This window comes from Pinus tabuliformis, chromosome X (genome assembly GCF_031772625.1).
Source record: "Pinus tabuliformis cultivar Carrire ecotype Pingquan chromosome X, CPIR1, whole genome shotgun sequence".
Lineage (NCBI taxonomy): Eukaryota > Viridiplantae > Streptophyta > Pinopsida > Pinales > Pinaceae > Pinus > Pinus tabuliformis.
In genome coordinates, this window is record NC_142308.1 from 1,516,824,132 (window position 1) to 1,516,896,220 (window position 72,089).

General features: G+C 38.1%; 1 protein-coding gene across 3 annotated transcripts; it reads left to right on the top strand.

Moving 5' to 3' along the window:
* The first annotated feature begins 7,291 nt into the window (after positions 1-7,291).
* Positions 7,292-48,907, top strand: LOC149145820 (vesicle-associated membrane protein 711-like). 3 transcript variants are annotated; one of them, XM_089449781.1, is made up of 5 exons: positions 7,292-8,034; positions 36,515-36,705; positions 37,764-37,927; positions 48,134-48,245; positions 48,636-48,907. In XM_089449781.1, the coding sequence occupies exons 1-4, from the start codon at positions 7,818-7,820 to the stop codon at positions 48,222-48,224; spliced, it is 663 nt and encodes a 220-aa protein (XP_089305907.1). In that variant the 5' UTR covers positions 7,292-7,817; the 3' UTR covers positions 48,225-48,245; positions 48,636-48,907. The 3 variants fall into 3 exon arrangements, with proteins under 3 accessions (XP_089305907.1, XP_089305906.1, XP_089305905.1); XM_089449780.1 differs by lacking the exon at positions 48,636-48,907 and adding an exon at positions 48,379-48,550; XM_089449779.1 differs by lacking the exon at positions 48,636-48,907 and adding an exon at positions 48,439-48,550.
* The last annotated feature ends 23,182 nt before the right edge of the window (positions 48,908-72,089 follow it).

The window sequence follows — 72,089 nt, forward strand, 5'->3', positions numbered from 1 at the left end:
GACCCGAACTTTTGTATTTTTTGAACCACTTTAAGGTCCCTTCGAGTTCCTCAAGTGTGACCGGTGAGTTGATCTCTGGCACTTGCTCCTCCCCTACATATCTAGGAAAATAGCTTGCCACTTGAATGATATCAGCAAGATTGACTTCTTGAGGGGATCTAAAAAGATTCTGAAAATAAGAGGTGCCTAATAGAGATAGCTTTTTGAAAGTGTCAGCCACCCCTCCATCTGGGAGAGGCATTTTCCATATTGTATTTGCTATCTTCCTTCCTTTTGCAAAATTCTGATAGAACTTTGTGTTATCATCTCCGGCCTGTAACCAAATGGCTCTACTCTTCAGTCTCCATGTTTCTTCTCTTTCCTTCAGTATCTTATCTCTCTGTTTTTTGAGCTCAATCAGATGAGATTTCTCGTTTGCAGAAGCAAAACCCTTGTTGTTGTCATCCAGAAGTTCTTCCAGCTCAGCTTCAATAGCTGTTATGGTCTGATCATCCTTTGATTTTTTCTCCTTTTCCTAAGTGATGGATAAATGTTTTAGCTGAGATAGGTTATGGCAGAAACCTTCGGTCGCAGTTCTATAACCAGAGATGGGATGGGAAGTCCAATAGTCCGAGACCAACTTGGAATATCCCGGATCTTGGAGCCAAATGTGATTAAATTTGAAAAGAGACTTTGGCTTGGCTTCAGGTCCAAGTATTTCCAAATAGATAGGTGAGTGGTTTGATATTCCCCCAGACCCAACCCATTGTCTGTATCTGTTTAGCTGCTGAAGTAAAGGCACTTTAATCAGGAAACGATCAAGCCTTCTAGCCAGAGCTGCATCCCCAACTCTTCGATTTCTCCAGGTGGGAAAAGGCTTGATCATGGGGACATCAATGAGATTGTGTTGATCTAGGATGTCCCTGAGGAAATCAGACAGAGGGTCCACTTGAGCTTGTGATCCCTAGGATTCCCCAAAATCTAGGGAGAAGTTAAGGTCACCTCCTATAATCACCTGATCCACTGATGTGATTTCAGTATTTAGGAAGTGCTGCCAAAAATCCTCTCTCCGTTGACAGGGGCCATATACATTGATGATTTTGATGGACAAACCAAGATCGGCCGAGAATAAATCCAGTCCAATGAATCCCACTCCTCCCCGGGAGGCTGATACATTTATGGAGCGAGGGTCAAAATCGATGGCTATACCCCCTAATCTACCCACAACATCCAGAGAGAGGAAATGCCAACCTGGCTTAATGGTAGCTAGGGTTTGATTGATAGCTTCAACATTTCCCAAGGTTTCTTGTAGCATGATAATATCGACGAGTTCATTCTCAAATAACCTCCTTAGGGCTAGTGTTTTAGAGGCACTAGCCATGCCTCTGCAGTTAAAGGAGAGGCATTTCATGGTGGAACCCTCCTGGGGGTGTTCATTGCTCTAAGAACCCCATCCATAGTGGACTATTTACCAGAGACTACTTCCACCCCGGCCTTCAGAATAGCTTTGGAAATATTGGATTTACGGCCTCGGGTCGCTTGAGTAATCGGCCCATGGGATCTCGTGTCCGGGATGAAACGAGAACGAAGGTTGTATGTGTGGGGCAAAGCAGGATGGTTCAAATCCGATGGCAGCGGGGAGGATGGAGGGGAGGGAAGGGATGGGGTGGTAGTGGAGATGAGGGGCGGAGGAAGGGAAACCTCGCATGAAATAGAAGGTGACTAAATCAATGCTGATGACAAATCTAAAGATGCACAACGAGCATATGCGAAAGAAGTAAAATGAGAGATAGGGGATGTAGAGGGAGGTGTACCCACTTTTCTTGCGGCCTCTGTAGCAGCAGCAGCTCTAGCACGACTCAGTGGAGGCGATGGCATTCTGTAATGCTTTTCCGCGGACTTAGAGGATTCACCATGATTATGATCTTTGAGAGCCGATTCCGGGGTGCTGACCTGTTTGGCTGTTGTTTTTCCTTTTTGTGGCGTAGATGAGCTATGGGGTTCGACTGTTTTCATGAGCATAGGGCAGTCCTTGTAGATATGCCCTACCTTATGGCACCTCCTACATCGAAAAGGAACCCCCTCATAATCCAGAATCTGAACCCTGGTATAATGCCACCATTTGAGAGTAATTTCCTCTTCCAGACCCTCCCTCGTATCCAAGTGTACCAGGATTCTAGCCAGCGCTCTATTCTTTGTCTGTACATAGGTCTTATCGTAATCCAGATATGTCCCAAGGGCGTTCCCGATGCTTACAAATACAGCTTTCGACCAATACTGAAGAGGTAAACCTGGTAATCTCACCCATATGGGACCGACACCTATTTTCCCCCGTTCTGGATCAAATAATGGATTCCAGCGTCTGAGAAGGACCTGTGCCATCTCAATATGCCAATATTTCGCAAGTACTAGCTCTGTGTAGTCTGCCTTGGAGAAATGCAGTGCGAACCATCCCCTTGCAAGATTCTGAACCTTTGGTAGCTCTTGTAGTGTGCTACCCCAAATTTCCTTGACCCACCTTGTTAATCTTGCCGCTGAGTATGCCCTTCCTCTAACATGCCCGACAAATACCATATTGGCCTTATCCACTACCTCTCCCATCAGAATGTCCACACCGAATATGATAGTGAGGTCCTTCGCAGTAGATTTCACACACTTGACTTTCCTTTTCTCGGTTCGCGGAGCCGATGGGTGTCCTTGTAGCGGATCTGAGCCTTCAAACGATTGTGGGATCGGTGCTTTGACCTTAATCACTGGCGATTCGAAGCATCTAGAGGGGAGGGAACTAGGGTTAGGTGGGATTTGGGGGTCCGAACAAGATGGGGGCGGAGGAATGATCGAAGGGATCGGGTCGAAAGCAGGCGATGGAGGTGAAACAACCGTGAGCAGATTGAGGGTCTCGGGGGATAGCAGAGGGCAGTCAAGGCCCGGAGATTCTAGGGAGAGCGATCCAAATTGAAGTGGGGATGCAGAATAACTTGGGAACGAGACAACCGGCGCAGAAACCGGATCCGAGAGTGGAAATTGATCAGAGCAGGCGCGGTTAGGGTTAGGGCTACGGAAGATAGAATGCCCGTGATACGGGTCCAGGGAGTAGTCAACTTCCTCCTCGAAATCCATACTGTCCATTGTCGGAAACCGCCACCGAGACCGCTGAGAGACAGTTGACCGCGGGTGCTTGAGCCAGATGGCGACTAGTCGGGAGGGTTTGTAATAGACGTAGCAAAAGCCGCGATTAGCTGTAGTAAAATTGTTTTAACTATTACCCTTTGCAAGTGCGGCGATGCGCGCGCGCCACCTGCTTGCCTGTGGCCATGTCAGAGCCCAAAACATCCTCACTCCTCCGTCCTTCTATTTATTACTTATTATTCCCTTACTTTTACTTATATACTAACCAATTAATAATTGATTTTATATTTTATTAAATATTGACTTAGTATTTCTTTTTTACATTTTTATTTTTTATTTTTTACTTTGACTGAATTGTTTTTAATATTTTATATTAATTAAACTCTCTCTTAACATTTTTTTTTATTAAAATATATCATATTTTTAATGGCTAGTTCTGGAACATCATGCATCTCTATTATTTATTCTTAAGGATAGATAGATTTTTTAATTTTGGTCCTCATGATGAGCCTCATTAGAAGGTTCAAAACGTCAACCAACAAATATTTATAATGTGATTACTCTGAAAGTCAATTTCAAAAAAAAATTAAAATATAAAAACATTAAATTTATCATCGTTTTTTTGCTAAGTTGTGTAAGTTCCGAGATCATTGCAGGGTTACGGTTAACCTTTGGCTTGAGAAACTACGACCGAGGGGGACCCAGGGGTATCTAACCTGTTAAAATCACAAGCAAATCACATTCGGCCTAAACCACACCAACATATCACATTCAGCCTAAACCAGACCAACCCTTAACATCTCTGGATTTTTACCCATAAAACTTCAAACCAATAACATTCACATTACATAATATTTTAATGATACACCCATCATCATCTCTTCTACCTCTAATAAACAAATTCATATTATTAAATAAATACTATTACCAAAAACAAATTAAAAATAATAAAAATAAAATATTCTTAACATATGATTATGATTATCCGCATACCTGCGTAATATAATCAGACATAAAAACATGCGATGGCAGCTACCTTCCCTCCGTAATATAATCAAACATAAATTAAAACCAATATGTTAAACGTTATCTTCACCCAAATAAAATAATATCATGACATTAATTCAAAAATTTATAACAAAATCATTTTTTTTTTTTAATTTTTATTAAAAAATTAACAATGATAAAATAAATTATAATTAAAATTTTTAAAATCATGTTAATATAAAAATAAATGATTTTAAAATATTTTTTAATAATATTTTTTTTAATAAGTAAATATTTAAATTATATATTATTACTTTTTAATTTAAAATTAAGAGTGAGAAGGATAAAAAAAGCTAAGATGTTATAAGGAGGTAATTAATCTCAATCTTGCTAACCAGTTATAAGGAGGTAATTAACATTAATATTGCTAACCAGAATTATCTTTCTATCTTGACCAGTGCTAATAAGAAAATGAACATGGTGAAGATAAGAACTAATTCTCATGAGCTTTGAAGTGAAACCGGGCGTTGGTCTATTCCCAAAACACAACTAATTCTCACGAGCTTCGAAGTGAAACCAGGGATTGGTCTATTCCCAAAACAAAACTAATTCTCATGAGTTCTCACGAGCTTTGAATTGAAACCGGGCGTTGGTCTATTCCTAAAACAAAACTAATTCTCATGAGCTTGGAAGTGAAACTTGGCGTTAGTCTCTCCCCAAAACACCTTGGGACGAAAGAGTTTGTCACCTTTGCCATATTAAAAAGGTTGAAGATGAAAAACACTTTCTCTTGGATTGCTTGGCTCTTTTTTACATCCGTTTTCATTTCCAAAAGCTTTGCCACCCAAAAGCTTTGCCACACTACCAACCTTCTTGACTTGTTAAGTCAGTAAAATAATAATATTATGGGAATGCTTCTCTCTTTTCTTTTATTAAAGAGTTTCAATTAATCTCTTTCTTAAGGTTTGATAGACCATATTGGTTTTAATGGACACTAATCCTCATCATAATATATTTTTATAATATATAATTATTTTAAACAATTTTTTAATAATAAAATATTATTTTATTTTATTTAATAATATTTAAATTATATATATTATGCTTTTATAACATAAAATTTTATTTTTTTAACATTTTTTTTTGGCAAGGCTACATTTGCATTATGTCCAATATATCTCCTAAATCGGTTGCTTAAATTCACATCAAAGAGTGCCTTAATAGAACACCTTATCACTATATCCAAGACTCGGTATACTTTTTAAGCAATTTTTAATAATAAAATATCAGTTCATTATATATATATATATTTGTTTTTGTTTAATTAAGAGTTTATATATATAATTGTTTTTGTTTAATTAAGAGTTAATCTTATTTAGATATAAGGAAATAAATTAATAACTTAAAATTCAAATATTTTTACTTAATTTAAAAAAACAAATAAATAATCTAAAACATAAAAGCTTTTAGGTAATTTTCCTCAATGAATAGTGATGAGTAAGTTTACATTAAATATTAACCAATATAATCTCATTATTATTATTATTATTATTTAACGAAATGGTTAAGAATTGTATTTATACCTTCCTACTACATTTCTAAATTGATAACTCCTAAAAACCTTTCAAAAAACTTGTAGAACTGGAATATACTTGCAATACATATTTCAAAAAGAAAACCAAATAGACTAGCATGTATAAGATGGCACTTTTTCAACATTGTCTCCAACAACTACCTCATCCTTGTGCTCCAGCTGGTCGGGAACAATAAGTTGGTGAGGTCCCACTTCCTCCCAATTTTCCATGATCGCTTTGATATCCTCTGGTCCCCTTTTGACTATAGCTTCAAGGTTTCCCAGAAGAAGGCCCATTATATCCATCTTAACTTGTAACCTACCTATCTTGACTTGGAGAAGACCAATATTTTGATTAAGAAGAAGCATTTGAGCCTGGTTCTTAGTAGTTCAACATTTCCCCTTGACGATTCAAAGGAGATAAAATATGCTTCTTAGTGGCTGTGATATAATCAAGTCGACACGCTATAGCGACGTTCTCCCGCATAATCAAGCTCTACAACGCGCTTTCCATTTTCTCTTCTACCCTTTGACCCAAATTTCACTATTGGATTGACTTATCCAGACTTGAACCTATGCATCAGGGAGGAAGACTCAACATGTCTTATGAATTCTTTCGCTAGAGCTAGCTGCTCCCTTCATATCTTGCTTCCACCCCCAACCATTAATGAATTGACCATCCACATTAATATCATTATCTTATAATCCTCGTATTGGATCTTTGCCTTTGCAATACGTTATCGTCTCCATCATTGTGCTAGTGGGTAAGCGTGTTGGCTTCATCTTGCAGATGAAGGCTTTCTTCCACATCTCCCTCATGCATTTACTAGTTTTTGCTCCTAACTACCAACTATACCCAACCTTGAAATCATATTCATTCCTTAGGCAAGTGTATGATGGGATCCAGGTACCAACATTTAAGGGAAGCCACTGTTCTTCTACTGCACATTTCAAGAGGATAGTCGGCCATGGACAAACTTTGGCATGTGAACGGGGAAGTCTCCCAATAACCCATTATTCATTTACTCATTATTGGAACATTCATTTCACTATATACCTGATGTGTTATTGCAAGGATCATGGTAGAAGTTTAAAAACACAACTTCCATTGTCTTGAGCTAACATTCCTTGATCCAAGGAAACTCCTTTGTTAGCTAAAGCATCCACTTTGCTATTCATATGCCTTTTTACATGATAGAACTTAACAGTCTCAAATTTCCCAATTTGCTTTTTAATCCTCTACAAAATTGGGGTTTGATAATTGCTGAAGTCTCTTTTAATTTATTCACTTGTTGGATGACTATCATAAAGTCGTAAAATACCATCGAATGCTATATTTTCTTTAACCATTTCAAGTCCTTAGTTATTTGTAACACCCCAAAACCCCAAACCTAATAAATCTGTGTCTTCCTCAGACTAGCAGATAACCTCTCCATCCCCCAATCTCATCATCAATTTAATGATAAATTTATTATTAAAGAAAACCTCTTTACCTTTAGTTTTCTTGACTACTTAAAAAAATTCCTGTTCCTTCCGTCTGGGATACTATATCTTTTCCTTTACTTTTTAAAGTGCTGCGCTGTAGCTGAAGTGATCCCCGTTGGATGTAATCCTCATCATGGTGGAATTCACGACAAACAGCGAAATCCCTTACGAAAGCCAAAATTCATGGCGAGCCCCGCGCAGCGCAACTCGGTTTACCATAAATTATCGTTGCCTTTGCCGTTACCAAAAATCTATGACCATATGACCGTCGTCCACATTCATCCCATCTAAGAAAACTCGGAGAAAGGGTAAAATGAAACATAGAAAATCACAATGAAAAAAATATTACGAGCATATCGCGCTGTACTCTGCCGCATTCTGCAATGTCCGGTCTCATCCTTTTTCAATCAATTCCATTGCCATTTCCCTCTCAAACCCAAAGCATAGGGTTTCCTTCATCTCGTCGGATCTCGAGTTCAATCCCTTCTGCCCATGAATTTTTGCCTTTTTCGATCCCATAGTTGAAGCTCGACGCAGGACGAACGGATCGGGGCAATTAACACACTTATTCATTCGGACTTTCACTCGCTTCGAACATCGGTGGTTCGAACGCCGGGGCGTCTGGATATAGCAATAAAAAGATTACGCAAAGGCAGCGGCTCTCATGGCGATACTGTATGCCCTGGTAGCTCGTGGTTCCACAGTTTTAGCGGAATTTGACGCGGCTCACGGCAATGCGAAAACCATCGCGCGTCAAATACTGGAGAAAATTCCAGGTACCGGGGACAGCCACGTCTCTTATTCGCAGGATCGCTATATTTTTCATGTCAAGAGGACTGATGGATTGACAGTTCTATGTATGGCTGACGATACAGCCGGAAGTGAGTCCTCTACTTTATCCGGATTCGTTAATTTTAAGACAATTTACTGTAGATTGCCATTTTATGTTAAATTTTATTTGTTATGTTAGGTGTGTCCCTTTGTCGCAATGTTTGTTGATGACTGTGGTTATTTTATGTAATTTTAAGGTACACTGGTATCGTATGTCAAATTTCGTTTATACTTCTTATATCTTGCTTTATTTATTATCTTTATTGGTAAAGTTGAAGGGATAATTATTCAGTTTTGTGAGATTATGTAATGGTTTGCTCAAACTTCCTCAAAAGACGCCTATGAAAATGGATCTCTGACGGTTTTCAGTGTGCGATTACAATCCTTTTATCTTTTTCTACTGTGCTTTCCTTATAAAACCGTACAATGCTCGAAAATATAAGTTGCTCACAAAAACAAGGCAATGGAAACCTAAATTTCTGACTTGGAGGAATGTCTGTAGTCTATGTTGATGAATCTGTGTGCTTTTCGTTTCGTTTTTCGATTGCAGCGCTGACATAATAATAACCCTTCTCTTATCTTAGTTTTATTTGTTATCCTATGAAATTTATCTTAGTTTTATTTGTTATCCTACGAAATTTATGATTAATAGATTTGAACTAGTTTCTTAATGATTTCTGGGAAGAGAACAATTTTCCTTCCTGAGTTAAGATGAATCTAAGTATCATGCCACTCATAATTGATAATGTGGGTTGATATAAAAACAGTGAAGAATGGTGCCAAATAAAATTGTTCAAATTCATCTTCTTCCCATAGCTAATATGGGTTGATTTTGTTTTTACAGTGTTATTTTTATGTATATACATGTTTTTGAAGGATTATTTTTTAGCTGACCCTAGAATTATTATTATTATATTTTTAGTTTTATATATTATTTATATTGGGTGATATATGCTTAAGTAAGTATTTTGGACATGGCAAGTAGGCTACATTCTCTTCAATACTGGCACCTTGCCTATTTTGATGCAATTATGGCATTTTTTTTTTCAGTTCTCCTTTGATTATACAGGTGAATTTTATTCTAATAATGCATTACAACGGGCTTGGCTAAACATAGGTATGCTCAAAATGCTCAAACAATCCATAAATTTTGATTTAACAGAGTCATTTTTGTTGTCTTTCCCCAAGACTGCTAGGGAAAAATCTGCTGATAAAAGATTTTAAGCTTTGAGCTATGCCCAAAATTCGCCAACCAAAATCAGATAATTTAAACGTTGCTGCTTTACTTTCTGTTCTTCTTGCGGTGGATATGGGCCTGGCCTCCATTTCATTCATTAACTTTTCCAGCTGAATGCTTTAGTTCCACCCTGGCTGATCCCTAAAAATGTCACAGGGGGATGTCCCAGTTTTAACCATTTTTCGAAGATCATCCATCATGCCATACATTCTATGAAAGTCTTGAAATAGCTCTGACAGTATTGAACTAGTATTCTATCTCCCTAGAAAGAAAAATAACATTCTTTCAAGGTCTTTGGTTTCCTCGAATCATTAAAATCCATGTTTAGTTGCTGCTCATCTCTGCAGCTGTCTCTGCTCTTGCTTGCTGAACTTCATTTCTCACGGTATCTTTACCCAAAGCCTTTTCTTGCATCTATTGGCTTCTTCTCTCTCTCAGGTGGCAAACATAAATAGACACGGGGGACAGTGATATAAAGGTTTTTATTTTTAAATTTTCCATGTAACCAAGCATCCCACTATCCAGCCTGCAGGTAAGGGTAAGATATTTGTTGGAGCTATAAGCCAGTCAACATCAAGGCTTGAAGTCATAACGACAGTATACTCAATATGAGTTTGACATGTCACTTGCAGGAATTAAACCTGGTCGGGGAGGATGAAAGTTATTCCTCCCAACTACCCAAGATAAGTCCTACATACACATATACATACAAATACAAATAAACATAGAAATCCAAAAGTTTGAGAACATTTACAAAATATTGATACAACTAGTTGCTACATGAAACCCACAAGAATTAGAGCATTCAAGAATCTATACACACAGGGTTGCGGGGGAGCACCCCCCCGCTCCCAATTCTAGTTCCACGTGGGAGCGACTCAGGAAAGCACTCCCGGCTAAAAAAGGAAGCGCTCCCTGGTTTTGGCCGGAGCGTTTTATGGAGTGGTCGGGAGCGTTCGTTCCTTGACCACTCTTGTATGCTCCAAGAACATTTTTTCAGAGGGGGAGCGATTGCTCCCCCTTTGGAAAAACGCTCCCGGCCAGTGGAAAAAAAGTCTGCGGGAACGAGAGGGATCGCTCCCCCTCTGGAAAAACGCTCCCGGCCGGCGGAAAAAAAGTCTGCGGGAATGAGAGGGAGGGCGATGCCTGTGGCAGAGAGGAGAGAGGAAAGGGAGGGAAAGGGGACGGGGGAAAATAAATAGACCCTCTGCCCTCCGATTATTCACTTCATCCATTGAGAGCAAGAGGAGTAAGAGAGTTTGGAGCAAGAGAGAGTTTGAAGCTTGGAGAGAGGTGCTTGGTGAGAGGGGAACTTGGAGGAGCTTGAGGAGCTTGCAAGGGGAGATTGGAGCTTGAGATTGAAGGCCAAAGAGGTAGGATCTACACTCTAATCTAGCATTTTTTTTTTTAATGTTCATTGCTAAATAAATAAATAATTTTTTTCTCTATTTCCCATTCCCATTCCTCCATTTTTTTTGTAGATTCAAAACTTCAAATTTCAAACATCATGGTTATATGGCTTGACATTTTCTTCTTCTTGGTTCCTTTTTTGGTTATTATGGTGTTGGAGAGTAGAAGGAGGGTTGATCATGAAGAAGAGGATGAAGAAGTGGGTTATAGTGGATTTGATGAAAACCCTAGAGAGGAGTACCTTGGTGAGGAGGAAGAGAGTGAACATGATTCAACCCAAAAAACTAAACAAGACCAAACCCCATTGTGGAAATATGTTTCTAGGCCTGAAGCAGGGAAAGGGGGTGGAACCACTAAATTTGATTGCCCCCATTGCAACAAAACTTACACAAGTTCATACACCCGTGCCAAAAGGCACCTCTGTGGGAAAAGGCCATGGGATGAAGATAAAAAAATAGGAAGCAAAACTTGTGCAAGTGTGTCAGCAACAAATAGAGCCAAATACATAAGGGAAGATGAGGAAGCCCAATACAAATCTAAAAATTCAAATGGTTTCTTTGAACCAAGCTCACAATCACATCAACATGCACAAACTCAAAGAACTCCTTCAACATCCTCCCATGGTAGTGGATATGGAGGCATAGGGTCACCAAACATCTCTTTAAGGCGTAGAACCATATCAGATTTCCTTGATAAAGGGTTTAGGAATGATGTGGATTCAAAAGTTTACGGATTTCTCTATGCATGTGGGATACCATTTAATGTTGTTTGCTCACCTTATTGGCATGAAATGGTTTCTGCCATAAACGATGCCCCTAAAGGATATAAGAGCCTTGGGTATGACAAGGCTAGAACCATTGGACTTGATCATGAAAAAACAAAAATATAACATTCTTTGAGTAGAATGACAAATTCTTGGACTGAGCATGGGGTGTCCATTAGTGGTGCCATCTTTCTTTCAGCATATGATTGCTCAGAGAAGTTCAAGACTGACATCAACATTGTAGAACCATTACTTGATACAATTGAACGTATTGGGCCATACAATGTCATCCAAGTCATCACTGATAATGTTGCTAATTGTAAGGCAACGGGAGCAATTATTGAGGATAAATACCCTAACATATTTTGGTATGGGTGTTTGGTTCACACAATGAACCTTTTGATGCATGATATTATTAATAACAAAAACCAACAATACAAATGGATTGGTGATTTGTATAAGAGAGGCAAACAAATGCTAAAATTTATTACAAACCATAGCAATACTTGTACAAGAGAGGCAAACAAATGCTAAAATTTATTACAAATCATAACAATACCTATGGGATTTTCCACAGTCACTCAAGATTGGAGTCGTTGAAGATTGCGAAGACTAGATTTTCTAGCTATTACATTACCTTCATGTGCCTTTTGAAGGTAAGAGAGTCATTGGTTAGCATGGTATCAAGTCCACATTGGCAGGAATTAAAGGAAAGGGCTACAAATGCAACTGACAAGCAAGGTTTTGAACAGGTGGAGGAGACCACTCTTGATGGTCAGTTTTGGGCACGTGTGAGGCAAGTATTGGAATTCACCAAGCCCATTTATCACATGATTCGTTTTGCAGATACAGATAAACCAGTGATTGGGGAGGTGTATGAGCAGATGGATACCATGTTGGGGCAAATAAAAGATATTGTTCAGAAAGATGATCCCAACTTGTATACACTGATTCACAATTGTGTGTGTACACGGTGGAATAAACTTAATGTTCCACTACATGCCTTAGTGTATATCCTTACGCCAAAATACTACTCTCCATCTTGGTTGGGCCAACCTGCACCTGGGGGTGGGGTTAGGGTCAAACCCCATATAGATCAAGAGGTATCTACAAGATATTTGCAAGCATTAGACAAGTTGATACCTGACAGGGAGGAATGTGCTAATCTGTGTCTTGAATTAGGCAGATACTTCAGTTGCACTGGTTTGTTTGGTTCTTTGCATGCAATTGAAGATAAAGACATATTTGATGCTCTCACATGGTGGGAAGCATATGGCGGCATGGGACTTTTGCCAAAATTGGCAAAAAAGTTCTCTCATAGGTTGTAAATACTTCTTTTGCAGAGAGGTGTTGGAGCACCTACAACTTCATACATATTGTGAGAAGAAACAGACTCAATGAAAACTGGGCAGAAAGCTTGGTTTATGTGCACTACAATTTGAGGTTGTTGAGTGATTATTGTGATCGGGTTTATGAGGATCCAACATATAAAATTTGGGACAACCACCCAGAGGACGATAATTTGGAGGATGACACTATACATCTTGAAGAACTGGAAGTAGAACTTATGAGAGATGAAGATGAAGCCATGCCACCCCCACCATCCAGTAGCAGTGTTAGTGCTCGAGTTCCAAGTCTTGTTCCTTTGTTTTCGCCGCCTCCATATACATCCTCACATGGAGGGCATGTGCCTTCTGGTTCTGGCCGTGGAACTGTGCGGGAGGAGATTCCTAAACGACCACCACGACCTGCTCATAAATTAAAAATTTCTTGTGGCAAGAGGAAGCTGTAGATAACAGATTTACTTGTCTTTTCTAGTTTCTAGTAGTTTTAATAACTGTTGACTCTTTCATATTTATTATGATATTTTTTGTAAACAACATATGCCAATTTAAGTTTGAAGTTGGCAATTATAACTCATTGGTAATGAATTATGAATATGATGCTTCGTGAAAGTTGAAATTTGTTTCATTTCATGTTAGATATTCTTTGTTGTAATGGGTACACTTAGCTTACAAGTACAACTTTGGTGATAAATTAAGATAAGTGTTATATATTGAATTTTGAAAGCTTGAAACTTTAAGATTGATGAATCATGAGATTCAATATGTGTAGTATACCTAGGGGGATATTATGGGGTACAGAGGGAGGTACCCAAGGAAATAATGTAATAATGGGATGGGTCATAGTTAATAAATAAAGTGGTTAGCCCGCATCATGTAAGGGACCACAAATAGTTAGCAATAATGTGATAAACCCATTGTATTAGATATACGGTATTAAGAGACGCATGGTAATGACCCATTGTATTGTATGTATGGAGCCTATATAGAGGTTAGAGACTCCCTATGGAGAGAGGTCAAAGAATATTGTATGAACAAGCATATGGCTTGTGGAGTGTTCTCCTTCCTTAAGGAGTGACTGTATGGTGTTATCCTACCTTAAGGGTTTTGATTAATAAAGAGAAACATTTCTATATTCAGATCTTGTTATTTCTAGGCATATTTTCTATTTTCATATATTTGCAAGTCAGTTATATTACAAGTGGTATCAGAGCACTTTCTTGGGCAAAGCAGAAATATTTTTATTTTTATTTTTGTAGGAATTTTTTGGGGCGACGAGTTTGCAGATCAGATCTGAAACTTCTGGGGCAAAATTTGCAGAAACAAATTGCAGATCTGGATTCTTTGAAAAAATACCCAAATTAAAAAAAAATCGGCCGAATCGGAGTCCAGATGAGGGAGATATCATTGATTTAAAATCAACTGTGTCGCAAAAATTTTCTTGACGAAAATTCGTGGACGACAAAGCTTTAGTCATTTTTTGCAGTTTTTATGGCGAATTTTGAGAAACTAATTGCAGATCTGAGATCCTCTTGAAAAAGCACGTTAATGATTCCGCTATATTACCTACTATTGCAGATTGACTAGGCAAAATTAGTATAAATCCTTGCGAATCAGGATTATGAAGATCTTGAGGAACTTGATTGAGAAATACTACCAAAACCACTAGAAATACCAGTTGTATAGGTATTATAAACCTTATGAAATTTTAAAGTCTTTACTAACTTTGAAATAAAATAAGCAAGATTTTAATAAGGTAGGTTGGGAAGGAGCTACTTGCGTTGTTGACTAATGAGATATTACTTACAGGGGGTGATCATCCTCATAAAATAGTCGCCTCATCACAAAATGCATTTCTTCATTGGGAGGGGTATTCTGGTTCATCATTTTAATTGAAGGTCTTGATTCATCCGATGTCTTCACTCCTTTTGACTCATGAGAATCTCCACTACTTCCCTCTATCTTTTCGACAAGACTGCTTCCAACACCTCCTATTTGTCTAGAACTCACCACCACTATTTCCTATATGTCGCAACTCTGAACTACCTGGTCCTTCTATCCGCAACCCTGGACTATTCAACACCTCTCCTATTTTGTGTAACTCTCTTTGTCGTCTTTGGATTTCACGCATTGTCTTTTCCTGCCATTCATCAGCTATCTGCGCCCTTTTGTGTGCTCATAGATCTTGAGCCCTCTGTGGGTCATTTGCATCCATCACAACAATGTCTTCATCTTGTGCAATTAGCAACATCTCTCCCCTAGATCCTACCCCCAATACTTAGAGTTTTAAGCTGCCATATTGTGTTCTTGAAACGTCAATAAGTTTTATTCCACCATTAGAATATTAATCCACAGAGGGATCTCCTTACAACAATCTTCCCTACAACCTCGTATTTGAATACTGCTTCCACTTTGGAAAAAGAAAAATGATCATCTACAACAAATTCAATAATATAACTTTCTAGAGTTACTTGTACCCAAAAATCAACAACCCTAGTCAACTAAGTATCTAGTTTATGCAACTAAACTAGATCAGTAGTAGTCCAGGTACGATGAAGCAATGTTGCAATTATCATTATCGGGATATTATTGGATTGGGAAAAAATCGGAAAAAATCGTAAAAATCGGGAAAAAATTGTAAAACACAAAAATATTCATTTTTTTTTCCAATTTTTTTAATATCTAAAGCATCTACAACATAAAATAAATACATTGACACATAAATATGATAAAAGAACTAATATATAAGATGTGTAATATCATTTCTAGTGCTACATCACACATAACAGTGAATCATGTCCCGAATAGTAAGTTCTGACACCTGAGTCCCAACTCAGCCTCAAAATATCAACAAAAAAATAATAATGTATCTCATATCACGAGTCATAATGTCATATACAATGAAATGAACCAAATAATTAAAGTCTAATACTATTGATTTCCTCTGCCCCTCTTGCGAGAAAATGCAATAGCTTTCCCTTTCCATATAGATGTAGATGCCGGTGGAGTTCACAGTGGACTTTGCTGTGCTCTAGAAGTTGAAGAACTAGGAGCTACATGAGGTATACCACGTCCTATAGCGCGATTTTCGCAACTCTACGATGAAGTCTAAGATGGTTTCCAGCTCGTGCTTTAATCTGCAACCAACTTAACCAGTGATGAAGTTCTTTAAGGAACTGACGCCAAAATATTTTGTTTTGGTCACAAGTGGGCTCTACATACATAACCTCCTCCTTTACCCACTCTAAAGTCTTCCGCCACAATTGTGCTTGTTGCAAAATAAATCGATCAATCTGTTAGTGCCACCAATCATGAAGATCTCCTCTGAGGGTCCTCGATACCATGGTCCAGATCCCTTCAAAATACTTAGGGTCTTGACAATGGAACCATTTGTTGGCACAAAATATAATAAAGGAAGACCCTGGGTTTAGACACAGGGTGCCAACAAAGATGTCCATCGTAGTGTAGCACTTCGTTTGCATTTTCACTTCTCCTGGAAAGAGAAGTGTCTCACCCAACGTGTGTTGAGACTTAACAAAAGAGGACAAGGGATCATCGAACATGATCTAGGAATGGTTTAACAAATAACTCATTGTGCAAATATTATATGAGATATAACATTAACATCTTTAAATCAGTTGTTAATTAAACAAAAACATCTTGCAACTGAAAACAACCGAAGACATTCAAAATCACAACCTTAAATTTTTTAAGATGCTAAACAAACAATCAACTCCTCTTTTAATTGACAATACTTTTGCAATAAAGTTGGCAAAGAACCCAAAGTTCCATGTTCGAAGTTCGAACCAAGCACATTAATACAAAATATCATCTGATTTGACATCATGTTGAGGCTAAGATAATCCACCTATGACATTGTTTCACAAATGAGCAGATTGCAGACATCTTCACCAAAGCGCTTGGAAGGGAAAAGTTTGAAAGATTCAGAATGATGCTTGGACTCACCAACATCCCTTCAGATTAAAGGGGGGAAATGTTGACACCTAATCTGAAAGGATTGGGATTATTGTAAATATTGTAAATAGTTTTAGTTATGCATTAGAGAAAACCAAGAGACATTGGAAGTGAAATCCCAAGAGTCTCTTCGCTCATGTATCTATTCATGGTCTGACTAATGCAATAAACAAGTTATTTGTGGAGTTACTCTCCTGGCCTGAAAGGATGGACAAATGCAACAAACCATCCACTCATCAACTTCATGGTGTCTTCCTTGAATGGACCAATTTGCTTGAAAGTAGTGGATACTCTTGGAAAATACAAGGATGCACAATATATGGGCGAGTTGTTCATTAAAGTTATTGAAGATGTAGGTGTTGATTCTTGTCTGCAAATCATCACAAACAATGCACCTGTTTGCAAGGCTAATGACATGATTGTGGAAGCTAAATATCCACAAATATTTTCGACACCTTGCATTGCCAATTCTTTGAATTTAGCACTTAAATCTATTGCTTTTGATGTGCCATGGATTGGAACTCTTATTGAGGATACATGCCATATCTACAACTTTGTACAAAATCATACCAATGCCCTCATAATCTACAAAGAGTACACACATTTATCATTGTTGAAGATTGCAGATACACAGTTTTCTTCCACATTCATCATGCTGAAGTGGTTGAAGGAGGTCAAGACCTCTCTTAGGGCCATGGTTATTTTAGAGTTTTGGTCTTTTTGGAGAAAGACAGATTGAGTAGCCTCAAAAAAAGCCAAGGATACAATGTTAAATGATGCTTGGTGGGAGAGGGTAGATCTTACTATCAAGATCATGGACCTTATCATTGCTTTGTTACAATCTACAGACCCAAACCAACTCATCTTAGGTGAGGTTTATGAGGTGTTTGATTCTGTGATTGAGTCTGTGAGGACCATTATTTTTCAGAATGAATGCCCTGAGTATGAGACATCAGTAGATGCCTTCATCACCGTACATGATATTTTTGTCAGCAGGTGGGACAAGAATTGCACACCTTTGCATTCACTCATTGAATCCAAAATATTACAACAATGAGTGGCTCATTGGTGGGCCTTCATGTAGTTACCCTTCTCACGTGGATGATGAGATTTCACAGGGGAAGGAGGATGCATTTAGAGGGATATTTTAGGATAGAGCATCCCTTGATGAGGTGGAAGATGCCTTTGCAAAGTTTACTATTGACATTGGGAGATTTGCAAGCTATGATGTGATTAGAGTAGCGACATGGGGCTAAAAAGCCTCATGCTTGGTAGGCAACTCATGGGGCAAAATGCCCTTCTTTGTAATAGTTAACCATGAGGCTCCTCTATGAAGTTACTTCATCCTCTTGTTGCGAGAGGAATTGGAGCATTGTGCACCTATGGGAATCTGTATGGTTTGAAGAAGAGCAAGCTTGAGTAGTCTAGGGAAAAGACAATGGTGTATGTGTACACCAATCTTTGTCTTATTTACTGGTAAAGGGAGGAGTGGTTGAAGAGAGACAAAAATGTGGGATGCTTTCCTGATGATATGGGTTTGAACTTTGGACAACAGTGTTGAGTTGGCATTGGCCAACCTGGATTTTAATGAGTCGGTGCTAGAGCCTGTCACTATTTATGATGGTGATACTCTTGATGGGTCATCCTCCACACCAACAAATGCATAGATTAGATTGTGTTGAAGTTTCTAAGTCTACTTAGTTAGAAACCCTCCATGCACTTTATCTGATTTATTCCTACCTACTTGTTATTTGCCTTAACAAGTTATTTACAATGTAAATACTGAAAATAAACACTAGTGCGAGCACATATTACAGATCAACGACTAAAGGAAACAGAAACAAACACACCATATGACACCATTATTTTTGGACTAATGTCCCCGTAAAAACCCAATGTGGGAAAACCAATGCAACTATTTTGAGGGTTTTCTTATTAAGCAATATCAGAGTAGAATTTGGGTGTCGAAACTGGCCTACCCAATAGAGAATTTCCTTGGCAGTAATACCTCTTAGTTTCTGACAAATCTTCTCGCTGAAACCTCGGATAATCCTTCTGGCAGCTACTCAGCACCAATCTGCCCCGGAAACCCTAGTGTTAGCCTCTCTCTGGACTGTGTCAGCCCCTCTCTGCCTCATGCTGGCACTGCGTCACCTCGGATGGGTCTGCGTCAACCCTGGGAGGCCCTATGTGAGTCCTGGCTGGCTCTGCGTCAGCAACGCTGGCCTCTCTGAGGCTCTTCACAGCTCCCGGCTGCCTCTGCGTGGCCTTGTGTGATCCCCGGCAGGCTCTGCATCACTCTCCTTGGCTATTGCGCTGCTCTCTCGGCACTATCTCTGCCTCTCTGTCTCTCTGTACTCAAATGCTCCTCAGCTGCATCTCTCGATCACTAATTCTATCTCTCTTAGCAAACCCCGCCCTAGAGAATAGAATGACTAATCATCTAGTGTGTTCTCCAAGTGACCCTCAAGCCTCGTCTTATACTTTTCCGATTGACATATCAACGACCGAGATTAAGTCCCTAATCAACAACTAATATTAGATCTGGCTTGATCCATGTCTTTTGGACCATTCTAACACATATTCATATTAATACACATTAATATTTTATTTTCCCTAAGTTTAGACTTAGGGACTCCATTAAAAATATTAATTATTTTAATATCCCCTGATCTGTTTAGAATCTACATGTGCTCCAACCTCTCCACCAAATTTTGTGGCTAGAGCACATTCGATGCTACCCCAAATCAACACTCCCTCTTAGCGAGGACTGTGCTCTAGCAATACTCCTTACTGAGTATTACTTTGATCATCCGGCATCGGTACCTGTGCTGATGCTAGGCCTTCCTGCCCAACATCCTTTGCACTGCTGCATCTTGTACTGTTGCCCATGGATTTGCCACTGCCACTGCTGCATCTGTACGACAACTCCCTCTGCATCCGTGCTGCAGTCGGTTCTTTCTCCCAGCACTGCATTCGCACTGCACCTCCTCTCATCATGCTGCATTGTGCTGCCCACTGCTGCACTGCAACTCAGTTACTGAGAAGTAAGTAACTGATCTCCCAATTTGACCTCCCTGTTGGGCTAGAGACACCCACTGATGCTGAAGCTCCCTCTGCCGTTGACAAGTGCTCCCTCTCTGACCTTTGCGCTGTTGCAACAACTCCCTACATCTCGCACTGTTGCACCCCTCTCTGTGCCATCCTGCACTGGTGCAACACTCTTGTGCCCCTTGCACTGTTGCACCCTGCTAGCCTCGCGTTGTCTAGGGACCCTGCACTGTAGCTCTCTCTGCTGCTTCATCTGCATTCGTCTCTACCTGACTCAGCGAGTCCTACTACTCCTCTTCGGGGCTCCCGTAGCAAGGTCTAATCCAAGAGGCTGGGTACCTCGAGGATCCTGCCCCTTATCGCCTGTAGTCCGCCTAACTACAACTCGATGTCTCCTCACTTCTTCTCAAGTGGCGCATGTGCACTCATGGCACAGTCATCGTTTGTCAAAACTTCCTTCTCTGCCTGTGCTGGTACTGCCTTAGTCTCGGAAGACTCTCCCTTACTCTTTTTCCCTCGACATTGGGTCACATAATGACCCAACTCCCCACAGTGGAAGCACTTGATCTTGGAGTGATCCTTCTTCTTTCGCTTTTCCTGCTTTCCCTCAGATGCTAGGGCCACGTCTTCCTCCTCCTGCTTGACTTTGATCCCCTTTCTGCTGCTACCTGTTTTCAACTGCCGTCTAATCTCTTCCTAGCGAAGAGCTGCCCACATCTTGTCCCAAGGTGGAAGTGTCCCTTTGCCCAGCATACTCTGGACAAATACCTCCCAATCTTCTAAAACAACATTCAGGGCTGTCCTCACCATCAACTCTTGATCAGGTGTCACCTTTATAGCAATCAACTGATCTCGGATCTCATTCAGTCCTTCGAGGAATGTGTCAATTGGTTCTCCCTTCTTCATCTGATACGACCTCAACTGATTCTCAAGCAGCATTCTTCTTTGCACAGAAGTATGCTGGTACAACTTCTTGAGAGCCTCCCACATCTCAAATGCGTTTCCTTCTCGGCTATGTGTGGTACTACATGATCCATGACCCTGTCACGGATAATGCTCTTGGCCCTCACCATCGCTCCCTCGTACTTGTCATTATCATTGGGGTCGACTGGGATAGCTATTACCTTCAAGGCGAAGTTCTTGACACGATCCTTGTCAAGTACAGATAAGATTCTGGCCTTCCAGACTGCGAAGTTCAATGCTCCGTCCAGTCTATCCTGGTCTCTTACTCCGTGTAGTGTCATGATGCTCCTCTACTGCCCTCCTGGAATTTCTCTGTTTGACTCCTCTGAGTCTCTACTTCCCATCTGGAAGTTCTCTTTTGGTCTCCCTCTGAGTCTTGATTTCCCCCCTGGAAATCCTCCTGCCACTGTCGAGATGCCCCCTACTTGATCGTCTTGTGCAACCGCACCACTGATCCGGGTTCCTTGGTTAGAAACCCTCAGTAGCAACTCCTCTGGCCTTGCTCTGTCAAGTATTGTTCTGACTACAGTACCTCACCAGCTCCACTCTGAAGTATTCCTGACACTAGCAACCCGACCTCCTCAGCCAACTGCGTCAGCCCTCCTAGCTACTGCGTGGCTCTGCGTGATGCTTCTTTGCCTTCCTTAGCCTCTGCGCTGCCTCTTCTCGGCTCACTCTTGATGACGCAGGCACTGCGTCACCCTTCCTTGTTGTTGCTCTGTTAGAAACAGCTTCTGTCACCTCAAGACAGCTGTTTTCTACTGTTATTGCTCTGCTCGGCTGATGTCCTTTAGTCCTCCTGTGATCTGCAATCACGTTTTGATACCATGTTGAAGTTTCTAAGTCTACTTAGTTAGAAACCCTCCATGCACTTTATCTGATTTATTCCTACCTACTTGTTATTTTCCTTAACAAGTTATTTGCAATGTAAATATTGAAAATCAACACTAGTGCATGCTCAACATATTACAGATCAACAACTAAAAGAAACAAAAACAAACACACCATATGACACCATTATTTTTGGACTAATGTCCCTGGAAAAACCCAATGTGGGAAAACCGGTGCAGCTATTTGAGGGTTCTCTTATTAAGCAATATCAGAGTACAATTTGGGTGCCGAAACTGGCCTACCTAACAAAGAATTTCCTTGGCAGTAATACCTCTCAGTTTCTGACAAATCCCCTGGCTGAAACCTTGGATAATCCTTCCGGCAGCTGCTCAGCACCAATTTGCCCCAAAAACAACAGCGTCAACCTCTCTCTAGACTGTGTCAGCCCCTCTTTGCCTCACGCTGGCCCTGTGTCAACCCGGATGGGTCTGCGTCAGCCCTGGGAGGCCCTGCGTCAACCCTTTGACCCTCTGCGTCAACAACGTTGACCTCTCTGAGGCTCAGCACAACTCCCGACTGCCTCTGCGTGGCCCTGCATGAGTTCTGGCTGGCTCTGTGACACTCTCCTTGGCTACTGCGTTGCTCTCCTGGCACTATCTCTGCCTCTCTGTCTCTCTGTACTCAAATGCCCCTTAGCTGCATCTCCTGATCACTAATTCTATCTCTCTTAGCAAATCCCGCTCTAGAGAATAGAATGACTGATCATCTGGTGTGTTCTCCACGTGACCCTCAAGCGTCCTCTTATACTTTTCTTGTTGACATATCAACGACCGAGATTAAGTTCCTAATCAACGGATAAGATTAGATCTGGCTTGATCCATGTCTTTTGGACCATTCTAACACAAATTCATATTAATACACATTAATATTTTATTTTCCCTAAGTTTAGACTTAGGGACTCCATTAACAATATTAATTATTTTAATATCTCCTGATCTGTTTAGAATCTGCCCAAACCCTTTCTGGGTATTGGAGATCTCATGTGCTCCAAACTCTCCACCAAATTTCGTGGCTAGAGCACATCCGATGCTACCCCAAATCAACAGATTGGATACAGAGGAGGAGGATGTAAAAGAGAGCAATGGTGGTAGTGATGCTGATTTTGATGTTGATGAGTTATAGCCTAAGAAATTCTTCCATTGTGATGTACAATTCTAGTATCTACCCTGTTTTGTATTTGTTATTTGCCATTGGCATTCCCACATATAATATTTGTGACTTAGTGAGTTAGGACTTGGTATCTATGCAATACATTTTGATTTTGATGACTTGATGAGAAAACTGTAGTTTACGGTTAATTTCTTGTGTTTGTCAAGTTATTGTCATTGATGTAATAGTAAATACTAGTTGTATCATTGATGATTGTATGTATAATGTATGATTGAATTTGTATCATCATTATGTACATGTTTTAGTTTCTAAATTGAATCTGTCATATATATATATATATATATATATAATGTATCCTCCATGTCCCACGTCTTCATGTTATGTGAGTTATGTGTGTGTGTGTGGATGTATTGAAAAAAATATGTAAATGAACCTCATTATTGAACTTGAATTGAACTTAATTTTCACGAAATCCAAACCCAAATCTGAATTATGACTTGTTAGTCTTCTGCCATAAATATGCAGTTTTGTGTGTTTGATTGCAGAAAACAGGTCTAAAATTTATATAATTATAGTGAACATTTATTGTAGTTTGGAAGTTTTTTTTTTTTATATGTAGGGTTCACACTTCGTTTATAAATTGCATAGGTGTTCCTCCATGTGGTTAGTAAGCAATAACTAGTGCAGATACATTGCATGATGTGACATTGTACAATCTATAGTTACCTTGGAGCCCTTCTAGTTCTAGTTTCATGTTTTAAAAAGGAGTGGGAGATCAAATCCTTTCTTATCTTAAATATTTACCTTATCTCTCGTTTTCATAGGGTTAGGTTTTGTAGAGCCTTAGGTTAGGTATTTTTCTTTCCCTTTAAGTAAGGTTTTTTTTAATTTTTTGAAATTAAGATTTGGTGGTCCCTAGCGGTGTCATATGGAACTGGTTGATTTGGTATAAAATCTTGGCAGTAACTGGTTCAAAATGCTGAACTGGAGTGTTATATTGAAACTGGTGATCAACTATTTCACCAATTCTGCTTTGGTTCTGATAATATTGGTATATAGCAAATAAGGTTTTAGGGTTTATTCTTTAATTTAATTTAATGTTTGATTTTGAAGTGAGTTTGCTGAGTCCACACAGAACCAATTGTTTTGTTCATGTAGTATGAATATAAATTGGGTACGCCATTGCCTTGTGAACAATGTTTTTAAAACTAGACTGGAACTGGCTGGCCACTGAAACAATCAGTTGAACAAGTTTTTCTTTGGGGAGGAGGGGGAGGGAGTGGTTTGAGTGATGCTTTCCCATCAAACTAGAAATGATTGATGCATGGAACTGGTTATTTCTACTTTGATGGGCTGGTTCCACCCACAAATGCTGTGGAACCAGTTCAACCAACTGGTTCAGCAATTTCTGATTCAGTTTTGATAACACTGCTAGGAAGACAGTTAGGTGCTCAATTTATATCCACAATCTGAATTTTTTATTATCAATGAGCTTGTTGTCTTTTAAACTCAAATCATGGCAACGAGAAGCTTAGGATCATGCATGTCTCTAAACATAGGCATTGTAACAATGATGAGTCTGCTTATGGTCTTTGAAAATCTCTTATCAAGTGAGTCTCCTATACAAGAACTCAATATAATGCCCATAAATGGTATATTTTCTTTAATTTAACCACTAGATTGGTCATATTGTTGAAGTGAGTTTCTATTGTCAGCTTATGGTTGACGGAGATCTGTCAAACAATAGCACTAACTATCAACTTGAGGCACTTCTCTTAGAAATGGCATCTAAGGGGATCAATGTGATTGGTCTTGATTATGCATTCACACTCAGAGTTGATTGGGTCTTACTTGAGCTCTGTTTGGTAAGGTCCCTACAGTTTGGACCATAATATTGGACTTTGCTTTCGAAAATATTTGTCATCACTGTGATTAAAGCCAATTAAAGAAAACATGTGAGCTATTGAACCCTTTCTTTTTATCATATCCTCGTGCTAAAATAGCTACTTTCCAAAACATTTGTGCCACCCCATAACTTTTCATCTTTCTAGTAAAATGGGTGTTACAACATTCATGCCTTAACTGTTGAGTGTACCTGGAATAATTACTGTAAAATTAGAGGGAAAATATAACACAAAGAAATTACATAGTTGCAAAAAAAGTTTGAAATGCACACGTTTCTTAAAATTTTTCCTAGGTTAGATTATACAAACTTCTATCCTATCATCCTGAGTTCCAACACTGCTATTCCTGCTAGCAGTCGTATAAATCATCTACATTGGCTATTCCTTTGAGAGATAAATGATGATATCAGTGCCCTACAACTTTAGTCTCATCCCCAAGCCTGAAAGGGCTATAGTTAATGAAACTTACCAAAAACTTTATATGCCGTATGTATTTTAAGCAATATTAATATCCTAAGGTATCTTATCCTTAAGCCCACTATTTAGTTGATGAGAAAATTGTTTTTGACCACTTCAAGCTTACACCTAAGTTTGAAGTCAGTATTATCGGTAGAAAATTTGTCGACCCACAACCTACATATCATGGAAGAGACGCATATCGTTGAATGGTGTTGTCATTGATGCCAATGTCGGTTCATGAATGCTCTTAATATTTGTCTAAATTGCATCAGTTGGAAGCTTCAAATCAGTGTTGTGAAAAGCGCGATTAAATCGCGCTTTTTCACGTGCCGATTTAATCGCGCTTTTTATACCAAAAAAGCGGCTATATTTGTTTTTTGCCGATTTTTTCCGAAAAAAGCGCAGTGTATCGGGGCAGCGCGTTTTATAATGAGATTTTGGGTTTTTTTTACGTCATTTGGACAGTGAGCGCACGCAGAAGGAGGAGGAAGTCTTGGAGAGAGCAGCTGGAGGGTTTGTGACCAAATCTAAGTGCTTATAGGACAAATTCAAGAGGAGACCACCAATTTCTCCATAGAAACGGTATGTGGATTATTTTTTTTTTGTTTTCCTTGTTTAAAAACATTGTTTTTCATTGTTTTTGGTTGGGAAACTTCATATGGGCACCATTTTCCTTTTGTTTTCATTGTTTTTAAAGAATTTTTTGTATTTTTTCATTGATTTGGGATGGGTAACTTGGTATGACTATGGGAACCAATTTTTTTTTTTTTTTTTTTAAAACATTGTTTATGTTTTTTCATTGTTTTTGGCATTTGCCATTTGATTGGGTAAATTGGGTTTGGAACTTTGGATTCTGGAAATTTGTAACTTGTAATTTTGTAAATGCTAAATTGTAATCCTAAATTCCTATTTCCTAATCCTTATTTTCCCATAGGTTTGCAAATTCAAAGTTCAAAAACAAACATGCCAAGGAAATTGGATCCTTTCTGGGAATATGGTGAACGTAAAGCTCCAAATGATAGACAAAACTTGAATTGCAAGTTGTGTGGAAAGGAGATACGCGGGGGGGTGTACAAGTTGAAGTTTCACCTCGCACAAATCCCTGGACATGATGTGGGGCCCTGTATAAATACAAATCCTGAACTTATCCAAAGAGCCATGAGAGCATTGGGAGAATTAGAGCACACTAGAGAGGCCAAAGAAGAACTCAAAAGACAACTAAAAAGGTCAGCTGAAGGAAGTGGGCCAAGTGGCACTGGTTCTACTGCAACATCAGTCAATCCGGTAGCTGCATCATCATTTTTTGTTCCTCGAACCACACCTGGTTCACAACCATCTATCGGTTCAATGCTAAAAAGAACTGAAAAAGAACAAGCTGATAGGTTGATGGCAAAATTTCTCCTCTGGAGTGATATTCCTTTCAGCATTGTAAGGAATAATCCATTTTTCCAACCTACTGTTGATGCTATTGCTAGTGTTGGCCCGGGGTACAAAATCCCTTCTTATCATGATTTCAGAGGCCGGATTCTTCAAGATGAAAAGCGTGACTGCACCCAAAGATTGGAGGATTTTAGGGCATCATCGGCACAAACAGGATGCACTGTTATGTCAGATGGTTGGACTGACCAAAAGGGGAGAACCCTTATAAACTTCTTGGTTAGTTGTCCCAAGGGGACTATGTTTATCAAATCTGTTGATGCATCTCATCAAATCAAAGATGCAAGAACTTTATATGATTTGCTGGATGTGTTTATTTTGGAGGTGGGTGAACAACATGTTGTCCAAGTCATAATGGACAATGCTGCAAATTATGTTGCTGCTGGTAGAATGCCTATGGACAGGCATCCTACTTTATTTTGGACACCTTGTGCTACCCATTGTATTGATTTGATATTAGAGGACATAGGGAAAATTCCCTTTGTCAAAGATATTGTTGACTCATCAAAAAGCATCACAAAATTTATATATAATCATACATCTGTGCTTAGCTTGATGAGAAGATTCACCAACAACAAAGAGTTGGTGCGCCCTGCCATTACACAGTTTGCCACGAGTTTCATATCTCTTCAATCCCTCTTGAATTCTATGTGGGATGTGAAGAGAATGTTTCTTTCAGAGGAGTGGCGTGCTTTGTCAATGAGCTATAAACCAGAAGGAGAGGCCGTATGCAGACTAGTTTCATACCAGGAAGACTTCTGGGCGGGAGTGCAGGAGGTGTGCGCCGTTATTGAACCTTTGGTAAAGGTTCTTCAGTTGGTTGATGGTGAGAAGCCCGCAATGGGCTATTTGTATGAAGCCATGGACAGGGCCAAAGAAGCCATTCGGGCCTACTATGATGATAAGGGAGATGATGGGTTTCAGAAACAACTTCTTCTATGGGGAGTGATTGATGAGCGATGGAACAACACACTCCGTCGTCCCATTCATGCTGTTGGCCTTTTCTTGAACCCTGCATTTTCTTATGCATGTGGGTTTGATTTTGACGTTGAGATCATGGATGGATTCTTATCCTGTGTCCAGAAGATGGTGCGATCTCCAGAACAACGTATAGAGATCTCTAAACAAATTGAGACATATAAGATGGCAGGTGGCACATTTGGCTTTGAGATGGCTATCACTGATAGGACGATTAAAATGCCAGGTATTTTTTAGTTTGTAACTTTGTTTCAAATTTCATTGTCTCTTCAAATTCCATTTTTTTCTTATGTTTATTTAAAATTTTATTTGTAATTTTGTTGTAGATGCATGGTGGCAGGGTACCCCTTTTGCAAAAGCTTGCCGTACGCATCCTCAGCCAAACATGCAGCTCCTCAGGATGTGAGCGCAACTGGAGTGTATTTGAAAAAATACACAATAAGAAGCGCAACAGGTTAACACTTAAACATTTAAAATATTGCAAATTTCCAAATAAATTTTTGAATTCATTAAACAATATTTTTTTTATAATATTAATTATTAATTATTATTTCATGATCTTTGTACAGGTTGGAGTCCCAGCGACTTAATGACATGCCCATGGTCTACGTCTACTACAATCTTCGATTGTGGGTGAGGCAACTTGAGAGGACACCTGATGTGGATGCCATCTCATTGGATGGGATTGACACCACTGCTGCATGGAGGGTTGAGGCCGGGAGGCCTCTCATGGATTCTGCTGATGATTGGTTAGTGCAGGATGTAGTGGAGGGGGAGGAGGAGGAGGAGGAGGAGGAGGAGGTGACACCGCCTACCCGGGCTACCACTGCCACCAGTAGAGGACGTGGTCTACCTCCTGTAGCTCCTACTTCTAGTTCTTCAGCTTCTAGAGCACATCAGACTCCACTGCCATTTCCACCAGCACAGGCACCAGCATCTACATCTAGAGGGAAAGGGAAAGCTGTGACATTTTCTCGCAAGAGGGGCAGAGGAAATCAAGAGGATTAGACTTTCATTTTATTGCATATGACATTATGACATGATGAGATACATTATCATATTTTTTGTTGATATTTTGAGGCTGAGTTGGGACTCAGGAGTCAGGACTTACTATTCAGGACATGATTCAATGTTATGTGTGATTTTAGCGTTAGAAATGATATTAAGCATCTTATATATTAGTTTTTTTATCATATTTATGCTGTGTTGCATGGGTACCCGCACCCGGGGTTGGGGTTCTCGAACCCGCCCCGGGTTCCCGCACCCAAGTACCAGATTCGGGTACGGGTTCTTCCCAGACGAACCCAGAAGAACCCAGAAGAACCGGGTTCTTCAAAAAAATTTTTTGGGTTCTTTTCCTTCAACAGGTTCTTGGGTTCTTCTGGTGCTTGGGTTCTTCGGGTTCTTCGGGTTGGGTTCTTTGGGTTCTTCGGGTTCTTTGGGGTTCTTCATCAAAAAACTATATTAAAAATTTAATTTTCAAATAATTTCTTTTTATTGAAATTTAAAAAATAACTTATAACAAAGGTAAAACTTATAACAAAACCTAAAAAAACCTAAATCAATTCTTGTAAATCAATTTGGAACGAAACATTCTTCCATGGTCCTTACCATCAAAACCTACTTGTTGCACTTTTGGGTACCCGCACCCGGTTTTTTAAGTTTTTTACAAGTCTTGTTTTTTAAGAATTCTTGTAAATCAATTTGGAATGAAACATTCATTCCCGAGCCAAATAACCATCAAATTATAAACTATAAATGCACACATACAGGTTCAGACATTTTCGGTCAAATAGAAAGTAGGATTGAGACCAGCCATAAGCTGTAATCAGCTGATGCTGTTAAACGACGAAGGGCTATTTTGGACAATGGCTAAATTAAGTATCAAAATTTGCCAATTTCTCACAGCATTCTGATAACATCATGTTAAGATTAAAACAAGGAAAATATGCCTAAATCATATATGGTCTCTACAGACTTGTACACCAAGTAATCTCTAAAAACTGCGAAGATGTTTTATGTTTAGATAATTAATATTCAGGCAGAGCTTTGCACTCAAAGACAAACTATCCCTCAAGCCATCAGATGGCTGCTGTGCATTTTATTGGGAAACAAAGACTGATAAGCGTGTTTTCTGGAAGGGTAAGGCTACCACTGTTTTTGGGATTGCTTTACCACAGAGCACACCATGCATGGGGCAGGTGGATGATTAGACATCAAGAAAATTCTAGACCACTATCAGGTTGAGAAGAATCTCCTATGAAAAAATTGTGTTTTTATATGGGAGAGACTAAACATTCAAAGCAAAGTTACAAGCTCAAGCTCCAGCCAGAATGAGCAATTTCAATAAGGAGAGAAGCTGTCTTGAAATTAGAGCAGGAGGCAGAAATGCTAACACTCCTTGGCTGTGTAGGAGGAAGGGTTTGTACGACCACAGCCTGATTCATTGATAGGCATCCTTGCAAATGAACCTAAGCTGCATTGTTATTTTAAAGCCTGTGTGTGACAAAATCTGTCCCAAGTTTCACCAAAATAGCTGAGTCTAGCATTTATCCTAGTATGTATTTCGAATTTTCAGTTTTAGTAGTATCCTTGAGCTCTCTAACATAGCTGTCACAGTGTCATGGTTACGCGGAAAAGATTCAAAAGAACAGTTTTTTGGTGATAAATTTTGAAATTTCAATGTCAATGTTGAATGTTCAATGATGTGCATGTTTAAATGATTATCATTTAAAGTTTTCTTATTTAAAGTTGAAAAAATATACAAATTCAAATTTCATATATATTATTAATTATAAATCTATAATTTATAAAATATAATTATTAAAATTTAATATTATTATATTACCCGACGAACCCACGCACCCTGTTTCCAAAAATGTCGTCCCCGTCCCCGTCCCCGTCCCTGTCCCCGCACCCACGTTTCCTGGCAACATAGTATTTATGTGTCAATGTATTTATTTTATGTTGTAGATGGTTTAGATATTAAAAAAATTGAAAAAAAAATGAAAAAAAAAAGAATATTTTTGTACCAAACGCTTTTTTCCCGCTTTTTCCGCTTTTTTCCCACTTTTTCCGATTTTTTCCGATTCGTTCCCCGCGCCGATTTAATCCCGCTCGCGCTTTTCACAACATTGCTTCAAATGTCAAGAAGCCCTGGAAAGCCCTTGATGCCCTGCATTGTTTGAAGAAATTGGATGTAGAGGACGGTAATTTTGATTATGAGATCATCATCATTGAATGGTCCTTGTCATGCCGATTCCAATGGTATAGGGCACCTTTTGAGACTCCTCACAGTTTGAGAGTTATGTCGAATTTAATTTGGTGCTCCCACCTTGTGGTCAAAAGCCCCACACAAATGGATGACGTGGTGATTAAGTCAAGTAATGTTATGTCACAGGTTGCTTGTGGAGGGTTTCAATATTTACTTTAAAAATAAATGCAAGTGAGGGTTTTGGCTCCAAATAAGAGTTAAAATTTTAAATCTTCCCTCCTAAAGGCAGACGACGTAAAATATTGTCTTCAGATTAAATTAATTGAAAATTCAAATTGCAAGGATTAGTGAAGTTGGTTCCATCCAATCCTCAAGTCGGCTAGCTCTCATAAGGCATCTCTAAAATCTATATAAAGGCACCATGGTTACCTCATGATGACATGAATCTAATGCAGATCATTCAGAGCTCAATATTTGGCCCAGTGGAGGAAAGATTTATCTTTAGGTTTGGCTGAATTACAGTGGCATTAGCACTTGTTTCTTGTCTTCCTGTTGGACACCTAATCCGCTAAGGGTTGTGGTTTGGAAGTTGAACAGTTAAAGGGAGTTCAAGAGACCTTGGAATATGAATCCAATGGTCATAACAATGTATTATAAATGTACATCATTGTGAATAGTAAATGCAATTCAAAGTTTTATCCTTCATATCTTGCCTATTGTTCTATGTTGTTTAACATGGTATCAAAGCAGGCATACTCCTGCCCTGCCCAATTATGAGCCACTGGTTTTTGTGGTCTTCCCTTTGCTTGTCAGTTTTGCTGCCCTGTAATAGACCTGCCCACTCTGTTGTGCCCATTACGCAGAAGAATTATTAGTGTGGTTTCATCGTATCACTCATCAAACTAGCAAACACTCCTCTCTCTCAGCGAAATTGCAGCAAACGCTCTTCCTAACGCCTCTATCATTTTCCTGCCGTTGATAAGCTGCTTATCTGCTAGGGTTTTAAGCTAAATTGGAGCTGCTAATTTTCTCAACCTTTTTTTTGCTTTTCCCTCCACTAGTGTCTCTGCATTAACTGTTCCTCGTTATTCGTGCTCACAACAGTACATTGTCTGTTAGTTTGCCTTAGCGCCATCTGAAACCTTATGTTACACCTTGTCCCTAGGTTTGAAATTCAAGGGTTCGAATCAGTGTTCCACCTACCTTCAAATTAAAACTAGTCGCGTATTGCGTTGGTCTCTGTTTTGAATGAATAATAAGTTTGGTGCCTTTGGAACTACGAGTTGCAAGCTCTATTGGAATTGTAGAATCATGGTTTGGTTTGAAAGGGCTTTATACTTGATACATACATGTGGTGATCAAAATGGAAACAAAGTGGATTCCGACCATAAGAGATTCCAGAACTGAGTGCGATGGCTTGAGGTGTAAATATTTTTGAGTGATTGTTTCAGAATCGTGACTACGGTGAAGGATTTATTAGACCCAGCGCTTGCCTTTGCAGAACTACGTGGAGGCTTTATTGTAGGAATGAAACTTTGTAGCATAAGATGTCTTGCTATTAAAGTCTTGCAATTATTTCGCTCACTTGATGGATGGAAGGTGTTCTTGGTCTATCTCATCTTGATTTACTAGTGAAGAGTATGGACTAGGTTTTCCCCTAGAGAGGGGTTTTTCCCTGGCCATGTGCCTACATTTTGTGTCCCTTGTTGTGATCTTCATTGTTTTGGCATTTGTCTTGATGAAAGAAACATAGTAAATTATAAGAAAAACTAATAAGAAGAAAAGAGCAATCACAAGCAAATGTCAAAGTCTAAGAGAAATCTAATCACTAGGATGCCCTTGATTTCTCAACAAGGGTTTCCACTTAAAAATCTGTTGTCTACTTTCTTGATTGTTGTGCATTGTTGAATGATGTTGTTTTCCGTTCATGTGTTGATGAAATGTTGATGCTAATTAATGCTTAGTGAAGTTAAGAATACTAATCGGAAAAAAAATATTGATTCACCCCCATCTCGGTATTTCCAACACATATCAAAGGCATACTCATCAATAAAAAAGATACATGCTATATTTTGATTCAGTATGTTTTGACGTAAGATCCATAACATCATTTATAGATGGATCCATTAAGTTCATATAAGTCTAAAATCCCTTCATATCAATGTATGGGAAGACTTGTCTAGTTAACATCTTTTGGAATCTGTCATCCCCGCTGACACTAGAAAAGACGGGGCTTAGATTGAATCTGAAGTATGAGCTTTCTGAATTTCATGGATCTTTATATTTTAATTGCACATTTGTGGAATCATATGACTTTTCCTACATATAGAGAATATAATAAAAAAAGTATAATATACCCTTCTTCTACATATTGACCACTTACGAAGAAACCTAGGGTTGCCATGTTCACAGGTTCCTCAATTATTTTCCCTTATCTCCTAATAGGGTTATAGTATTAAAATCTATGTCATCCATATTTTGCTTTCTGTTCAAATATTAATACTCGATATCATGGTGAATGCTTACATAGGAAAAATACTTTTCAATCATCTATTTTCAAGAAACATTCAAGGGATACAATATTACTAGAGATATTGAATTTGAGACATCATTATTCCTTGGTACAAGAAGTTGGTCATCCATCCAATGAATTATGCGCACAAAGTTATCGCTCTAGCACAATTAATGGAACTTAGAAAATATCACCTCTTTCCTGGAGGTTTCTTGGATCTTAACCCAATAACTTTCAGCCTTAAGGTTGTCACAAAATATGATAAAAACAACAACAACAATGGACAATATTTCACATGTTAAAAACCCTAGTCAATAAGGAAATCCAAGAGGAAAGATACCAAAGTGTGAAAAACAAGTTTCAACCCTTTAGGGAAATCTTATCATGCATAAAGCATGTTTGAGATTCACTTTATGGCAATTGTAAATATACTAGTATAGATCCATTTAAAGCCTGGATGTACCAATCTATCAAGCCAAGGACTCTAGAAATCTAGAGTCAAGATGCTAAAGTTGAAATTGAAAATTAAAAATGGACAATGAGTATTGAAGGAGCATTGCGGGGGAGGAGAGGCAACAATTCACTGGTAAGTTAGATAGTGCCACGCGGTAAGTCAGATGAGTAAGTTAGGGATTGGAAATTAGTTTAGGCTTTGATATTTGCGATGTATTTTTCTTTTTACTTTTAATTTTATTTCATTTTTTGTTTGTTTGTTTTGTTTTAATTTTAGGGGTTATTAAAGAAAATTGAGGGTGACACGTCCTCCTCAAGAGGGGTGCTTCTGAACGTCCCTATTTTGGGGAGATGCAAGGGGAAATGTTCCCCCAATGTGGGGACGCGTTTCTCCAAAAGACAAAATTGAGGGGGAATTGTCTCCCCTCAATTGAGGGGCCCAAAAGCACCCTTCTTAAGGGGGGACACTTCCCCCTCAATTTTTTCTTTTGCGAAACACGTCCCCCACATTGGGGAAATGTTTCCCCTCGCGTTTCCCTAAAATAGGAACGTGGGGAAATGTTTCCCAAGAGTCCCCCTGTCTAATGTGCATGGGAGGTGTTAGGTGCGTGCACCCTACCCTGGGTGATGCGTCCCCGGGGAACACTGTAAATAATATTGTAAATATTTTGGGATGCTCCACATGTTATGGCTTTAGTGCTTCCCTTAGTTAACATTTTAATGGATAGATGTGCCATATGATGAAAGGTCTCAATAAATTATAATTCTATGCCATGAATATAAACCAAAATAGCTAGACGACTCTTCAATTAGAGTTCAATCATCCTTATAATGGTTTAATATGCCACATGTCATTGTTATATGTAGGGTGTTCCACCAAATTGCCATACAATATTGGCGACATGTTAGATCATGCCTCCAAATATTTTGAACTTGTCTTGTTAGATGTGAAAAGTGTCCATGAAGATGATAAAGCCTTGAAATATACAAATATTCCTCGAGGAATGTGAACATGAATCAAAAGTAACCTTAATGAAGGATTATGTATCAATAAGTGTGACAATACTCAATTATATCCAATGCCTTGCATGATCTAATGGTAGCACTTGGCAAGTCATCTTATCTTTACTTCAACATGTATAGTCTAGGGTTGAATCACAAAACCGTATAACATTAGCATCTCCAAGGGATGCAACCGTGACCCTTGTATTCAATATGCTCCGAAAACTCCAAGAAACCCTAGCACTTGCAAGAAAAGAGAGAAAGACTAGTGTGCTCCTCTTCATCACATCTCTAACACAAGAGTGATCAAGAATGAGAATGATGAAAGGACCTCTCTCCCCCCTCTATATATACATATATATGGGAGGCAAAGGAGGTGAACAATACATATGTGCTAGTTGGCCTAAAGCTCTACAAGGAATCTACAAAGCCACAATCAGGCTCACATGTGAAGCATTACACTCCAAGGGTACACATATCAAGCTCCAAGCTGATGTTGTACACAATTAAGGTTCCACTGAAAGGGTGCTCCACAAGATGTTTCTAATGCTCCTCTTCCAAGCCTCCAAGGACTCCAGTGCTCCTAAACCATGTGCTTCGCTAGGTCCGGTCTGCTTGCACGAACACTATTGCAACCTAGGTGTCCCCATGTCAACTCCATATTTCCATGTGAGCATTAAAGCTACCCGATGTTGTATAGGGTGCAATGCTCTCTTCTTGATGCCAAACACTCTTCCAATGTGGGGCATTCTCTAAGTAAGCAACCTCCTCTATGCGGCCAGCATACAAAATGTCACCAGGTTGTTAGAAGATCTCTAAGGTCCAAAGGGAAAATGATATGCAAGCACCCAACTTGAGGTCAAGCAACCACTGAGTAAGCCATCTCCAATATGGAAATCCATCACGCATTGTCTAGGGTCTGATCATACACCATGTACTCTAATCTTTTGAAGCAGCCCTGAACATTGTGTAAACAAAAGTGGACTCACATTCCTTTCAAGATAACAAGAATAGAAAAACCTCAACATTGAAATATGGACTTTATTCACAGAAATTCTTCGTAATCAGCTCACTCAGTGCATTTCACAAGATTATGTTCTCAAGTCAAAGGTGAAGGGAAAAAGGATCCTTTTAATAGAGATTATAGACCTTCACCATAAAGGGGGAACATGTTTTTTTTATGATTGGGGGATATCACTGCTTTCAAGTGCTTAGAAGGTGAGATAGATTTTGTTACATAGGAAGTATGCTCCAAGTTTCACAATAAATGCTCTGCAACATATAGTTTGTCTGCAATTTGATAATATCTTGACAGATAGTGCCAATATTAAAGGAAATTCACTCGTGATTTGAGTGTGAAAAAATAAAGAGCAAGACCAACAATGTGGAATATGATGGACACTAGAAGTAAGTTAATAATAAATCAAGGTACCTCATAGGCTCCTCTGTTTAAGATGATGCTATTGTATTTATATGTATAGGTACAGGAATTATAGTCTCTATTAAAGTGATATCTTAAAGTTCAAAGTGTAGTTGCAAAACTTGTGGCATTTATAAAAACTCATTAAAGCTTCTAATAAAAATATTCAGAAATCGCGGTCGATCTTTAAATAATATTTCAATATGGTTTCAAGTTACTATTTGATAATAATTTCTGACATCCGTATATTACATGACTACGTTTTATTGATGGTCCATCAGTGACCTGCAAGATTGTCATGGAAATTCAAAGCTTTTCCTCTTATATTTTTGACTAGTTGATTAGTGTATCTGCAAATATGATGAAGGTGATTTTATAGGGGTGTTTACTGACATTGATTTCTTTCAGGGAGGATTCCTTTTGCATTTCTAGAGGATATTCATGGAAAATTTGTGAAGACTTATGGTCGAGCTGTTCATACAGCACTTGCTTTTACTATGAATGATGAATTCTCAAGAGTCCTGAGTCAGCAGATGGAATATTATTCAAGTGATCCAAATGCAGACAAGATTAACCGTATACGAGGAGAAATGAGCCAGGCAAGGACAAAATTTCTGTATATATTCTTTTGTTTATATTTATTTTCTTCACTTGATTGCTTTTTAGGAACTTTTGGAATCTACTTGGCTGTTGCAATCATTAAAACATCTTTGTTCTGGTCTTTTTCTTGTCTTCTAATTATTTAGTGTTATTTGGCTGATTATATAACTCATTTTATCGAAAATATTCCTTCTTTTACATATGCTGGATCAAACACCCTGTGTGGGTTGAAGTTGCGGTCTTCTCCTCTTTGAAGCATTTTCTATCCTTGTAGATCATTTAAAGCTCTCGGCCTATTTCAAACAGCTTTGGAGCTTTTTAAATATGATAAAAGTTAAAACCTCAATAGTTGAACCTAGAAGCATTATACCCATATAGAAGTAGCTTCCATTCATTTCAGGGCATTCATTCTTACTTCTTTGCTTCTTTTTTAATTTTAAGCTCGAATTCACCCAGAAGGTGTTTTCTTGGTAAATCCATTTTTTGTAATGCCAACCTACCAGAAACCACAGCGGCATAGACAAACCACCATTTAGCCTTGTACAAACATCAAGGGCTGTCATGTTATGCTCCTCATGGATAATATGCTTTATCTAAGTCCATGCGTCAGGTATAGGGAAGTTTTCTGGTTTACTTACATTAGAGTTTGATTTCCCACCCTACATCTGACTTCCCCTAATTCGTCAATCAGGAAGAGAGAAGAGCAAGCAGCCAGTTTCCATAATTTAGGAAATAGTATCTAATTAATTTCTAAACAATTTTGTATAAGCAAAACTTTTCTACGATGGTTTAAGCATATGGTCCAACCCTCACAAAGGAGAGGTAAATTAGCGTGAGTGTATCCAGGTATTGAGGTCCCAATTTGCATTAAAGGGTAGCCTCACATAGTGTTGGTTCATATCCTGTGTATTTTTTTGAACACATCTTTTATTAACTTTGACATTATTTAAGATGTAAGCACTGTTCCAGAATCTTTATGTGTAACATGACGATTTAAGCTATTTCAATAAATTTTTATTAGAATTTAAAAATTCTAATGGGTTGTGCACTTGAGCAGGTTCGCAATGTAATGGTGGAGAATATTGACAAAGTACTCGAGAGAGGTGACAGATTAGAGTTGCTGGTAGATAAGACTGAAACGATACAAGGGAACACTTTCAAATTTAAGAAGCAAGCTCGTCGTTTCAAAAATACAATGTGGTGGAGAAACATCAAACTGACGTATGTCTGTCTGTCGTAGACTTTTTTCTGCTTTTTTGAATGCTGCGTCTTTAACATATTAGAAAGCTTATTTACTTAACTAGCATATTGGCATGAAAAAATGCGATCTTTAAAATCTGAAAGATAAACATACTGATATGTTCCGCTTTATGACTCATGGCTATTCACGCAAAAATGCATGCAACCTAAAGAATCAGCTTGTTGATTCAATGTATTTTTGTTTTGTTAAAAATTAGAATATAAGTTACTTGAAATGAGGAGGCTTCTGAAAATGGTATTATTTGAGAGACAACTAATTCAAAGAAATATTTTTTGAACAGGAAAATATACATAGTACAAATCTGTAGCTTGACAGATATATAAATAAATATGTATAAGTAGAGAGGTAGCTATTAGACATTTCATTACAAAAACTTTTACCAAAATACAAATAAGAGGATCCACAAACAAGGTTTGAATGCAAAATTCAGGGTTTTGGATTTTTTTTTCTAAATATTTTTTTTAGAAGTAACGTGTTTTCTTTTGGGAAACAGTTCTTGATACATGCCAGATGTATCCAATACGTAGCCTGAACGTGCCCTGGCCAAATCACTATTCGTTTATGCCTTATAAGGATCCGGATACATATCAGGACTGTATCGGTTCTGTATTAGGGCCTTACCCATATTTGATATATGCAATACGCTGTGTCCCAGGCCTTGTGCATGCATGTCCGGTATCATAGATGTTATGTATGAGATAGTATCATGTGATAGATGATTGGAGTTGAGTTGAATTAGATAGATGAAACTGAATAAATGGAAAGGAATGAGCGACACATTAAATTATTGTGTCCAGAGGTGCTCTCCAGCCCAGTATAGTAGAAATGTTGTGATATCCTGTAAACATTTTGACTTGGTCAAAATAAAATAAAATTAACCTTATTTTAAAATAAAAATAATGTCAAACTAAAATTCTATGTTATTATTATTATTTTTTTAATTAATTTTTGCTGGGTAGTTAAGATAAACTTGCTTTGGTCAAATTACTGGTGGTTATTGAGTTTCAGGTTGATGAGAACCCATGGTATTGATCCGTGGTATTCATATGGAATATAGCTTATTTGAAGGGGTAATTAAACCAGCCTAGATCCATCTTAACTCTGGATGTACCGAGCGCCAGGAGGGATCAAATATCTCGAGATGCAAACCTCTTTTAGACTGAAAATAGATTTGATCCCTCTTAGCGCTTGGTAGATCCGGAGTGAAGATGGATCTAGGCTGGTTTAATAATGGATTTGTACAGTCATACAATGTCACCTTGTATATATTGACAATGCTTATGCTAACAAAGAGAAGCAAAGTTCTATATTATGATCATATGTACATATTTCCCTTATTTTTTACATGTGATTGATTAACTCTGATCTATGGATTCAGTGTGCATGTAGATCTTTCTCATTTGCAACTTTGTGTTTCCTGAGTTGAACAAAGTTAAGGTTGGGAATTTTGTGATATATTCTTTGCACTGTTGATTCTAACATTTACATATCAGCACGTTAAGTTGAATCATGTGACTCTTATTGATAAAGAGGTTATTGATATTCGTGTGTAAGACAGGGGTTTTGAGAACATTATTTCCCAAAGCCTTAAATTGCCTGCTAATTTTCTTAAATATCCAATCCAAAAAAAAGTGTGCATTTTTAAGGTTTTCCTACCCTAGAGCCACAACTCTGCAAGCATGAAAGAAGGGCATGGGAGCACCAAGACAATAGTGGTATTCCGCTTGTAACCTGGGTGGGGCAGAATAACATGCACAATGATTTTTTTGATGCAACTTCTTAAGCAACAGACGGATGCAGGATACAAATTCAATGCAACGGATAGTCAACTAATCAATATATTTATCCTGATTACATTGATTATTACATATCAAGTTATCAAATCAGAGGGTGAAAGTGCATATCTGTTTACAGCTCATATCCATATGCTGGAGAAAGGAGGCACAACAGGCAGAGGATACTTTACAGGCAACAGGTAGTGCGTTACTGCACACATGATGTCATACCATGTCCTGGCCTTCTTATGCAACAGACGGATGCAGGATACAAATTCAATGCAATGGATAGTCAAATAATCAATATATTTATCCTAATTAGAGGCTCAGACTCTATGATTGACTTAGCTGGTGATTGTAAATAAAAGGAGCACAATTTAAGCCTGGATCAGGGCCATTGTAGTGGATCCAATATTGTCTCTGATACCAACTTTTTTTTTGTTTTGGTTTTTGATATTTATCTTTTATTTCGGATTTAAAAGAAAAGTCAGATATGGCGAGTGGAACCTATTCATTTAATGGAAATATCTGAACTAAGCAATCCTTTATCTGAGAGGATACATTGCCAGAGTCAACATTGATTATTACATATCAAGTTATCAAATCAGAGGGTGAAAGTGCATATCTGTTTACAACTCGTATCCATATGCTGGAGAAAGGAGGCTACAACAGGCAGAGGATACTTTCCAGGCAACAGGTAGTGCGTTACTGCACACATGATGTCATACCATGTCCTGGCCTTCTACCATTCCCTGCCTGAAAATATTTCCTTGCCCAAGCTTGTACCTGCAGTCTTTCCTCTTCCATGTTTGGCCTTCCCCTTCCGTATCAACACTATTTAATAATAGTGGAGGCATACCTCAAATTATCTATTTTTTGTATTATTTTATATAATAATTTTTATTGTTTCCTTCTCTTTTAAATGTTCTTTAGCATGTCACTTATTCACTGTTAAGCTATGTGGTATTCTGTACCTCGTGTGGGCACTACTAATTTTAACCAATTTGTGCCTCCATATTTCATTCGTTTACTAGATAGTGGAAATGTTTGATTTTATGAGTAAATCAAATTGTGTCTAGGACGTGCAGGCATAGTAGTAATAAATCGCTGAATAGAAAAGTAAAGCAATCTCTTCCGACTTCTTTGCCGAGCAGTTTTAAACATTACTTATTTTTATGGATCTTTTGAAGGTTAATTATGTTTAAATCAAACCCAGCTAAAGTTTGAGCCTCCCCTTAGAAATTTTGATTTTCTTTTATTCATATGTTCACTTCTCAATCCACACGATTTGATTGGTCAAGCATTTACAAGAATCCAACCTTAACTCACATCGCTGGACAATTTTAAATGAAATCTATATTTTGAAAGGTCAGTATACATAAAATATGCCCAATTTTTCTTGCATGGTCTGCATTTTTGTACCTTATCATCTTGTCAATTCTTTGCTTTCATGTCCATACAGATTACTGTTTTCAAATTTCAATGTATATAACATACATAGCTAAATTTTGGTCATTTCTTCCAATTTTTGTTCTTATTGAGTTGATTACTGTCTATATGCTTATGGTTTCTGGCATTCCACACACCAAGAGGACTATTTATTAAACTTGGTGATACCGGTGTACCATGCATATTTGGTGTTTTCTGGTTCTACGACTCTACCCTCCATCTACCTTGAAAACAGTTCTCACCATTCCATAGGCCCATGTAAGAAGCAACTAATGTAGGTATTACAGTGGGAATCTCATCATGACTTCTGGAATTATAAATACTTACATCAAATGAAAATTTGGGCAGTAACCTTGACACTATATTAAAAATTAAAATAGATGAGACACAAGGTTATGAATCTGCACTACTCCCCTGTTTGGCATGTTCATATTGTTTTCTTTGCATGCTTTTGTCATGCAGATTATCCATTGCTGACTGACAATGTGATTGTGAGGTTACGTAATTTTCACTTCTATCCCCTGCAATAACGTAATCTGTCATATATATTTTTATTTTCTGACGTATAGGAGCTTATAATCTTTGAAATTTCAGTTGCAAACTCTGACTTAATTATGCACAAGAATTTCTTTCATATGAACTATTGGAAATTGGGTCTGCCATCTTGCATTATCAAGCTCTTCAATTACATATTTCCAGACTTCTAAGTGGTCTTTGAGCTACAGATTACTCTGGTCAATAAAGCAACAAGTATGAATCTTTGAAATTGCAGATGTAAGAAATTACTTTGACTCTGCATAATAAGTTGCATAAGTTGTATGTTTTCCAACATTTGGTTTTGATATTAGTAAGGAAGTCTCTGTTACTGGCTACAATTCTCAGAGGTGATGACTGATGCAATATGATTTGATTTTTGCTATAATTTCCACTTATTCACCCCTGCAAGATCACCTGATGCAATGAGTGCTAAGTGGACTATACAATCTCGTGAGAAATTGGTCATTATGATTAATATTGTTAATGGGAAATGGGTCATGCATGAATGGCTTACATAGTGAATCACATAAAATGATTTTTAATATTTCATATTGTGTTATTAACGGAATTTTCATATCTTGGAAAAAATAAGATGAATATGCATATTTCTTAGCTATAATTTTTATTTGCTTAAGGATTGGGATTTCTGAGTCTTCTGGTTAAGTTGTAGATAGCTCATTAATGGCATACTTTTTAGATTTTATGTGCTGAGAAAAGGAGAAACGAATGCCCTCATTTTTATTGCAGCCCTTTGCATTGATTTTCCATTGCACTCTTAGTTGTAAGTGACAGGGGATTGTAATTAAACTACAACGTTTCCTTTGAGTTTCCGAAACCAACCATTCAGGAAAGTGGACTGGATTTTTTATTGACATTTTTTGCACCACCTTGATTGATTTTTCACAAAAACAATGGAATGCTGCTGTCCACATATCAGGGCTTTCAAGTGGCAGTTTGATGTCCTAAATGTGGGCCAGATTTTTCTATTTGGTTTACCTGATGGGTTAAAAGCTTTTCTTTCTTGGTTGTTAAATGCCTTTTGATTGGAAAGGGTAATTCTTTACAACATCATCTTTATATCAAGAATACCTTCAGCTAAGAAGCTGCAAATTAGGGTAACATGTTCTATCATTCGACTTGCAGTCTTGCAACTTGTCTCATGTGCAAAGAAGACTGCATGAGTACAGGGAACAATATTACGATTAACTTCACATTAACATGAAAGTTTGAAACCAATGTTGCTGCATTAATGCAACTTGCATCTCAAAAGGACCAGGTCAACTGCTTTATCACAGGAAGTGTGCCTAATGGGTTTATAACCCCGGTCATCATTGCAGGAAGTGCTCCAACACGTCACTAGATCGCACAGGGAACAACATTACCAACACCCCCACATTAACATGAAACAAATGTTTCTGCATTAATGCAACCTGCACCTCAAAAGGACCAGGTCAACTGCTATATTGCAGGAAGTGGGCTTGCGGGGTTTATAACTATGGTCATCATTACAGGAAGTGCTGGAATTTGCCGCTAGATCACAGCCTAACAGACTAAATGGTGAAAACCTCACCAAAGGGAGGCTCTGTGTTTGGAAACTAGCCTACTTGAGAAAATTCCAGTCACCTTCACGCCTATAGCAGATGGAAGGTTGGTATATAGCATGGGAATTGCGCTCGTCTGACCAAACACAATGGATCACTGATCTTGCTCCTGGTGTACCTTAGTGCTTGCAAATATAATTACTCCTTTCTAGTATTATCATTACAATGTAGGCCTTGCAACCAACGATATTGAATATACTTCAACTTAGACTGGGCCATGCCTTGAGGATTATCACTTACGTGACTTTATTGCTTGCTACCTGTCTATTTATCTATATTTACTATAATTCTTGACAAAATCTTTGCAAACAATTGAAAACTTTTGGAGCTGGATGTCATTTAGCAAGGGGCATTTAACTAGGCACAGTCTAACCAGTTTCATCTCATTCAGTAAGGGGTATATAACTGGGAACAGTCTGACAAATTTCATCTCATTCAGCAATGGACATTTAACTTGGCACAGTCTAACTAATAGTAGATGGAATTGCCTTTTTCTCTGGAATTCAGTGATATAATTTCAGGTGATATTGTGTTGTAATTGCGAAAAAAAAAGAAATTACAAAAGAGCAATATCGCAATTTTTTATTGACTTATTAGAGCCATAAAAAATTTCTCTAATAAGTCAATAAAAAATTGACACTATATTAAAAATTAAAATAGATGAGAGACAAGGTTATGAATCTGCACTACTCCCCTGTTTGGCATGTTCATATTATTTTCTTTGCATGCTTTTGTCATGCAGATTATCCATTGCTGACCGACAATGTGATTGTGAGGTTACGTAATTTTCACTTCTATCCCCTTCAATAAGGTAGTCTGTCATATATATTTTTATTTTCCGATGCATAGGAGTTTATAATCTTTGAAATTTCAGTTGCAAAATCTGACTTAATTGTGCGTAAGAATTTCTTTCATTTGAACTATTGGAAATTAGGTCTGCCATCTTGCATTATCAAGCTCTTCAATTACATATTTCCAGACTTCTAAGTGGTCTTTGAGCCACATATTACTCCCCTCAATAAAGCAATAAGTATGAATCTTTGAAATTGCAGTTGTAAGAAATGACTTTGACTCTGCATAATAAGTTGGATAAGCTGTATGTTTTCTAACATTTGGTTTTGATATTAGTAAGGAAGTCTCTGTTACTGGCTGCAAGTCTCAGAGGTGATGATTGATGCAAATATGATTTGATTTTTGCTATAATTTCCACTTATTCACCCCTGCAAGATCACCTGATGCAATGAGTGCTAAGTGGACTATTCAATCTCGTGAGAAATTGGTCATTATGATTAATATTGTTAATGGGAAATGGGGCAAGCATGAATGGCTTACATAGTGAATCCCATAAAATAATTTTTAATAGTTCATGTTGTGTTATTAACTGAATTTTCATATCTTGAAAAAAATAAGATGAGTATGCATATTTCAGTTATTTGCTTCAGGATTGGGATTTCTAAGTCTTCTTGTTAAGTTGTAGATATTTAGCATGCTTTTTAGATTGAATGTGCTGAGAAAATGAGAAACGGATGTCCTCATTTTTATTGCAGCCCTTTGCATTGATTTTCCATTGCACTCTTAGTTGTAAGTGACAGGGGATTGCAACTAAACTAAAACGTTTCCTTTGAGTTTCCAAAACCAACCAGTCTTAGTTGTAAGTGACAGGGGATTGCAACTAAACTAAAACGTTTCCTTTGAGTTTCCAAAACCAACCATTCAGGAAAGTGGACTGGATTTTTTATTGACATTTTTCTCTGGTACACGGGACTGCTCCCAAGAGGTGGGAAACTTGCTCCAATGGTTCTTGCGCTCCCGGGAGCTTTGGAACTGTATGGGAACGTTCCCTTTTCAGCGGGAGCTGGGGAAAGTTCCGGGAGCTTTGAAGATTGTTTTTTTGGAGTTTGGACATTCCCTGGGATTGGGGAATACAAAACCTGTAGGGAAATATGCTGAACTGCGCACAAAACAATAGCTTATGTTGAAACCTTCGCAGGAAGAAAGGCCAAAGACATGCTTAACACCGATATCCTTAATTGAGAAACTGGAGCAATCTCTTGATGGGTTAAGGAACCATGTGGCACCTCGATGTAAGAGCGATATCTGAGATGTCATGCTGATGAGTATTTCTTTTGCTGTTTATATATATATATATATATATATTGCAGAAGATTGTGTGTGCATATTGTATGTGGTGGTCAATTCTTAAACATTAGAGTTGCTTTACTTCTTCTCTTAAGAATAACTAGAGAAACATATGTGAAACTGTTCCTTTGTATTTTTAAGCCAGATTGTTTCAAACATTGGCCATGTGTCAGAGAATTGATAATGAATTTGACATTTTAATATTATATATATATATATATATATATATGAAAGGGAGAGACACCCAGAGAATATATTTATATATAAGAGAAATTATATATTTATTATTTATATATATTTAAATTGATTTGAGTATTTGAATATTTTGATTCAATATTAATTTTGATTGAGCATCACCCGATGCAACGAGTGCTAAGTGGACTATTAAAAAATCATGAGAAATTAGTTAGTTACGACTACCTCTCATGGAAATGGCCATAGATGAATGGTTTTTTTTTTTTTTTTTGGTTTAATTATTATATAATATACCTCTCCAGATTAGCCGTTTCCTCTAAATTTTGGGGAAACCTCTAGCTGTACCTGACACCCGTACCCAAGTTCCCAACGTTCCCACCTTCTAGAAACTCATGCAACGTAGCATTTTTTGCACCACCTTGATTGATTTTTCACAAAAGCAATGGAATGCTGCTGTCCACATATCAGGTACCTAAGGCTTCAAGTGGCAGTTTGATGTCCTAAATGTGGGCCAGATTTCTCTATTTGGTTTGCCTGATGGGTTAAAAGCTTTTCTTTCTTGGTTGTTAAATTCCTTTTGATTGGAAAGGGTAATTCTTTACAAGATCAGCCTTATATCAAGAATACCTTCAGCTAAGAAGCTGCAACTTAGGGTTACATGTTCTATCGTTCGACTTGCACTTTGTCTCATGTGCAAAGAAGACTGCACGAGTACAGGGAACAACATTACGATTAACTCCACATTAACATGAAACCAATGTTGCTGCATTAATGCAACCTGCACCTCAAAAGGACCAGGTCAACTGCTTTATCACAGGAAGTGTGCCTACCGGGTTTATAACCCTGGTCATCATTGCAGGAAGTGCTCCAATATACCGCTAGATCGCACAGGGAACACCATTACCAGCACCTCCACATTAACATGAAACAAATGTTGCTGCATTAATGCAACCTGCACCTCAAAAGGACCAAGTCAACTGCTTTATCGCAGGAAGTGGGCTTGCGGGGTTTATAATTTGGTCATCATTACGGGAAGTGCTGCAATTTGCCGCTAGACACAGCCTAACAGACTAAATGGTGAAAACCTCACTAAAGGGAGGCTGTGTGTTTGGAAACTAGCTTACTTAAGAAAATTCCAGTCACCTTCATGCCAATAGCGGATGGAAGGTTTGTATATAGCATGGGAATCGCTCTCCTCTCTAGACCAAACCCAACGGAACACTGATCTTGCTCCTGGTGCACCTTAGTGCTTGCAAGTATAATTAATCCTTTCTAGCATTATCATTACAATGTGGGCCTTGCAACCAACGATATTGAATATACTCCAACTTAGACTGGGCCATGCCTCGAGGATAATCACTTACGTAACTTTATTGCTTGCTAACTGTCTATTTATCTATATTTACTACAATTCTTGACAAAATCTTTGCAAACAATTGAAAACTTTTGAAGCTGGATGTCATTTAGCAAGGGGCAGTCTAACTAGTTTCATCTTATTCAGCAAGGGGCATTTAACTGGGCACAGTCTAACTAATTTCATCTCATTCAGCAAGGGACATTTAACTAGGCGCAGTCTAACTAATAGTAGATGGATTTGCCTTTTTCTCTGGAATTCGGTGATATAATTTCTGGCGATATGGTGATGTAATTGCTTGATGTAACAGCTTTATTTTAATAGAAGTCTGATGTTTTTTCCCTGTGAAAAAATAACCTTCACAATTACCTAAGTCACAAATATAATAAGTAATTCGTAATAAAGAATACATCATATGAAACTCTTTGGCCCTGAGCATGAAATGTTGTTCATATTGCTGTCAATGCCGTCCACTGAGGTGCCGCCATAAATTTCGAAGCTCCTTCATTTGGATGGGCTTTATCAGCGATTTGCTCGCGCTGCGTGTTTGTGGCTCGTATCGCCAGGTCGAGTTCTCGATTTACAGACATCACTGAACACTCCATCGAAAATTGGAAATCGAGAAATTTACAGTGGAGACCGCGCACCATGTGACCAATTTTGGCCCTAAGTAGTACATTCCTTCCGCTCGACCCACAATTTTTTGAGTAGGATTCGGTAAAATACATCACTGATTGTGAGATATGCACTAATTTTAACAAATTTCTGTTAAAAAGAAGAATTTACCGGTAAATTTAAGTGTGATATTAACAAGAAAGGATATGCTTACTATTCAGTCAAATTTCTCATCAATATCACACTTAATATCCTTTCATATCACACTTAATATGCTTTTGTCTTGCTAACATATGATTGATCTCAAGACTTTTGAATGGTTCTAAAGGCCAGCAAAAGTTTTGAGGCGAATAAAGAGTAATAGGAATTCGACTTCTTTAATATTCGTGGGTGTCGTTTTCTGGGGTAAAATAAGGTTTAATGAAATATTTGTTGGGAGTTATGGGGCATTGTTGAATCACATCACTTGGGTGCCTTACTTTTTATGTATTTTCTATGCAGGGTCGCAGTGATAATCGTGCTTTTGATCGTCATCTATGTCATCGCCGCTATAGTTTGCAAAGGTGTTACACTACCGTCCTGCAGAAAGTGAATCGAACCGTTTGAATGTGTGGTAAGTGTCGTGTGTATTTTTAGAAGGCACAAAGGTTTTTATTTTGGGAGGCTATTGGTTAATTCATATAAAGGGTGGTAAAGCGCTGTTCATATTTTTCCTAGAAGTTTTGGTCATTTTCTGTGTAAATTAGATTCATTGCCGTCAAAGAAATGAAGATTATTTGGAACATGAGGAAACATATTTTTTCCAGGCTTTGGGCACAAGCATTACTTTTACAGTTATGTATGGTAATGGCATGGCATGGAAGATTAACAAACATGATTTTTATTATCTATATTTATTCTGTTATCAGTTCAAGCACTCGGAATATTTGTTCATGAGCCTTTTTCATTTAGTTTGGAAGTGATAATTTGTAACAGTTTTTTGACACTCGAATTGTTTTGTAAGATGTGCCCATCTACTTTATCGGAAGAAAGGAGACACTCTTACTCATCTTTGGATATTTTCAGTAATTTTTAATAATAGTTCAGAGAGTTCAACATGGATTATTTAAATTTGAAGCAGAGATAATTTAAACAAGCAGGTAATCTTCCAAATGCTATTCTGAATCTTATAAAATAGGTGCAAAATACCTCAGTAAAACATTTGTTTGGATATAAGAATGTGATGTCGCCCTATGGCAAAGTTATTAAAGTGCCGAGTGCATGTTAAAATTTTCATCATTTTACAATCCAAACTTGTTGAGGCTTCTTTTATTTGTTGAATTTATAGCAGGTGACGTCATGGGATAAATGATTGTTGAGGCTTCTTTTATTTGTTGAATTTATAGCAGGTGACGTCATGGGATAAATAATGTATGCTGAATTTACAGCAAGTGATGCTACGAGATGAATGATGTTCACCTTTAAATTTAAAAAGAGACATATTTTATTTGTGATAGGATTGCTTTCTTAATTCAATCTATATTTTTATCAGAGTAAATTTGCATTTTGTTTAAGGATGGGTTACTGTCACTGATTACTCATCACCTTTGTCTACATAACATATCCTACATTAACCTACAATATGTCAATCCATGCATTGATGATTTTCTTGCTGTTACATGCTCTTTTATTTTAAATCAACACCCCTTCATGGTCCTATGCTTATGATTAATCTTTTACACATTGATACCTACCTTTTAGCATACCAATGCCCCTCTTTATCTCCATTTCAAACTGATTTTCGAAATATTTTGGCAACAAGTTTTTGTTACTTACACCAACATTACTCATCCCCTATCGCTCTATTCTTGCTTAATTATATTTTTTGCTTAGCCTTCTTGTGTCTGGCCCTTGTAGCTATAAGTTATTGCTTATTGTAGGCATGATGTTAAGGTTTGCTATCGAAGTCCTTTAGCCGTCCCTATATATTTTCTCATAATTGCTCTCCTTTGCTTCGTCTTAGCTACGCTGCATGCGTTATTGAGGCATGATATTAAGGTATGCTATCAAAGTCCTTTAGCCCTCCCTATATATTTCCTCATAATTACTCTCTTTTGCTTTGTTACTTATTTTCCTTTGCTTCAATTCGAGACATTACCTTCCAACTATTACAATCCTCATTTGCCTTCAACAAATACCTTGACTTGTTATTGAAGTAACATGATGCTTACTATTGGCAGCAATACACCAATGCTTAATATCATTCACTCTCCTCTCTTGTGTACACCTATTTATACATATTATTTACCTTAGCATTCCACCTTTTTGCTATTCCTTAGATATCCACCTAAATATTGTTTCTTTTGACCTTGTTTGTTGTTGAGGAGTGCATTAATGAAATTAGTGCAACCACATGACACATTTTAGTACTTAAATGAATCATATGCATGTTTATGAATATGGTGCAAGGTATTTAACTTAGCAGCTTCAGAGAAAAAGTTGCAGTACTGATGATGCGATTAATTGGGTAGCAAAGCAACTTTATTTTTACGTTATTTTTTTTATAGAATTTCTGGGTAAACAATGCAATTGATCTTGTTTGTTCATGTTTTTTATACATTATTTTTTCATAGATGATGTTTGGTTGTATTTTGCGTGGCAATCTGTTTCTTTGCCAAATCATGTATGCTTGGTTGTATTTTACACGCTATTATGTTGCTTTGTCCAATCATGCACCATGCATTGGTTTGTTGTCTCATTTGAAATGGGGTTAGCACCCAGGTTGCATTTTTTTTAAACAAAAATGGTTGATTGTATTAATTTCAAAAGGGGGCTCTACTTTGGAAAGTTAAGAGAGCAAATACAAAAAGGTTTGGGGGAGCAGACTTCGAAGTCTGTACAAAAAAGAATAAAAAGTTCGCGAGGCTACTTGTGACTATGTCTATGCTTTTTGTCTATATTGGTGAAGATGCTTTCCCAACAAAAACGTATATTTACAAAACATGAGTTACATAGACTTTGGAGTTGTGGCATGTTGGTCGCATTGAGTTGAGTTTCCAGCCAAGCAGCGTTGTTTTGCTGATGCACACGATTCTGGTTAGTTATCATTTTCCTCTGATTGGTTGTTGATGAAGAATTTGTTGATTGACTGGTCCTTTAGAGCACTGTTCATTAAGTTGTTCTTGCCTTAGACATTTATGGAATGAGGATATTCTGAATTGATTTGTTAATTTTGGCTTCACCCTGTGGTCTGGTGCAAGCATTATTGGCGAACTGGTCTGCCTTGTGATTATTATCTCAGATAATGGTAGAATTGGACATTTTCCATACTTTTTAAGACTGATCTGATATGAGCGGTGGTCTGGGATAGAGCTACCTAGCCGAATTCCTCCATTTGTATCATCTGATCTATTAAGACGGCAGAGTTTCCAATTATTATGATTGAATTTATGTGCCTTTCTTTCATGATTCTGTCTCCCGTAAGTAGTGCAAGTGCCTTCGCTCTATTATTGGTTTCATTGCCTAGGCCCCATTTGAAGGTTGCTTCTTTCTGTCAGGGCCTAGAACAACACCACCCCCCTTGAACCTACTGTCTTTGGTTTCCTTTTTAATGCTCCATCGAAAAGTCATGTTGCTCCGTTTTCCATTTCTCAAAGGACTGATATCCATTCAAATCTTCCATGAGTTAAGATCTGCAAGGGCCTGATCGTGGAATAAAAGGTGGGGAGCTATGTCAAGATTGAATCAAATCAACAGTGTTGAATTATCCTGCTTATTTGCTCATTCTATTAAAATTGCTTTGGTGGCCAAGCTCCAAGTTTTTGTGAGAACTTTCTTTTCGTTGGTAGATTTGTTTTTGAATATGAATTTGTTTCTTGCTAGTCAATGTTTATTACATAAAAAAGACGGGAGGCTTTCCCAAAATCACTTAGGAGAGATTTACCTTTAAAGGCATATGGTTATTTTGAAGACCAAATTCTTAGGAAAATAAAAAGGGGGCTGTCAAAATAGAGAGAGATAGGGAGAGGATGGGTGAGAGCTAGCCAACAGTGTTTTGCGAACAAGCAGTCCGAGAAGAGGTGATGTATGTTTTCTTTGGAGTTGAGGCAAGAGAAGTAGCGAGAAGGGCTTATAATTCATCTTTTCATATTTTCAATGGTTAAGATCTGTGAAGGGGAGTCCACATGAAAGCTTTTATTTTGGGGAGGCTCTCTGATTTCCATATGATCTTCCAAGGAGGTTGTTGTCGCACAAAGTGTCTAGGCACGACGACAATGCTTAGAATAAGGGCTCTCACTATAATCCTTACTCGGTTTACTCTCTTAGATAAGTCGGGGGGGGGTGGAGTCCCCAGGGTGAATGAATGAGGATAACCCGTGGAACACAGAGTCTAGGAGACTTAAGGATGAAAAACTTGTAGAATATAGAACAAGTCTTGGTTAACCAAGATGGATAGATCAAACAATTAAAACAAAGAAGACATTTTTTTTTTCTATGTTAAGACTAAACTAAGTACCCACGGGGAATTGAACCAGTGACCTATCGCAAGGAGTGCCTTAACAGCGCACCCATTCACAGTCAATCCAAAGCCCCATGGGCTAAAACAAAGAAGACATTACCAAAAGATAGAAATGATTTTAGACGAGTGCCTTAATATTCAATTAACCATAAACTAAATGAAAACAAGTTATCCAGAGCAATTTATAAATGTGATGAAAGTGACGATCATGAACAATTAAATGTAAATGCTTAAAATTTTTTCATGCAATATATTCTAGCAATTAAATACCATGAAGAATTATGAATTTTAACTGCTAAGCAATGATTCTAGATTTAAAATGATTTTCATCAATAACCCAACTCAATAATTTATCTTTCTCCTATAGTTAATCTTTAGATATGATTCTAAAACATTAATCACGCTTGACAATGGAGAAATCAATACCACAAAATTTTACACTTGACACAAAAAGACACCAAAGAACTTTGGATTATGATTTAATTATTTTTTAGGTAAATTTTTAATGTGCTAAGCTTATGAAACAAATGTTTAATTAAAATTTTTAATGTGACCAAAGATAAAAATCAAAAGATCTTAATTAAGTTTAAATTTTTAGTGGGTCGTAGGCCACATAAAAATTCAATTTTTTAAATGTGAAAGCTTAATTATCTTTTTCACTGAAATCATTCGCGATTGCAATGTCATCGAATTTTTAATTTTTTTTTAGTTTTTTGTTTTAAATGTTTTTTAAATAAATCCAAACCTAAAAACAAAAAGAAAATCACAACATAAAATAGAAAAAAAAATTGAAGTCATAAGTTAAGCAAACAAATTTTAATTTCTTTTTTTTTAAAGATTTGTTTTAAGAAAAGAAAATCAAAATAAAAAAGTATGAAATATAAATAAAACAAAAGAACTAAAAACCAAACAAAAAAAGGAAAACCCTAAGAAAAGAACTCGAATTACATAAAAAAGTTATAACCTAAGCTAAATGAAACTAAAACATAAAATAAGAAACAAAAGAAAGTTCGATTTTTTTGTTTGTGTGTTGTGCAGAACTGGTGATGGAGAGGAGATGGATGCGAAGGAGAGCGATCACAGCATTTGGCAGTGACAACGATGGAGGTTGGAGTTGCGGGATTTGATGCAGGTAATGAAGACCGCAAGAGGAGAAGGAAGGGAGAACACAAAAAGTAAGGGAGAAATCGATGCGAATTGATGGAGGTGACACAGGTTGAGAGGGAATTGGTAACACGTAGGAACAGGCGCGAGAGAGCAGGAAGGATGGAGGAATGACAGTGCAGGAAGTACACATGGCATAGGGACGCGAAGGAACAGAGGAAATAAGGTAGTGCGAGGAGGGAAGGACTGCGAGCAGGAAGAAAGGGAGAGGAAGCAGACAACTGTGGCAAGGGTTTTTGCAGGCATAATCGAGCTCGATTGTAGGTGCAATAGATAGAGGATGGCATAAGATGGAGAAATAGAAGGTTTTAAATATTCGCAATTTGCAGTAGACAGATGGAAAACTCCAGGCAACATCGAAAAGAGAGGCTTCCATGCAGCAAATTGTAGGTAGCCTAAAAAACCCCAAAATAAACCTAGAAAAATCAAACTTCACACCAATATGTCTTTTGCTTCAATTTTTTTTAGGAAAAACTTGAAAAATCCAGATAAATGTTTTTAAACCCTCGAACTGTAAAAAGAATAATGCCCCTGCAATATGAGATTGAGGTCAGATCTTACCCTGCAGGGCCTAGATCTGGCTTCAAATAAAAATTTCCCTTTCAGATTTGTACCTACAATGACAAAAACAAAATACCCAGAAACCAGATATACAAATAAAATTGAAAAACCCAAAAAATACATCTTTGACAAATACAATAATTATAAGCTGAAGGCTCTAAGTAGCTAGATCTATCATTATGTCGCACATAATATATATATATATATATATATATATATATATATATTTTTTTTTTTTTTTTTCTAAGTAAAGACTAGTTCTATATTAAAAAAGTAAAAATATGTACATGGATTTCAGACCTTCCGAGGAGGCCGAGGCCAGTCCTCATACAATAAAACCTGGACCATACTGTCTACCCGTTCAAACTGATTTACAAAAAACACCCCATAGTTTTGATTTATCCTGACATTCTGACTAACTGGACTTAGACTGCAATTACCATAACCACCAGGGATCATAACTAGACAAAACCAGTTAACATAACTGACTCTAGTACAGAGAAGGATGACTGTAATAGACTGAGACAGACAGGAAGAAATAGACTGAGACATTAGACTGAAACAAACAGGATGAAATAGCTGCATAATCACCGACACAAGTACAAAAAAGCTTGACATATGCACCCGTTGAAGATTAGACCGCATGGCTGGGCGGCGCTTGCTGCTCCTCTTTCTCCGGACTTGGTGAGGCCAGCCAAGTGACATACCCTTCCTCATCCAGAATCGGCTCTCCACGAGAGTTAGTGACCAGGTGAAGGCAGCCAAAGCCATGCTGAGAGTGGTCGCTGGTCGTTTCCTTTTCCATAGCAGGATTGGATGGCGGAGGGTCTTCCTGAACCGGGGCTTCTTCGAGACAATCAGCTCTGTAGACCAATCCATTCATATCCCCCAGGAGAATGCCACTTTCCTGAGCGCTTGTGGAAGCAGGGGAAGTCGAACTGGGGGTGCAGGGCTCCTCCTCAGAAATATACACAGTGAAATTGACCATCACCTCTGGTCTGATAAGCCGGCTCGGGAACCTGAGACGGAAGGATTGATAAGTGCCTTGCGGGACAAGTCTCTCCTGATCCGAACTCGGGGAAGAGGGGGGAACAGATGCAATTGGGGCTACAGGCTGCAAATCCGCATGAGCAGGGCTGGCTCTTATGCCAGACCGACCCCCTCGTCTCGGAACTCCCCTACTGCGTGGCATGGTGCTCAAAGCCAGAGACCCGAAAAGCCGTTCGAGCCTGAGAACACTGGAGGCGAGAGGATCCCTGCTCATATCACAAGCATCGACAGAGGAGCTTTGGCCATGAATTGGCATAGATTGCACAATATAAAGAATAGAGACATTTACCACCGCGGGAGTATGACGCTCAGCCATTAACCTGGTTCGCATCGAGGACAGAGCTGCCATGCTCGCCTTGAATGCAAATTCTTCTCGGGCCTGATCCAAAGTGCAGTCACCTGCCCTGAACATTAATTGATAACCACCATCCCGGACCTTCGAGTACACATGCCTGCCATCCGTCAGCGTCGATGGTGTCGTGGCGTGCTGCATATTTAATGACTTGAATAAACACCCGCATCCGTATATATATATATATATATATATAGATATATATCTATTTTTTTTTTTTTTTTTAAATTTTAAAGGAGGTGCTAATGAACAAATTTTTTATAATAAGCCCGAAGCTAATTTAGTTGGGCTCTTTAGAAAATATGGCTTGGTAGTTGGCTGGTTCAATTGAAAACTTCCCTTAATGTCTTAGGATCTAAATAAAAGTTTCTCTACAAAACTCAATCCAACTATTAAAAATAGAGCGAGAAAATAATAATAAAAGTTAAACAAATAGAGATACCTATTATTACGTTCAAAATTTAGATTATTATTTGAACTCCAGTGACTGAGTAAGATACCTATATTCAAATCACTCTTCAAAAGCTATCATCAATGACTTTAGAAAAAATTATTTATGGAAATAAAACATTTTACAGTATTCCCATGAAGAGTAACACCAACAGAATTTAACTCCGAAGTCTTTCTTTATTATCCAAAAAAAGATTACAACATAGCTTGTTAAGTACACGACTCATAGATTAGATGGATCGATTGACAAATGACCTCCTATTTAACGATAAATCCTCCAACGACTAGTTTGAGTGATCCTCGTTAAAGTAATCTCGATCGTTGATGAAGATCAAAATTTCTTTTAATTTCATCCATCAAAATATTTAATTTTTGAGGAAATTCGAAATTTTCATTTAAATGCATGTTAATTAACTCAAAAATATTTTTTTGGATTAATTTTCCAAAAAAATTGACTTTGACTTAACCTCAGAGATCAAAGGTTTAAAATTTATCAAAATGATTAATTTACCTTAGTCTTTGGACCTCTTAAAAATAAGACCGAGGAATTTTACTTTTGGAGAATTTAAATTTACTTAGCACTTAGAATTAATTAAATTTATGGTTTATGATTTTAATTAATTTTGGGCCAGAAAATTTAATTAACCTATGTGGGGATAAATTATTTTTCCAACCTTCAAGACATTTTACATCATGATTTTCATATTTTTTACATTGTAAAAGGGGAAAACCCACTTGTAATAGACTCTCACAGATTATCTTTTCTGCAACACAAGTATAATCCTGGAGACCAAGTAATTTGTAATAAAATAATCTAACCAAATAGTTATGATTATTCCCAATTACTTTTACATAGACTCGATCTAGAACACTAGGACTCGCTTAAGATCTTAGTGACAAAATCCATTCCAACTTTGGGGTTAGATTAGAGGGAAAAACTCTACTGATTATTCGAAAATGAATCAATGATATAAAAAAACTTCCCAAAATGGAGATCGTTACTAGAAAGGTAGGTTTACCTAGGTTGTTACATACATGACACAATTCTGCTGAGATTCTTTACATTATACACATGCAAAATGGGTTTACATAACATATTGGAAGTCAGACTAATGATGATCGCTGGACGGTACAGACACATCAATCAGGCATATCTCTTTTGCGAAAAAAGGGGGTGTTTAGCTATGGGTCGTTGACATGTAGTAGTCAACATCTGGCTTTACTTGGGGACATGTAGTTGTATCGAAGGAATGTGAGAATCCAGAGTCTGCATCCATGCAACACACAAGATAACATAAGTAGCGTCTGTCCAAAAATCATCATATAATATTAAGCACATGAAAGATATAACCTCTTCATTTATTAACTAACTTAATAAGATGAAAAACATAAATCTACCTACAAAATACAACACTAAAATAAAAGTGGGTAGGGTTAGGAATACAATACAAAAGATGCCCCATGCCGTCAGATGCGTTTAAGGTAGTGCATGTTGAACATTTACTTGCTTTCAGGCAAATTTGTAGGCTGCTTTTCAGATGTGCCATGTTCAATCATGCATATGATAGGACTCTCCCCTCTTTGATAATTAAGCCGTTTGGATTTGTCTTCTGCAAAATTTACCCGAAAACCTTGAAACTTATCCAAATTATTTAGAAAGTGAATAACATGTGTTTCATTATCAAAGGTTTGCCCATGTTCAGACTTATCTGGGATAGAAGGTTTAAAAATGATATCCGTCTTAGTTTTATCTTCAATTAATTTATCAGACAACTGCATGGTAGAAGCAACAACAACTAACTCATCAGGTAAGCAATTTTGCTTTCTTGGGATAGCTTCAAGATTGATGGCATCAAAATACTTCATCATATCCCACACAACATTTCTATAATTTCTTAATCTTTGATTTTTACATGTAAATTTATTTTTAATTTGCATGATAACTAAATCTGAATCACCCTTAATATTCAACAATTTGACTTTCAAAGTTTTTTCCATTTCAATATGCAATAAAAAGGCTTCCTATTCAGCCACGTTGTTGGTTACTTCAAATTCTAATCGATAGACACATTTTAAAACATGACCAAGGGGAGATTTCAAGACAATCCCCGCACCTTTACCATTCCTAGATGCTGCACTATCAAAGTAAAAATGCAAAACTTTATTTTTTAAGTCACCTTCTTTTTCATCAACCTTGACTTCTATAATATGTTCAGGTCAATAAGGCATGTGAGATAGTTCAGTTCACTCCGTTCAAAAAGTTTCATTGAGTTATTGCTTTGGTTTAGGTCACTTGCTAGACCATTTGTTCGTGGACAATGGTTTAAAGATCCAACACCAGCAGCCAGAACCCCTAGTGAGTATTTTGACCCAACCAACCACCTTCACTTTTTTTCGCTCCTTTAAGTAAGGAACCCGCTACTCCACAAATATGATGAGAGGAAAGGCTGCCACCCGCTACACCACCACTGAGGCTGGCTCATCAGAAAAAAGATCTATTATATACGCTACATGGCATAAGGCCTTTCAATCTCTCCTTTAGGGACGAAGTCACTCACTATTCATATGGTGAGGGATGGTGGGTCGAGATTTCATCCTTTGCCAGTGGCTTCCCAACTTCGTTCCCCTCAACCTCGCCTAGCATTCCCTGCCTCATCCGCTCCATCTTCCCCTACCTCTCCCTTGCATGCTTACGCATCCTTGGCGGAGGTTCTAGCAGAATACACTATTTGTTTTGCCATTTGAGGAGGCGGAGGTTTTGGACATTCTCCCCGTAATCCCACCATTTGATTAGCCCTGCCGTTTGTTGCCTGGCGCAGCAGAACCATTGGATTCTCCAAGTTGAGTAGCGCACCATCCTCCCTGTATCCCAGCCCAGGTAGGCACTCCTGTTCAATATCGGGCTGGGGAGCTTTTCCTAATTCTCAAATAAGGGGATACTAATTCCCTTATAAGAGGCTGATCAAAAAATACTCGCACCGTGCTCCTGGTTGCTTGCAGGATGTCCCCTTGCGAAAAGCACCCGTAGATGTCATCTTATGATTACATTAAGCCATGTGGGTGGAGATAATGATTGAATTAGATAAAATAACATGATTCCCAAGGTTTGGTCTTTCACATATTATCTCATTATGGGGACTTTTAGGATCTTTGACATGGAATCTCCTTTCAAGCTCTTTGTTTAACTTAAGCAATCCTTGATCATTAGGAGAAGGAACAGTATTATATGACCAGTTCATTTGTATGCTTTCTCCTAACTCAGAGGCCCATTTCCTAGACAATAGCATACCCCAAGCATCAGGCACATCAACCACAACTATGTCCATGACAATCATGATGTCATGGTAATCAGAAAGATGGACTTGCAAGTCTTTAATTAACCCATGAACTTCAATTTTATTTGTGTAATAGTAATGCCTAAATATCCTCAAGTTAAGTTGTTCCATGACTCTCTTAGTCATCACAGAAGCAGAAGCACCAAAATCACGCATGTAGTTATATAACCGATAATTATAAACAAGTGAAGCAATGAAAAAAGAAGAATGCCCTTTGTTATCGGATTCCATACTTCGCAAATACAAGGGAGCATCCTGGTAGAAAGCCTCATGAGTTTCCTCTTGAGTTGCATTCACCTACGTATTGCCAATAACACTTAATAATTTGGCCTTTTGGGAGGGGATCTTCACTATTTCGGTGACAAGAACCAAAACTTTAGAGTTATTAAACCAACATCCTAAATCAATATTCATACCAAAAGCTGATCCGAGGTTATGGCTTCGAGAATTAACTTGATTGTCATTTTAACTTCTTCTCTGATAGGTTAGCCCCTTGTTTTAGCAATTTAAATAACTCGCTTAAGAGGAGGATCCACACTAAAAAGTTTAACCAAGACATCAGTTTCTTGACCAAAATTATTAATGCTATATGAAGATGTGAAAGGTTTGACGGGTTGACTATTTCCCTTGACCTTTTCCCAATTCTCTTGCGATAAATGATATTCTTTACCAACCGTGTTTATCTGATTATTTGTCCCAAGCATCTCATGATGCATGATTCTCTTGATAACAAGACAAGTGGCTTCTTCATGAAGCTCATCACATGCTCTACAATAAGGCAGGGTCTCCTCCATAAGATTATTCGTTTCAAGAGGGTGAGGAGGCATCTGCTCACTACACTGGCCTTTCTTCTGCCAATTATTTCAATTATTATTATTATTCTAACCCCTAGGTTGATGATTTTGCATTTGAGCTCTTTCCATTTGAATCAACGTAGACTGTAATGTAGTTATTTCCTTAGCATGATCATTAATCATCCTAGCTTGATTTAACTCCATATTTTCCAATTTCTTAAGCAATTTTTGCATAGGTTCTTCTTCAGATTGCTTTTCCTTTCCTTTAGGTTCTTTTAGTTTAACAATATATCTATCAAACCCAGGAATTTCAGATTTTTTAGAAGCCTTCTTATCTTTTTCTAGTTCTAAAGCTATGAGTTGACAAGCCTTGTAGTCACCAGGCTTGGACTTTCTTATCTCATAAGATGTTTTAGGATTGAAAGCATCAAGATAATATTCTAGAAGCATTTTCTTAGTTGGTTTGTAATCCGTAGATATCTCTTTAAGCATACCATTAAACCTTTTATTAAATTATTCACATGTCTCATTTTCTTTCTTTTTAATGACGCTAATGGCTTTTGCTAAAAATCGATCTTCTCTTTTATCACAAAATTTCTCTCTAAAAGCATCGAGGAGGGAATTAAATGAATCAATGTTATGATCAGGCCTATCTCTAAACCAATCCATAACAAACTGCTCAAGGGTCAAGACAAAGCATTCATTTTCACATCCTCATAATTATGAGCATGAATGAATTTAGCCCACCAGGTCTGAAAAGCATATAAATTATTTTTAATAGTGATTGCATTATTTTCTTGGAAAGCGGGCAAATTGTCTATAACAATATTAAGAAGGTTATGGGGATAATCCTGGATGTTAGCAAAGTTAAGAGGCTCATAGATATCCATGATGTCAGGAATGAGGGGATTCAATAAGAGTGAATGGATGTTACATAGAGTTTTTTGGCCGAGATTGTCAAGGAGTGTACGAGAAGAGAGCTTGTGTAATATAGCTCTGAGAGCCCTTTCAGGATCATGAGCAGGATTAGCCAAGATGCTTGAGTTCCTCCTAGTACATGCCACTGTAGAAGATGAAGGAAGTGGAGTCACCACTAAGACAGAAATCTAACTGAGACACAGAAGATGATATGATGAAAATGAGATGAATACAAATGGGTGAAGATGAAATGATCAAATGATGAGAAGAGATGAAATACCCAACCCGCATATATGTATTAAAACACTTAAAAAAATTATTTTTTCTTAATTATGGGTGGAGTTCATGGGTTTTACCTGTTGATTACCTCCTATTTCCCGTGGCCCAACTGTTTCCAAACTAAAAATTAATTGAGAGGAGTATAAATAGAGTTCTATGGGAAGGCCTAAAAGGGGAGAAGAGATAGAGTTATTATACTGAGATTATCCCTCACTGAGTCTGATTAATCCTTGTGCCTCATGCACTTCCCCAAGCTTCAGAAAACCCTTGTTTCCTTGATTATAGATATTCTCCTTCTTGCTTGAGATATCATGGTGTTGGTTATGGAAGAAGATTGTTGAAGGCTGGGATAGGACAAATCCGGGGGACGGTTCCACTTGGAGCCAGAAGAAGAAGACTCAGGTGAATTCTCTCCATGTTATTTATAGCTTACTGCAATAAAAGAAATGCTGTCTTGTTTTCGAAATTAACTTTGTTTATGCATCAAATTATGTTGTAATTCATATATGAATGTTGTTTTGATGTATGATCAATCGTTTGTTTATATGCTATAAAGTCAAATTTCGTGAATATGCTTTACTTCTATACTGCTATGTATGTTCGAATTAAATGACTTTCAGGTTTGAAGAACATCGGGAGTTGTAGAGGGTCTGAACCCTGCGGGACCTACTCGAACAAAGGAAATTCGGGTACGGTCGCTCTTACGTAGTTTGATTATATAAGCATTTTCCCTGAGTTGTATGAGTGTTTCTTGTTGTAGCTTTCTTTTGCTCTATTGGGGTTCTAACCCAAAGCCCTAGGGTACTTATTCCCGAAACATAATTGGACTCCGCGGGGGATAACAATGTTGTTATTCCTAGTTTGGGTTGTTCAGTGTCAATCAGGGCTCGGTTTTTGGTTTGCTTGCTGTTAGAGTCTTATTTGGTCTACTAGAGTCTCAGACCTTAAGTCTGATCTTTTGGATCTGGATTTGTTTTTTTATTTTTCTTGCAAAGCTTAGTATACACTTTTTACTCTGTTTACAGTAGAGTACACACGTTTGTTTCCGTGAAGTGAACCCGTGTATACATGAGTTTCCTGTATCAGAAGCGTGTGTACACGCCTCTGTGTTTGAACACAGTCGCGTATACCAATTTTTGCATTTTTTTTTCAAATCTCTCTGCCCAGATAGATTTGTTGCCTGGTCTTTTTAGTCTCTGTGTGGTCAATTTCTGTCTGAAGAATTTAATTATTCTGCAAGCTTACTGTTTCGAAGTCTCTTCCTTATTGAAAATATTTGGCCTAGGCTTGCTTTGGAGCGAGTTTGTAATTGGTGTTTTGGCACACAAGACTTTGTTTAGAAGTTCTTGATTGTTCTGGTCCTCCAGAACAGGAGATTGTTTTCAGTTTCAGTGTCAAGCTCGGTTTTTGGATCTACTTGCTTTGCTTTCCTTCGTTTTGTGGCCTTATAGCTTTTCTTGCTTTTTGAAAGTCTTTTTGACGAATTTGGAAGTATTTCTTTCCTGGATTCTTGGTCAGTTTGTCAAACTCTTTGATGCTATTTGGGTCGTTTTGTACAAGTTGAAGTCTCTTTGCTCAAGTTTTCGTTCATTTTCGAATTTATAACTTGCAAAGACTCTTTGTGCTCTTTTTTCGATCTTTTGAGTATTAGTAGCATTTTGGGTGATTTCAAAAAGTTGTTTTAGTTGTTTCTTGAAAAAGAAAAGATCTCAAAAAACTTTGTTTTTGTTTTCTTTTGCCAAGTTTGATTTTGGTTTCTTTTGGTTTTTGAAAGTGAATTGCAATCTTTTACAATTTGTCCTTCTTGTTTGGAGAGAATTTTGTGTTCAAAATTTGTATCCTCTTTAGTACTTAAGTTGGCTCATTGATAGTTATAAACAATTGATTTTGCTTTTTGAATAATTTAGGATCTTGCATCTCCATTGTATCTTGCATTGTTAAATCATTCATAGTTTTTTAGTTTTTGGGTGTGTGAAGTGTGTATCAAGAAAAGAAGAGAAAAAGTATTTTTGCTTTATAGAAGTTTCGTAGAACCCATTTAGAGATCTTTTTTCATCGAAGAAAAAATGATTGCATTCAGGTAGTTAGTTTTTCATTGATTTCTTTTGCGTCATACACACATCATTGGTTTCAATTCCATCTATACCCTTGATTTAAAGAACAACCATTAAAATCAAGCGATTAATTAAAAATAAACTAGAACTTTTGTATTGTCATCAGAATACACCAACAAGTTTAGGTTTTTTTAGGGCTTTGGATTAGGCGAGAGGAGAGTTGAATCTCCAAGGCCGCTCAAAATTGCAAAACATAGAAGTTTGATTAATGAGCGAAATCCAATAGCGTTAGGGAGACTTGGAAAGCTCCGTAACTAGAAGTAAAGCACGAGGGTGAGTGAAGATAAGGACGAGAGATACCCCCTCTCTTACTTGTCGGATCCTACCTCACGACTGTTCTGCCCAGTTTCTGATACGAGTTGGTGACCATAGTTCCCTATCCTAAGGACCACACAAGTGGCTGCGGAGGGGAATCCCGTGGCACTTGAGGTTGACTTTGTATCACGTTCAGCAGTACTTCTGGAGGGCACCCTTGCGAAGCTTGAGGGCTTGCACCGACAGAGGCCGTTGTCTGGAGGTCAGCGTAATTAACTCTAATACCTTCGCTAGTAGGCCTGGGGCATAATTACCCTAGTCTATTTTTGGAAGGCCCTTGTTATTAACTTTCTTGTATTTTGGTGTCTGGTCCTAATCACTTGGAGCGGAAATACTCGAGAGCTGTTTGATTGCTGATATCTTTAGGGACCTTTTAGTGAGTGTTCTTTGCTCTTAGTCAGCCTAGCTTTATAATTTTTTGAGTCTTTAAATAGATATTTTAAATATTTCAAAGTGGCTGACCAACCACCTCGACGGTTTAGGAGACTTCGTGGGCTATCACCTACAAGTCTTAAGCCTTCTCCTAGAAGGCGTAGGAGCGATTTTGCCAGTGGTTTTCAACCAGTGGCAACAGTGGCATCGGAGATTGATCCTCCGCTTGGGGGCATTGATTCACAAGATAGACCTGGCACTAGTAGAGAATTAGATAGGAACACACCAATTCTTTCTCGAGTAGTTTTTCAGTCAGAAGATAATATCGAAGTTGAAGAGCTTTCAGAGTCAGCTGCGGCTCCGAATTCTCCTCTTCCTCCTGATCATTTAGACATTCTATTATACGTTGGAACTTCGACTCATAGGCCTTCGATCCTACGTTTACATACATCTATTCCTTCGATGACCACTGCTGGAAGCATGGCATCTACGACGAGTGTTGCGAACATGTAGACTCCAATATCTGTACAAGAAGGAGGAACTATTTCCATCCTCTCTGTTACTCCCAGCACGACTATATTTGGGTCTACTTCCATTCCATCAATAAGTGGAAGTTCTCAGGCTACTGCATCCAGTTTTTTATTTTTCCCTTATGGAATGCCGTCTCACGAGATTCCTTCAGTTGCCTTGAACATACCATCGACCATCTCTACATCCATGATGAGTGGATCGACTTCTTTTTAGGGTTTCCCATTTGGAAGTGGTCATATGCCACATTGCAATCTGATAGTAGGGTTAATGCCTTTTCCTTTTACAAGTCAAGGTAGTAACCCCTTCCAGAGTTGGACAAACCCTGCGGTTAGTGGGATAGGAGCTGAAAATCATTTTTCCGGCAAACAAGGGAATGTGCCGTATTCTTCAGTTAATTCGTTTCAAAAATTTCCCTTTGCTAACGAATGGAATCCTTATCAAGGGCTATCAACTCCTTTCAACACTTCGTTAGGGGGTAACTTCACTGGTTACGGAGGATTTTCGGTAGGAGTTGGTCAAACTCCGAATTTTGCTGGACCACAAGGAGCACCTTTTGGTTTAGTAGGCTCTACGAGTTACTTCGGGCAACCTGGTGCCTTTCAAAATCCAGGTCATTCTTTTCAGACCTTTGGGAATCTCGCCCACATTGGATGGAATTCCCAAGGTCCCCCATGACTTCCTTTTTTGGCCACGCTTAACTTGCCAGACTTAACTAAATTGACAAACGATCTGATTAGGTACAATCGGCTTGGCCTCCAGTCCCAACTAAACTTCCCTCGTATATCCTAAAATTCGAAGGAAAGAGTGGTGAAGATCCGGGAGACCACATAACCACATTTCACTTATGGTGCTCATCCAACTCCCTGATAGATGATTCGATCAGGTTGAGGTTATTTTAGCGCACCCTAACTGGAAATGCAGTCAAATGGTATATAGAGTTGCTAGGGGGCACCTATACTTCTTTATGTGATTTGGCTAATATCTTCTTGAAACATTTTTAGTTGCCTGTTTGATATGAAGCTGGCACTGAACTTCTGGCTAACTTCCAGCAAGACACCGCAACTCACATTTCGAATCACATCCAGGAATGGAGAAGGAGAAAAAGGCTTATCAAAGCTTAAATCCCACCAGAGTTCCTTCTCGAATGGTTTCTCAAATCATTACAACCTAAGATCTCAAAGGATGTGTCCCTTTCCGACATTTATTCGGAAGAGCAGGCTATTTTCCGATCCCAACAATTGGAACTGATATATTCTCAGTCTAGGACTCTCCAGAAAATTCTACCTGATGCTCCTAGATCTAAGGTCGATTTAGCCAAACCGATGGTATAGTCGGATCGATTGATATTAATGTGGCGAACTTGTTGAATCAATGACATCAGTTGTCTTTACAAACTGCTTCTTCTAATTAGGCAACACCGTCTGTACCTACACCTTCCCAACCTACCTCTATAAATGCCGTCCAGACCTCTAACCCCAAAGGAAATCAAAAATTCGATGGGAAGAGGAAGGGACGAGGTAAGAAGAAGAACCAGGAAGGGAAAGGCAATGCAAACAAACCCGGCAACGGTGCCGGTGAGGGTAGAAAAAAGTCCAAGAAAAAGGTAAAGTTTCTATGCAAGTTATGCAATGGAGATCATCTGACTCACCTCTGCCCCAAAATACAAGATGCTCAGCACTTATTAGTGCAGCAAGGGTCCTCTAACTCCCAAGCTGTTCTGACTAACCCTTTCCCCAAGGGCAACAACTACTTGCTGGCGAGAATTCAAACATTGGTACCTCTGTAGGGGGCAACCAAGAAGAGGAAAATTCCTCAAACGTTTATATGATGAATTCTCATATCGACGTCACTACGCGAGCACAGATTATGGTGAATCCGAGACATCTAAGGCTAAATATGTTCCGAAAGCGACAAAGCCACTTCATATTGAGCGACCCTCTGTTGAGTCTATACCTCGAATACCGAAAGGTTCCGCAAAGCGCTAGACTATTAACCCTAATGTTAGGGCAGCCCATAACTACTCGATTGTAGAAGATCTGGCTCAAAGTCCTTGTGCTATGTCGGCATTGGAGGTACTCCAGTCGTGCCCTACTCATAGAAGTGCTTTGCTTTCGGCAATCGGTGCATTGGATCCAAATAATTCCTTAGTGCTCACTTTTGATATGTTGAATGTCAAAAAGAGACTTCCTCACCATATGGCTTTCCAGATAAAATCCACATACCGAAAGACCAATATTTTTTGGACAGTTATAGATGAGAAAGCTTCCACATGTGTGATGTCTATGTCATGTTGGAAGGCCATTGGATCACCTTTAGCTATTCCTTCACCGACTCTCTTGATGACATTTGATGGACATTCTCATAGGTCGCATGGGATTATCCCGACCTTTCTTGGCTGTCTTGGGGGAAAGGTCCTAAATTTTGAGGTAGAAATCGTTGATGCAAACTTGGATTATAACCTCCTCTTAGGCATAAATATGATTTATGAGATGGATGCCATAGTTTTATCGTTATTCCACATCCTCTGTTTTCCTCATGAGGGGAGGATTGTTAAAATTGATCAGTTGGATTATTCTCCAAGTGACTCCCATGCAAATTCGGATTCTACCATTCCATTGGTGGACAATCCCCATCAACCTATTGTGAATTTGGAAGTTGGGATGTACTCTTCGTTAATGGGTATATTTGACCTTCCTGCTCCTACAACTAGAATTAATGCAATTTCATCTTCTAGGGGACCTTATCGGAAAGAGTTCTTTCGAACCCATTATTTTTCGGACCCTTGGCCCTTACCTTCATCTACCACCACATTAGATGAAGAGCATGTTGGTGGAATGGAATTTCCCATGTCTGCAACAGAACATAGGTATCAATCTATCATTAAATTTGCAGACAACCATCCCACTCCTTTTTCACAAGAGGAGTTAGATGGTGATGTGGCTCCGGCTTGGGCCCTCGATTCTAGTTAAACTCTAGATTGCTTGGATATAGTCTTACCATCTGAAGAAGCAATTTTGGAGGCAATGATGGGTGTAGATCGACCATGGGAGGATTTACATCATTGTTCATATTTTCTCCATCTAATGCATGAAGTTGAATCTAGGTTTTCCAATCTGTCTAATAATGATGTTTATACAGTTTCAAACCCTTTGGCTCCAGCACAATTTTTTGCCGAAGGTAACATGTCGGTTATCTCATGAACTATACCTGTAAACATCTCTAGGAATCCTAACATGATTGAAAATGTCTTCATCGGAGCTGATTGTTCCCCTGAAGAAATTCAAATCTACACCGACCTCTTTAAAAAATTTCGAGATGTGTTCGCTTGGTCTTATGAGGAAATGTCTGGAATTGATCCATCTATAGTCCAGCATGAGATCAAGACATATGAAAACGCCAAATCTATTCGTCAAAAACTTCGACCGGTCAATCCTCAGAAAGCGGTGGCTATTAAAACTGAAGTTGAAAAGCTACTTAAGGCGGGTTTCATATACCCTGTTCCTCTAACTGAGTGGGTTTCCAACCTAGTTCCGGTAGACAAGAAGCAAGGAACGATCCGAGTGTGTATCGACTTTAGAGATTTAAATAAAGCTTGTCCAAAAGACAATTAACCCACACCTTTTATTGATCAAATTGTTGATGAATGTGCGGGTAATGAAATTTTTTTGTTCATGACTGATTCTCTGGTTACAACCAAATTACTATCCATCCAGAGGACCAACACAAGACAACCTTTATTTGGCCCTGGGGCACGTTTACATACAAGAAGATGCCTTTTGGTTTTAAAAATGCTGGAGCTAATTTTTAACGGGCCATGTCTTATGCTTTCCACGACATCAAACATGTTATCAAAGCGTACTTGGATGACTTAGTTGCTCGTTCTTGCAAGAGAATTGAGCATCCCAGCCACCTTCGGTTAGTCTTTGAGAGATGTCATTTTTATAAAATCCGGTTGAATCCGAATAAGTGTGTTTTCGCGGTCACATCCGGTTGGCTGTTAGGATTCATTATATCGACTGAAGGGATTCATGTTGATCCTTTCAAGGTTGAGGCAATAATTCAGTTACCTCCCTCGTCTTCAGTTCGTCAACTTCAAAGTCTCCAAGGAAAGACAAATTTCTTGAGGAGATTTATAGCGAATTACGCCGATATTGCCAAAGGATTTATGCGTTTTCTTAAGAAATGAGTTCCATTTTTTATGGGACGGCTTCGCGCAACGATCTTTTGATGATTTGAAAAAATCATTGACCTCTGATCCGTTGTTGAGTCCACTAGATTATGGCAGATATTTCCTTTTGTATCTTGCTGCGGCAGAATCAACCATCGGTATGGTTCTGGTTCAGAGGATGATGCTCTTAGTGAGCATGTAATCTACTACTTGAGTCGAGGCTTAGTAGGACCTGAGCTACGCTATTTTCCCATTGAGAAATTGGCCTTGGAAGCTGTCCATGCTATCCAGCGAATTCATCATTACATTTCGCTGCGTAAAACGTTCGTCTTAGTGGCTGTCAATCCTTTTCAGTTTGTCCTTAGTAGGCGAGTGATTGGGGCAAGTATAATCGATGGATTGGTATTTTGGCAAGAATTCGATTTGAGTTCTTGTCAGCTAAATCTAAGAAGTCATTAGTTTTTGTGGAATTGATTTCAGAGTTGCCTTGTGAGGAAGCTATTGTTTATGAGGAAAATTTTCTCGATGAACATTTATTCCTCATTTCTTCACAAGATCCCTGGTACGAAGATATCATTATATATCTCCAGACTTCGAAGTTTCTACCTACTTTCTCCAAAGATGAGCGTCGAAAGTTACGTCACCTTGCCAAAAACTATGTCATTATTGGTGATACATTATATCGCAAAGGGGTTGACTTAATCCTTAGGCGTTGCTTAACTTTGGAAGAAGCTGAATCTATACTTAATGATTGTCATAGTGGAGCTTGTGGCAGTCATCTATTAGGGCTTGCAACAACCCAGAAAATTTTTCGTGCAGGTTACTTTTGGCCTTCAATTTTTAAACACTGTATTGAAGCTATCAAACGTTGCCACCCTTATGAAATCTATACTAAAAAAATGCGTGCGCATCCAGCTCCATTTTTTCTTGTTATCACTGTTGGTCCATTTACGAAGTGGAGCATTGATTTTACTACTTGTAATCAGCCTTCGGCAGTGAATCACAAGTATATCATTGTGGCTGTAGACTACTTTACGAAGTGCGCTGAGGCCATGCCTATTTACAAAAATGATAGTGAAACAACAACCTTGTTTCTCTTCAACCAAGTTATTTCACGATTTGGTATCCCAAGAGAGATTGTCACTGACCATGGTAGTCACTTCCAGAATCAACTGATGACCGAATTGGCTCTCAATTTGGGCTTCCGACAGGAGCATTCGTCTCCGTATTATCCTCAGGCCAATGGGCAAGTTGAAGCCGTGAATAAGTCCCTTAAGACTATCCTGCAAAGGACAATTGATAAAAATCGATCCAATTAGCACGTCATGTTTTACCCGACGCTCTAGGCATATCGAACCTTAGTTAAGACTGCCATCGGATTTACTCCTTTTCTACTAGTTTACGAGCTAGAATCTATTTTCCCTATTGAATGTGAAATTCTGTCCCTTAAGCTAGCTGTAGAACTTCTTCCAGAGATGTCTAGTTTTGAAGAGCGCATTGTTAATTTGGAACATCTTGATGAGCAGTGTCGGGATGCAGTCATAATAAACGAAGCCGATAAGAAGAGCATTAAAACTCAGTATGATAAAGCTATCCGTCCTCAGGTTTTTTCTGAAGGCGACCTGGTCTTAGTCTATGACCAAGACAAAGACGCCCTGGGGGTAGGCAAGTTAAAGTCTATGTGTTATGGTCCCTTTATAGTCAAGCGAGTTTTGGGAAAAGGAGTCTATTAATTAATTTATTTTGAAGGGAACAAGCTGGCGGAGCCCCGAAATGGGCTCTACCTTAAGAAGTATTTTTCTTAGGCTTCGAATGAGCAATTACTTGTTTGTATATGTTGTAATTTTGTACAATTTGTCTGGCATTTTGTGATATCAACATTTTTTGATCTGCTTTGGCAGGTGTTGATGGATGATTCGATATATTTCGGATTCGCCGATGGTGCTAGTCGGCACACTCGAAATTTTGCTTCTGCGACTTGGGTGATTTATTATCCATCTAGCCAGTTGATGGTGTCAAGGGGAGTATGTACTGGCCCTATTTCAACAACATTTCCGAATATACTGCCGTTCTTAATTTACTATCCGAAGCAATATCTTACGAGATTGATTCATTGGTAGTTTATTTAGACTCACCGCTGGTGGTGTCGCAGTTAAATAACATTTATCGGGTTCGTGATCCTTATTTATATCGCCAATTTTTGAGAGTGAGAGTGTTGCAACAATCATTTATTTATATCATATATGTTCACATTCCACGATCTGAAAATTCATTAGTAGACTCTATTGCTAATCAAGCATTAGTTGGCACATTAATCATTCATCTAATTAAATAACATAAAAAAAGTCGAATCTGTATATATATCATAAAATCGCCTGTATATAGATAGAGTGTTCAAAAAATAATATACAAAATTGGGACAATATGCCCTCAAAATTTGGGTTCATGCTCATATTCATGTTCAGTGATACATATGTCTGTTGTTGGTATCAAATTATGACTGTCTATTCCGCTTAAAATCTTCTTTCGATTATCATTTTTGACCATTTAACCTTCATATTCCAGCTATAATCCATAGAAACTAAATGATATGATGCCATTATTATTATTTTTAGCTTGAAATTAAATTTTGAAATTATTATGTTAAAAATGACATTTTTCAGAAAATTACAAGAAGTTGTGACTTTTTGTAAATGCTCCATTGTTTGACATGTTGCACAACAGGTAAGCGAATTTGAAGATTATGGGCATGAAGTAAAATGTACACGGATGGTGGATCACCTATCCACTTTCGGTTTTGAAGGAAACAAGTGTCCGGTCAACGTTGGTCAAACCCAGCCACTTCAGCGAGATTTCCAGATTTTGTGAAGAGAATAATTTCTATTTTGAGAATTTTTGCATAAATGAAGGAACTGATTCAATTTCGACCTTCTTGGATGTAATTAATAGAATTTTGTTAGGATAATATGGAGGAGGAATAACTTCTTTTGTTATAGGATTCATGATAAATAACCTATGGAAGAAGACTATGTTTTAGAGCTAGATTGTGAACATATGAAAGTACAATTTGTGCATTTTTAATCTCCAGATTTAATACAAACTTCATTATCAAGTTTATGCTTCCAAATCCAATAGTCATACTCTCCTGAATCGTTTTTCAGTGTGCTTGTGAAGTGTTGAAGGGCCCTCATCACTATGCTGGTACACTCTGTTTTCAAGTTTCCTTACTAGTTGCATATTCGGATTTGAAAGTTAGAAGTTATTTTATGTGCTGTAGGAAAGGTTATGTTATTAAAGTTATCAATTGAAAAGGACTTGCATTCATTGTGAAAAGAACCTTGTAAAAGGATTCAACCAATTCTGATCTTGAAAATTGATACATATGCTTGTTGTCATACAATTTCCATATTTGCTTATTGGCTTTGACTTTGAAGATAGTTCATGGTTTGATTTCCAAGTGATTCAGATTGTAATTGTTAAATTCAATTTTCAGTTTGATAAGTGATTCTTGTAAAAAGATTCAATTGTTATTGGTTTGCAACATTACTCATCTTAT

What these genes read in the sequence shown, in the direction of transcription:
- LOC149145820 (XM_089449781.1), top strand. Translation starts at nt 7,818, where the DNA reads ATGGCGATACTGTATGCCCTGGTAGCTCGTGGTTCCACAGTTTTAGCG. An exon ending in TACGAGGAGAAATGAGCCAG is followed by an intron (nt 36,706 to 37,763) that starts GCAAGGACAAAA and finishes GCACTTGAGCAG; the next exon opens with GTTCGCAATGTAATGGTGGA. An exon ending in TGGAGAAACATCAAACTGAC is followed by an intron (nt 37,928 to 48,133) that starts GTATGTCTGTCT and finishes TTTTCTATGCAG; the next exon opens with GGTCGCAGTGATAATCGTGC.